Source organism: Morus notabilis, unplaced genomic scaffold (assembly GCF_000414095.1).
Source record: "Morus notabilis unplaced genomic scaffold, ASM41409v2 Scaffold848, whole genome shotgun sequence".
NCBI classification, from domain to species: Eukaryota; Viridiplantae; Streptophyta; class Magnoliopsida; order Rosales; family Moraceae; genus Morus; species Morus notabilis.
Genome location: NW_010367943.1, coordinates 175,894 through 246,424, shown reverse-complemented (window position 1 = coordinate 246,424; position 70,531 = coordinate 175,894). Strand labels below are relative to the sequence as shown.

The following is a 70,531-nucleotide window of genomic DNA, read 5'->3' as shown; positions in this document are numbered from 1 at the left end:
GGTAGCAGGTTCCATTTGACATGCCACTGTGCGGCACCAGATAAAAGTATACAACTTCAAGGAATCTTCGTCAAGTATTCCCCTAAGCATAGCTGCATGCCGTCAAATAACATTTCAAATTAATGTCATGCAAAGAATCTAGCAAAAGATCAGGTGGATATAAATCAAGTTGAATCTTAAACTAAAAACAAAACGGATGATGAGAAAGGTGGAAAAGAAAACAAAGAAGAAACAAAACAACAAATAAAGTGTCATGTACAACAAATAATTGTATCTATACATAATTAGGAAAAAAAAAATGTATATTTACATGGCAGTCTCGAAATATCTGTTGGTCGAATTGCTTCATGGGCCTCTTGAGCATTCTTCACCTTCTTAAAATATTTTTGAGGACTTGCTGATGCAAAATTTTGTCCGTACCTGCAGAAAGGAACTTTATCTCTATACTTAACTATTTAAACAAAAAAAAAAAAAAAGAGTCGCTCCATCCTTCCACAGATGCTTCCTACTTTTTACATACAGAAAAGACTCAATCTATTGCACTAAAAAGCTGAATTAGGTGTAAATTGCAGAAGTCTGTTTTGGAGCGTTTTGTTAAATTATGAATTATACTGTGACTAAAAACAATAAAGGGAAAAAGTGTTGTCACCTTTCTGTTACCAATGAGCGTATGTCCTTAACAGCTTCATCAGAAATCTAAAACAAGGTTAGGAAAGACATTAGAACGATAAGGATCATTCTCACCAACACAAATAAGAAAAGCAACCAAATCTATCATGACTACAAGAAAGTAAATCAAGCCCTCATACAATGCAGGGAATACATTCCTGTAGCCAAAAGGGATACCTACATGACATCCATCTGTCCTCATATACGTTATCAAACCTGCTGCTTTGCCATCGGACAATTGAATTCCTTCGTAAAGTTTTTGGGCAAGCTGCATTCATGTATCGTAATTTCTATCAGCAAAAAGGTGTACACTAAATGTTTTAAAATAGTACCACGACAATCAACTTAAAGCTTCAATTCACAAGCTTAGTGCACCCAAAAGGAAAAAATACAAATAAACAACCCTTCAATGTAAAGCTCAATAAGAAATGCGTAGCAATAGCAGTAAGAAATACAAAGCAGTTGCAGCATAACAATTATAAGTTAATTAATAACATAAAGCACCACAAACCTTCATTGTATATGTCGAGGAGAAATGTAATTTGTTTGAAGCATCTTGCTGTAGTGTCGATGTTATGTATGGTGATGGAGGATTTTTCCGCATTTTATTCATTTTAGATTTGACCACCTTAAAATTTGCTGAAGTAACCTGATTTTCAATTTCTTTTGCATATGCATGAGAACTAATAGCGAGTTGATTCAACCTGTTGAAATCATAATGCGTCAAGTGTGCCTGGAAAGCATAGTTTACTGAACCCAGGTCCTCCTTGTGGAATTCAACATCGATACTCCAATACTCCTGCGGTTCAAATTGATCGGTTTCAATTTCTCTATCACATATGAGAGCCAATGCTGCAGATTGGACTCGCCCAGCAGACTGACAACCAGGTAATTTCCTCCATAGTAATGGCGAAATATTAAAACCAATCAAGTAATCAAGAGCACGCCGTGCAAGGTAGGCATGAACCAAGTTTTCATCAAGTTCTCTTGGAGTCTCTAAAGCTCTTTTTATGGATGACTCTGTTATTTCATGAAAAACAACCCTTGCCACTGTAGTATTTTTCTGTAAGCTATCCTGCTGATGCAACATTTCAATGATATGCCAAGCTATAGCCTCCCCTTCACGGTCAGGATCTGATGCGAGAATAAGATTTTCTGCTCTGATGAGAAAGGTACAAGAAAGAGAAAAATTCAGAAACATTTGAACAAAACTTTTCCAAAATGAAGAGAGAAAAGAAAATAAACAGAACTAACTAAAAGAGTACATAATCATTCTGCTGAATAACAATGAGAATAGCAAAATCAAAGTATCCACAGCTAATGGTTAAACATATTGGTATAACCGTATATCAATGATCTTATTGTGCTGCAAATGATGCATAACAACCATTATCTAGCCTCTCGAGTCTAGATTGCTTGACCATAATTGAAAAAGGGAATCATACCCACTAAGTGCAACCTTTATGCTCTTAAGATGAGACCAGGATGCAGAAGGTACTTCCCACACCATGCTAAAGTCTTCCTCAGGCCGAACGGATCCCGACTTACGAGCCAAGTCCCTTACATGACCATAGCTCGGAAGCACTTCATACATATCACCGAGATATCCCTGAATGACCTTTGCTTTTGTAACAGATTCCACCACTACAACAGATTTTCCAATTGGGGGGTACAATGGCTTTAGGCTCATTTTCCCTGGGCATTTTACTTGTCCCACCTGTTGTGCTTTATGTTTCTGTGACGATTTCTCAGCTGCTTTCCCAGGTTTCTCCTTGCTGCTTGACTTTCCACTTTTCTTACTGGACAGGGGTTTTGTTGAAGAAGAAGAACTATCAGCTATTTCGGCAGATCTACTCCCATTTAAGTTCAACTGAGAAACTGCAGTGTTAGTTGAATTACAAGATTGAGAAAAAAGACCACAATTAATTTTTAGTAATTAGTTGCTTCATACCTTTGGAGCCTGTAACGGTTCCTGCTTACTCTTCCCAATACTTGACTTCTTTGCTCGAGAAGTACCTCTCGCTCCTTTTGCTGCATCATCTTTTAGTAGTGAACTATCAGCAACATCTTGCTTCGTACTTTTCTTGCTTCTCAGCTTCTTCTTTCGACTGGCTTTTGGAACCTCATTATTACCAACGGGTGAAGTTGGAACAGATGATTCTAGGATTTTGCTGTCCTTCCCACCACCAACTAATGGTTCACTTAAAGCATCCAAACTTATCTCTTTAGAGCTGCTAGAACCGGTCGCTCCGGTTTTACCATTAGCAGCCAATGCCTTCGCTTGCTTCCGGCGCTTACTAATCATCCGTAATGCAGAGGCACTTCCACCACTTTCGCCATCTTGTGCACCTCTATTCTCAAGTTTCTTTTGGGAGAAAAACCTCTTGGTAAAAGCTCCATAAGAAGGTAAACTTGAACTCACACCCTCATTAAAGGATACATAACTAAAATTATTCACAGGTCCAAAAGTATTCCCGAACCCAGGTCTTAAATTTGACTGAGGTCCATCACTAAAACTCCTAAGAGGATAAAATTCTTTACCGACCTTTGTGTGTTCGGTCCTCAATGTGCAAGGAAAGCTTTTGTTTTTAAACCTAATTAGAGCAGATTTTCTACATTTGTTACTAGCCCCAAAAGATGAACATGGCAGGCAAGTTCCTGTATAGTTATGAAGTGCCCTTAACTGCAGCTGAAACACCAAATTATCCAACGTCGTTAAAAATTTTGCTTCAGAACAACATAGCTAGCGTTGAACATTAAACCATGAAAAACAATTACAATTAAAGGCACAAACAGCACCGGAAAATTTCACTCTGAAACATAAAACAACAGGTTTTAAGAGCACATTGTCATTGTTTTTTGTTTGGTTTGTTTCTGAAGAAACAAAGGTCAACGTAACTAAACCAATGTTTGGTAGGGTTCCACTGCATGGAACTTTTGAGATTATCTAAACTATTCCTATATTCTACAATTGAAAAAAAACAAAAAACAAAAAACAAAAAACAAAAAACAAAAAAAAATAAAAATAAAATAAAAATGAGACTCAGCTTGAATTTCTCACTCTTCATTAACAGTGACCTAAAGACATGGATTTTTAGATAAAATACTAATTAGAGGAAGAATAATGCAGCTAACAATAAACATATTAAGATAAAAGTAGCAAATTTTCAACAATAAATTGAAAATCAAAATACTTCAAATTTCACAAATTGAAACTCCAATTTCATTCAACATCTAAAAAAAAGTACTTTATAACAATTAACCTAGCCGAGATGAACATTACAACAAGGAAACCATTACAAATAAATTAAGAACCCATTTTTCGGCCAAAAGAAAAACGAAACTTTTTTCTCTGGTTTTCTTACCAATCCCCGCCATTAATAGGACAAATACGAAATAAACAAAGGCACGAAATTGAAAAAAGAAACTTCTGAAACGAAACGAGAAAACAGAGGAAGGAAAGAATGGAAATGAGAGGAAGATTAGGAACCTTAGCCGTGAAGGAGCGGACTTGCAGAGCCGAAGAAGAAGAGGAAGAAACAGTGGTGGTATTCGTGGCCGAAAAGAAGCCTCTCTGGAGTTTAATCATGGCGGATTTACAGTTTCATTGGCTTCGGCTTCTTCAGATATATATGTGTAATATGTATGTGTTTTTTATATGTATGGTTACTGGTTAAGGGTTTTTGCTCTGAGAGGAGGGTTTTGGCTAAACAGATGGAACATGAGGTAAGAGATTTTTTTTTTTTTCCTTATAAAAAAAATATAACTTTTTATTTATTTACTCTGTTCAAAAAAAGGGAGGCTATTGACTAAATTTTTTTAATAGTTAGATACGTGTATTTTTTAATTTTTACATAATTTTATACATATTTAATAGACATAAAACTTAATATATTAATATATTAATATACTGATAAATAGAAAACCTAATCTATTGATACGTTGACATTCAACTGAGAAAGTCTAAAAAAATAGTATATATTTTTATTTTAAAAATTGTTATTTATCAATTATTACTTATTTATTGGGGGAGGGTTTTTTTTTTTAAAAAAATTCGGAAAAATCAGACCGAATGGGAGGATTTGAAATTGACAACTTGTAAGAAAATCACATATGATATTATCATTAGGTTATGCCTACAAGTTATAAATTATAATAACTTAAAGCCCCGTTTGAGTTTTAAAAATTACAATTTCATCTCAAATTTTAAAAACTTTTACAAAAACTCCATTATTTACATTATGACCTCCTTTAATTAAGTTTAGTACTGTTAGCGATAATTTTATATTTAACTCTAGCTTAAGATTACGAGTTTAATTCGCCCATTCAAATTTAAAAGAGAATATATGTTTGTTACTTTTTAGAAATTAAGTGATGGAAACGTCCAAATTATTTTAGCCATTAGATGCTAATAAACATTTATCTACACTTCTAATTCTATGGAATGTTATAGACATAAGGTTAGATGTTAACAAACTCTACATAATTAATTCAGATAATTATGAAGAATCATATCAGTAGATTATATCATACAAACAAAAACAAAAATTATTAGGTAAGACCATGTGGACTATTAAAACCCTAATTCTCAAAGCAAAGAGGCTCTAATGTCAATCTCAATTACTTAAAAATCCCAAAAAAAAAAAAAACAATAAAAAATAGTTAATTCTCAAAGCAAAAAATATTTGGTTAATTTATAGTACTATAAAAATATTTTGCAAAAATATTTATTTTGATTACCTTTTTCTATCGCTTACATGTAATAACTAATGTAATTACCTAAACTTGGCATGACAGTCACACAAAAAGAAGATAATGAAAATAGTGTTCATAAATTACTTTTCTAAGTTTGTAAAAAGATAAAATATCTTAAATTATGGGTAGTTTCATTAAAAATTGCGATGATACCAAAACACACCATATGTTCTACTTAAATATTAGTTTTAGAGAGAAATACATAGCTAGTAATGATTTTGTGCAGAGCTATTCATGATTCGCACGTGTGTATTTAGTTTGTTCACTTTTAAAAGTATTCGATTTTACAAACATAAATGCATCAAAACGTGCGCTTTGAAACTCATTTCAAATTAATTTTATTTTTTATATGAAAATGAAAACGTTTTTAATCTCAGACTTAAATTATTTTTAAAAATGCGCTTGGTAATTTTATTAAGAGATTATTTTTAATATAAAAAAACCCATTAATGTATTTATCTCTCTACTCGAAAAATGAGAAAATGAAAAATGACTAAAAGTCATTTTTAATTTCTCTCTTATTTTCACTAAACTAAAAAATCGATTTCATTTTTATTTTTTGTCTTTATTGCGCCAAACGTCGTTTTAAAAATATTTTTATTTTTTTCTCAAAAAACGTGAAAAATAAAGACGGGATCAATTCCAAACACAGCTCTATGTTTCTCTTGAATACCATATAAGCATAAAATTAAATAAACATACCATATTTAAGCACACATAGATTTTGATGAAGACAAGTCAAATAAAAAACTAATCAAGTATTCCATAAGATAAAACAATATTTGAGAGGGCAACAATAAAAACACATTTAAGTAAAATAAGTATTTTACAACGGCTAATTTTGAAAAAAATAGAAAATTGTAAGAAAAAAACGTAAACATGACCAAAATTCAAAAAAGTTGTTTCAATATTTGATGTGATTTTTACCTGATTAAACAGTCAAAAATTGACAATACAAATAAAACTGTTTTACTAAAGAAATTTCATAAAACAAAAGGGCAAAAAAAAAAAAAAAAGGGGATAACTTTAACCATGACCTTGAGCAATTCATTGTGAGAGAAGCTACATAAAATCATTGTTATTTCTATATATGGTATGGATTATAGATTAAGTAACAATTGTCTATTTTTAGTGGGAGTAACATAAATAATTTTTCTTTTACTATCTTGAGTGTTATTTCTGGGTTTCCCCTTATTTTTGCTCCTTTTGCTATAGAAATGCCTAAAAAAAACACAACATGTGTTTATAAAAAGGGAGATTTTCTGGTATGATTAACCTACTGATAGGTCAGGTTTTTCTAACTATAAAATATGCATATTTTTTTACTTTTATGTGATTGTACATTTTATTGGCGTACGAGAGAAGCTCCCTAATAAAAAAAATCAACATACCCCCTAAAACATTTAATTTTTTTCAAAATACTAATATTACCCTTCATAACCATTAGAAATACAATTTAAAACACCATTAAAAATCAATCTTAAAAATGAAAAACTCTCAAAATAATTAAAGTATTTGTTTAATTGAAATATTGAAATATTTTTATCTTTTTATTTAAATTTTTAATTAAATCATCTATAAACAACATTTAATATAGATTAAGAATAGTAATCTTCGTATTTTTTAAAATTTAATTGTATATTTTGAGCTTAATTTTTAAAAACAGTGGGTGTTTTAGACATTTGAATAATAAAAAAGGTAAAAAATGATATTTAGGCACAATATAATGATTATTTTTTATATTTCTTTAAAAAAAATTTAAGCCTCGTTCATTTCATTAATCTGAGTTTAGAATTCAAGTTTTGTTACAATAAAAAGCTATCAGAAACAGTCACATCTAATTTTTATGCTACAGTAAAAATTCTCACATAAAATCACATTTAAACTCAAATTAAAAACTCAAATCAGTGAATTAAACAGACCCTTAATTTGTACACTTTTCATGTTTGCTAAAAAAAGTTTAAAAAAACCCCCCGCAGCTCAAATTTTTATAAATGATATCATGATTATTCTTACTAATTTGTATTAAAAAATTTTAAGTATCTATTAGCTTTAAAAATAAATTCGAACCTTTTTTCTAGGAGGGGAAAAAAACCATCAAGAAAACAAAAACCTTGTCAAAGGAAAAAAAAAAAAAAAAAAAAAAAAAAAAAAAAAACGAACAAAAACAAAATTCCCAAAATCCATTCTCGCCATTTCTCCCCATTTCCTTCTCTTCGAAAGAACCTCGCTTTTCTAGTTTTCTGTGTAATTTTCAGTGTTAGTAAGCTCCAGGCCCCGAGAATATGGACACGGAGCTCCGTTGAAAGAGAGAGAAAGAAAGAAACACAGACCCAGAGAGTACTTCTACTAGTAATTTCATCCACAAGAGCACCAAAGGTATTTTTTTTTTCCGCATTAACGTCACACACTTCTTCAATACAAATTACATCGCTTTAATGTCCGAAAACCCTATTATATGTGTGTGTGTGTGTGTGTGTGTATATATATTTATGCAGATAAAATCGTCAAAGTAGACGCCGGCGATGGATCGGCAACCACACGATTACGCGGCGGCGTCCGCCATGGCTTACGCCCAACAACAGCAGCAACAGCAATCGTTCGGATACCCTCCGCCGCCGCAGCAACCGTTCCATGGCCCGTCCGCCGCCGCAGCCGCCGCTCCTCCTTTCCTTCCGCCGCCGCACCCTTCTATGCCTCCGCCTCCGCAATTCCCCTACCATCACCACCACCTACAGCAGCAAGTTAACCCCCACGCGCCGCCGCCTCCTCACCCTCACCTCCTCCATCACCACCAGCAGCCGCCGCCGAATTACCCTCCCCACATGCCGCCCCCGCTCGTCCCTTCGCCTTTCCATAACTCTTTCGACCCCGCCGCCGCTGGGGCCCCGCCCCCGGTGGCCCCTCCCGCTGACCCCGAGCTCCACAAGCGCATTGATAAATTGGTCGAGTACGCCGCCAAGAACGGGCCCGAATTCGAGGCCATGATCCGAGAAAAGCAGCAGGATAATCCCGAGTACAGCTTTCTCTTCGGCGGGGAAGGCCATGGATATTACAGATACAAGCTCTGGCTATCCACCAGACCGCCAGGAGGCTCGTTCAATTCGCCGTTTCCTCCGCCTCCGTCGTCTTCGATGCACCTGATGCGTTCCCCGTTGAATCCGATGATCAACGGACCGCCTATGATGACCAGCGGACCGCAGATGCATCAGCCGCCGTATTTCTACGAGCAGCAGCATCCTCAGTTCTACAGTCGACCGGATTTCGATCAGGCTTCGAAGCCCTTCAAGGGGCTTTCGGGGCCGCTTCCTTCCGATGTTGCAATGGAGCTAAACAATGTGCTGATCAGTCTCAATGGCACCAAGGAGTCCATCAAAGGGGCGAAGTTTTGGTTCATGCAGAGGTCGGTTTTCGCTCCGGCTTTGGCCGAGGCGCTCAGAGACCGGGTGTTTGCGGTCGACGATTCAGAGAGGCAATTGCACATTATATACCTCGCCAATGACATTCTTTTCGAGAGGTAATCCTCGAAACTTTCTAGTTTCTAGTACTGTATAAACACTTAATTCTTTTTGCCAGTTCTGTTGGTTCTTTGGATTCATATTGTGGAATTGTTAGTGTGATGCAATGTATTAATTCTTATTCTTGAATCATGGTGATCAGAATTCTTGAAAATGTTGTGCTTTTTACGAAGATATTAATACTCTTGTTAGTTGATTTAAGAAGAGATAGTTTGAACTTTAACAATGTAGATACCTACTCCAACAAAAATAAAGCTGGCCTTAGTTTCTACATTCTAGAAGACTAGAACAAGAATGGTTTGCGTCTTTTTGGTTATTCATTCCGAAGCCCAATTATTTCATCCTCCATTCCATCTCTATCCCTTATCTTCTAGTCTTCAAGAGAAATTGGCAGGATCATTATTAGAAGTCTCTTTTTTGAGTTGCATAGGAAAGTACTTTTCTGGTTAGTTGCAATGACTCTCACCGGACTGTTGTAATTAGAATTAAACGAATGAAAAAAGACCGCAGCAGCATTCTTATAAGTAAATGGAATGTTTTGAAATTTTTTAGCGTTACAGTTTTGGGCTTGGAATGTGCAATCACTCTAGGGCATAAGCGTCTGTTATCTTGTTTTATCTTTTTAATCCTCTATTCTCTTGTATGCATGTTACATACTTACAGAACGCCATTCCTTGTATGTTCCAACCTAACGGCACTGGAATACCGAAATGTGCCTTATTGAAAAATGTAGCTGTCTATCTGTAGCTTTCTGCGAGACATGTTTGCTCTTGTACTGAGAAATTTGAATGATAATGGAAGACAGGGCTTGAGATGCTCCAATGCTTTTTAAGTGAGCATGTTAGGTTGTTTGTATGCCTGTTGGTTGGAAGAAACAGAAGTAATTAATATGTTGTCTGAAAAATCTGCAGTATGGATATGACAAGAGTTTAGAAGCTATGACAGATATATAGACACAACGTAAATATGTCAAAAGCAACCTTTATCTATAACTGATAATATGTAGGTTATTTGATGATCTTCACCTAAGAAATAGACAAAAACCTTTTGTGTGTGTTTGTGTGTGTGTGTCTAATCTCTCTCTCTCTTCCATACTTTTGCTTCTATATCTTATGTGTTATCATGGAAGATCATTTGTTTTCCTAATCTCGTCGCTTGTGTGATTTGGTTTTCCTAAAATTTCTTATCTTATTCACTTCTAAATTTACAGTGTGCACCGAAGAACTGGCGATGATCTTGATAATGAGGCCCTTGCATTCAAACCCGTCTTAGGTTCTATGCTTGCTAGGATTTTCCATAACCCTCAAATTAAGGAAGAAAATCAGTCAAAGTTACAACAACTTTTACAGTTATGGGCATCCAATAACATTTATGATCAGGATACTATCAATGCGCTTAGAAATGAAATGATTGGTGGACAGTCAGCTAATTCTTTTGCAGGGCCGCCAAAGGAATTGACCGGTTTATCAGCAGATTCAGCTGCAGGTAGGCTACTAAATTATTAATTTTCTTTTGCAAGTGTTTGTGTGGAATTAGGCATTGTGCTTACCATGTCATGGGTATTTTGTGTACAAGACCTATAATTGCCTCTCTGTTCTGCATTTTGTATTGGTTTTCTTCTATGACATTATGTGTTGGTCATGCCTTTGGTCAAATTTTTGGAGATCTTATCTACCAGACATCACAATGCTAAATTGTTTTGTGCTTCTTAAACAGGATTAACACAGCAGACGAACCATAACTTGGCGCAATGGCAGCCTGACAGGCTAAGTTCTGTTCCCAGTTTCGGAGATCAAGAGCATCTTGATAAACATGCGGTGCCTGGTCAAAATATGCAGCCTCCGGTTTTTGCCGGCTCCATGCCCATACCAGCTTCTGTTCAACCAGTGGGTCCACCGTCTGCACCCCATTTATTGCCAGGCCAAACTGCTAATAACAGTGAAAAAGTGCCACCGTATCCATTGTTCCCTCCTGGTCTCATTCCTGGAATGGTCAGAAAGATGCAGATTGGCAGTGGCGTACCTTACTCTCCCATGAGCCCGTTGGACATCCCAACTGTCATACCTCCATCCACTGTATCTCAATCCGAAATTCTTGAAAGAGTGTCCAAGTTCTTTAAAGAGATTGGAGAGGTGAACCCTTCTGAAGGGCCCTTTAAATCTGATGGCGGAGACAATGATGAGTACGATAGAGAGTATGAAAGAGAACCTCCTGTGCGGAAGGGAGGGGCTTGTATTCCACCGCCTCCAAACCTGCAGGCAGACCCCGATACTGGGACTTATGCTGATGGAAGTGTAGAGCGTAAACCCGGATTTAATAGCACCGGAAGGTTGGGACTTGGTGCCACAGCTAATCCTAACGAGATAAGTCAATACGACGATGTGTATACTTCTTACAGGAAACAGAGAAGCACCACTTACCATTCCTCCATGAGTGCAAAAGCTTCGACGAGATGAAAACCGGCTCTGATGAGAGGTGATGCCAAGTCAAGTTCTTCTCTTTTCTTTGGAACTTTCTTTTGTTATTTTATGGACAACTTTAACGTCTTTTTCTGGACTAATAAATGATAATTATAAAACTCAATCTCTTATCTCACATTATGGTATTGTTTTTAGTTTTATTCTAAATGTCGAATTTGTAAATTCCTGGTTAAAGAGTAAAAGGGATGAAACCTCAAATTCATATTCCAATTCTTTATGGGTTCTGAGGCTATCCTCAAGACGTAAAGTGCCAATACCAATGCCAAATTTAGCACAATAAATTAACAGAAGGCTTAATTTGGCTCAATTATTCATTTTGTTCTCTAATACGCTAATGTCTTTTTTTTTTTTTTTTTTTTTTTTTTTTGCTCTTCTTTTTTTTTTTTTTTTATACTCTATTTTTTTTTTTTTTTTTTTTTTTTTTTTTTTTTGTGCTGATCGCGCTAATGTCACTTTAAATGATAAGTTGAAGCTACTATTTTACCTACCTACTTATTTACAATATTTATTTGAAAATGAGATTAAAAAAGTATTTATATCTAAGTTATAATTTTTCAGAGGAAAGTGTGATAATTTCTCCCCTAAAATCTCTCATTCGAGGAGAGATTATGTTGAGTTCCACTAGTATTAGTTTCCTTTTTCTTCTTCTTTGCTTTCTTACCAAACAACTTTTCTTTTCGTCTTTTTCTAGGTTCTCCTTCAAAATCTTTCCCCCTTCTTCCTTTCCTTCACTTTCTATCCCTATCAAACATGGAGTTTGTCACATTCACTTTCAAGTCTAAGAGTTCAAATCCTTCTCTCTTTATTAAAAAAGAAGAAGAAGAAGAGGATATTTTAAAACTAATAGCTAAAGTCAACAATTTATTCTTATATGCCATTTTAGGAACTTAAATATAAATTTAGCCTAAAAAAATCATTATATCAAAAAAGAGTTTTTGTGTCTAAAATATTATATTATAGTCTGTAATTTAGCACTACATGGAACATGCTCTAAGTTCTAACTCGTATTAAAGATTAATTTGTTTTGCCCGGCCCGTTCAAAAGTTTCTTTCTAGTGTTGATATTCTCTCTAGGGTTTTATTCTCAACGCCTCTTTTCTCTTTTAGGGCCGGAGTCTCGCACGACCCCTTTATTGGTCGTCGGACTACAAGACCTAGAGACGAAGCTCTAAGTCCCATAGTAATGATCATGGTGGTGGTAGCGATTTTGTGGGCTGAGGGGACGAATGAAAATTGTGTGTGGATGGGTGCTCACTAGTGCCATGTTGGTGTCTTCCGATGGTGTCGTGTTGATCTTCATTGATTTGTCCTTTATAGTCTTGGTTGTCAGTTTATCGACAATGATCTTGTTCGTTCGTGTGACTAGAGACTTTTGACTTGTTTTTATTTTTATTTTAATGTGGATGTTGATTCTGTCATTTCAGTTGTTATGTTTTTATTGTCTAATAATGAAAGTTGTCGCCTCACCCTTTTATGGTGATGGTAGGTCTAGTCTGCTAGGTTTGATCATATGCAGTGTTGTGAGTGACCTTGTACTCGGGGTCTTTTAGTCTCAGACGACTGGTTTATTCATAGACTATAGATAGTGATTTTGTCAAACGAGTTTTTGTCACACTCAATGTGTCAAGTGGGTCTTTTCCGTTTGGGTTTCAGTACTTGTGTTCACCTATGCGTCTTAGTCGTTTTTACTGGTGGATCTAGTTTGTGTCCGTGATTAAATACTCTTGTATTTAGTGATTATTTGTGACTATATTAAAATTTGTATTGACTTAATTATTAAATGAAAATTTTCCATTTTATAAAAAAAAAAGTTCCTTTCTCAATTTGCTTGTTACATCGCTAACTGGTTAGGGCATGGTTACATCAAGCGAGCAAATTCGGTAGGTAAATACATTCATGTACTCGTATGCAATCGCTCATCTAATGGAGAGAAAATAGTGAAACATGTACTAAAATTCAATAAATGTTACACCTACACATGTAACTATCCAACTTACCATTTTCTTTTTATTGTTTGTACGTAGGAATGAAATATGAATAGCCTCCTAAAGTCTACTTTCCCTTTGTATCAAGGAATTGATTCCTCGTTTTAAAACCAAAATTTTACAAACTCAACTAATTTCTAACCCAATTTATGGTTTTGAATCATAACGTCATAACTCTATTTTTTTAATGAAATTAAAACTTGATATTTTAATGTTACAACATGCAGATGTAAATGTTAATATTATAATGTTAGATCATTTCTAATGTGTTAACATTAATGATATATGAGGCGCCAAAAAAATATAAAAATAACATATTTGATATTTTATTATATTTTATACTTTAATATATAATGTTATTTCAAATATTACATTGATATAAATTTTAAAACCTTAATATTTATAAAAGCAAACTTTTAGTTTTCAAATAATTTAAAAATAACAATACGATTATTAAATGAGAAGGTCAAAATATCAAACCGATAGTAATAAAAAAAAAAAAAGCTAAACCATAGTTTTTGGACCACTTTTTTTTTTTTTTTTAATAAATGGATGAATTTTTTGTTTTTAGACAAATGGCTGATTTTTTATTTTATTTTAGGAAAATAGTTGTTTTTTATAATAATCAATCAATTATTAACCCACAGCTAATTAGTGATTGAGCCACAATCAATCATTGACCGATACATTATTACTTTTTATTAATAATTTATCATTAATAAACATGTATTTTATTAATTAAAATTGATCAATTACAATTGATTTTGGTTAGTTAATAACCAATATTGATTAATGATTAAGAATCATTGAGTTAAATGTTAATCAGTGATAAATTAAAGTCACTCAGTGAAGTGATTGATTACTAAGTTAATTAGTGATATTTTAAGTCAATTAATAATTGACCGTTAATTAAAAAAATAAAAGACAATTTTCTTAATTTTACAAAACTTTAGTCATTTATTTAAAAAACCCCCCTCAAAAACGACCATTGGCCTCTATATTTATAGTAATCAAGTGCAGGAATTCAACACGCAGTATATGTCAAATTAAAAACTTGAGTAGCTCAGTCTAGATGTAGCTATTTCTATCGCGCAACAGGCAATGAGAGTTGGATCGCAGGCAATGACAGTTAGATCACTGTTACAAGAGATTTTATTGGATTTGTTATAGCAGCTTTGACTAAAAAATTAGACGGTGCTTTTACCGCCTTGTGAGGTTGAAATTAAAATCATTATTTTAAAGTTGTTTAGTTGAGAAATTCGTACTCCGATTCGAATCATGATTTATAGTTCGTTACAGTGTTTTCTCTCATAAAAAATACACGTAAATTAAAAATAATTCTAATATTATGATTCTAGTCTATGAACCAAACGTCTCCTTAGTTTAAATTAAGAATCTGATTCATCGACATTGATTCAAACTCTGAAGACTAATCATTTTTATTGTAACTATCAGATGCATTTGACTTATTATCTTTTTTTCTTGGAATAAAGATTAACTATTTTTTTTTGGGAGGCAAATAATTTAGCCCATCTCCTGACTTATTTTGATCTTAATATGGATTATGAGCTCATTTGATTAATAGAATATCCTCTACCTATAGAAACTATTAAATTAATAAGAATAGTAGTTTTTGATTTAAAAAAATAAAATAAACACTTGAGCCTACCATTTTAATATTAAAAAACACAAAAAAAAATACTAACCTAATTTTTTCAAGAAAAAATTCAAGTGCCAAATTTATTTTTATATTTTCTAAAAAAAAGTAAGATTTTACCAAATATGTAAATCATATATTAATACAAATATACATATATTTATATTTTAAAAAATAAAACGACCACGAACCCTAAAAAGGAGGATTGGGGGAAGAAAACCAATCCTAATTCCCATTCCACATCTGATGGCGATGGCTTTCGCAATGCAAGCGCCGATTAGCCGGAGAGAGAGAGAGAGAGAGAGAGAGAGAGAGACTTTTCGCCAGCTGTTTTCATTTTGGCCTTTTTTCTCAAAATTGTCAAATGTTTTGTGGGAATGTGGATTATTTCGGATTCGTTCTTTCTTTACATTTCAATTTCATCAGTATCACCTTCTCCTTCTCTTAATTTCCCTTTTCATCAACCATCTTTCTCTCTCTCTCTCATCAATTTTCTTTTACTATTACCATATTCTATTCATCAAAAGATTCTGTATTACTATGCATATTGACCATTACCTATATAACACTCCACTCTCTCTCTCTCTCTCTCCTCACGCGCCTTACTCCTCTCTCTCTCTCTCCACCTCGTAGTTGAGGCTTCATTTCTTCCATTTCTCAGAAGCCCACTTTGCTTTTCAATTCCAAGAACGATCTTTCACGCTTACCATGTAACTGAAAATAGAAAGAAACAAAGCAGGTAATTTTTTCTGCTTCTTATTCATTTATCGTTCCTGATTGATCCAATATCTTTTTCTTTCTTTTTCCGATCTGGATTTTCCTTGTTTCGCCGCGTTCTCATGTTTTAGTAAATTGGGTCATCTTGGAAAATTACAAAGTTTTAATCTTTCTTTCATTGGGTTGCAGCTGGTTTTTTCAGTTCCCACAGTTACAGAGAGATTGATAAAGAATTGGGTGTCTGAATCTTGGATCATTTTTAATCTTGGGTGGCCATGGAGAATCGTAATGATGCAGAAGCTAGTTCATTTGTGAGGTTAAAATTTGTTATGCAATCTAGTTTATCACAATTTAGAATATATTTTGTGTTTTGATCTGAATGAACACACACACACTCGTATTAGTCCATGATCAGACTGGTTGTAACTTGGTGCTACAATGTCAATGTAGTTTGTTTGCGGCATTGTCATATGGGATTGCTTCCATGGCTATGGTTTTCATCAACAAAGCAATCCTCATGCAATATTCACATTCAATGACACTTCTCACTCTGCAGGTAATACCCTTTTTTCATCAGAAAACTTCCCTTTGTTATGACTATAATATAAAGAACATGAAAAATCCTAAAAACAAAAAGAAAGCTAAAACGATAACAAAACAAGTGTAGCTATTCTATCATGCTAATGTGGCGTTTGCCTTGTACGCTTCTCAAAAATATTTATAAGCCCACAAGGATGCTGAAAATTTTGTCTGTCCATCACCTCCATTTCCTTCTCTTCAAAAGTTCTGGAGTTCCTGCGTTCCTTTCCGTCCAATTCGTAGAATTGAGATCACCATACAATTCCACAACATCCAGCCATTTTATTCTATCCAAAGCCCATTGTTTCCTCAAGCATCACCGATTTAAATGAGCAGGAAAGACCCTAAGAAAACTTGTTTCATTCAAGAATGCGAGTCATGAGTTTCTTGCTACAGACAAAGAAGTAGATGATCCATTGTTTCCCTTTCACCTTTACACATAACACACTTGGAAGGGAAGATAGTCAGGGTTCAGGGTTTTTGATTTGTACCCTTTCACAAATATTTATTTTTCCATGAAAGAACTTTTTTTTTCCCCTTTTTGTAACTTTTCTTCAGTATTGAAAATGGAGTTGGAAGTTGAAGATTTTTTTTTTTCCTTTTTTTTGTTTAATTTTTTCTCAGCAATTGGCAACTGCTGCTCTTATACACTTCTGTCGAAGATCGGGGTACACAAAAGCTAGAGGATTAGATATGACAACGGCTAAGAAACTTCTTCCAGTGTCACTATTCTATAATGCTAATGTGGCGTTTGCCTTGGCAAGTTTGAAGGGAGTTAAGATTCCAATGTACATTGCAATTAAGAGACTGACACCACTTGCTGTACTGATTGCCGGGTGCTTCTCAGGAAAAGGAAGGCCTACAGCACAGGTATACTTTGGCCCTTTCAAAGCGGTAATACGTTGTACATTTGATAACCTCTTGGCTGTTTATCCAAGTGTATCTTCCCTAGGAAACATTCTAGAGAAGTTTTGTTGTTGTTGTTGCTGTTGTTGGTTGTGTGTGTGTGTGTGTGTGTGTTTTTTTTTTCCCCGTAAATATTCTTTTTGGGATCACTACTTGCAAAGAAAAAAATTGGTATCAAGACTTTGGATGAACTTAGGGACTCTTAAAAATTGTTTCTTTATGTATATATTTTCGGTTATGATGCACAGGAAGAATGAGTAAAACATTTAAGATATGATGTGCAATTGGATTGCAGTTGCTTCGGGATTGTAGGACAAACTGAAAACCTTAAAAAGGAAGAAGACAAATGATCAAAGCTGTTTAGTTGATTTTAAAAGAGAAATGACTTCCCCAGTAAATGCAATAATAAATCTCAAAACTCCTTTATGTGTGTTTTTTTCTCTTAAAAGATGGATATTGATGTAGGAAAAGATTGGCATGAGACTTGTTTTCAGAATAGAACTTGATTCCCACCTCGCTGAAATTCGTTAGGACATCGCTAATAAAACTTGGTTGGATGGCTCTTTTATGAGTTGTGCTTAGACAAGCATAGCTAGACTATGTGAGCAAAGATAATAAGCATAGACATTGCCATCATATCATATCCTTGCTCCGTCAACTTTTTTATTGCCAGTTTTTACTTCTGATGGTTCAGTACATATTTGCTAGAATATAATATTTAGGAGGACAAAGCATGTGAAGTTGAACCACACGATGTCAATGAGAAACATACTTGCCCCATTAGCGTGCATATAATGGAGCTACGGCCCCCTTCAGTATCTTTCACAACGTGTTCTATATTGTTGAAAGCTAGATCCATGTGAGGTGTGTGAATTTCCTGGCAAGTTAATATTTCATTAATGCTTCAATCTTGTGTTTCTACTTTCAGGTTACTCTTTCTGTGATATTGACTGCAGCTGGCGTCATCATAGCTGCACTGGGAGACTTTTCCTTTGACCTTTTTGGATACAGCATGGCCCTTACTTCTGTGTTTTTCCAGGTTCAGTCTCGTGCGTTTTCCTGCCTATGAATGCATATGATATGTTCTTATTTCTTCCTTAAAAATTATATGCTGAGGTATTTTGTCTTAAGCTTTCATCTTTTACCAACCGAAGTGTTTAATATCAATTGCAGACCATGTACCTTGTCTTGGTAGAGAAGTCTGGTGCAGAGGATGGACTGTCATCAATTGAGATCATGTTCTATAACAGCTTTTTGTCTCTTCCATTCTTGTTATTTCTCATCATCGCCACGGGAGAGTTTCCGAATTCTTTTTCAATATTATTTGCAAAGGTTAGAATCTTAACTATTTTCATGTTCATTGCATTGGAAGTCATTACTGCTTGAGAAAAGGATGCGTAACTGCTTGAAGACTTCATTTTGGACTCTTTTTTCTAGATATTAAACTATAATGGCTAAGCATCTTAATTTTGTTGAAATATTTTCCTTTTATAGCAGAAAGTTTACACGAGATCTGTACTGTGAATACCGAATAGTGAAACAGTAGTTCCATCTTCATAAATTATGTAATTGGTTTTTCTTTTCTTTTTTGATGTTTTCCATCTGCATCTGCTTATTTAATGCCATTGTCGAGATTTTCTTGAGACTTCATGCCTTGATTCTCTGTGGATATTATGACAAGATTTACCAATGTGGCAGTTTTAAGAAGATACAGGGCATAGCTGGCAACTATATTGCAAAACTCTATTATTTTCTTATCAAGCGATAATAATAAACAATTCATTTATTTTCTTCGTGATTTTGGATTTTCCTAATATAGCAAAACTTTTAATGTATTGGTAGTATATCTCAGGGATAGTTAAATCAGTAGTAAAACATACCAAGATCCTACAAAACCTAGATTTCTACTAACGGTGAACTGTCTTTGTTTTCTTTGCAGAGCAATTCATTATATTTTTTGGTTATACTCATTCTTTCATTGGTGATGGGCATTGTTCTCAACTTCACCATGTTCTTATGTACCATAGTCAACTCAGCTTTAACAACAACCATTGTTGGCGTCCTCAAAGGGGTCGGGTCCACGGTATGTGCTGCTAACCACATCTTGTTGTTGTAGAGTAGTTGGTGAAATGGAACTTGAAAACAACTCCTGAAAACACCAAATCCTGGTGACCACTAAACTTCTCGCTTGATTTTTTTTTTCTGTGTTTCTTGGAATAGATCATGTGCCTTTGTTTATCCGATATAAAACATTTACAAGCACGATCCATTTATCTCACGTTTTCTTGTTTTCCAGACTCTCGGTTTTGTCGTACTGGGAGGCGTGCAAGTGCATGCTTTGAATGTGACAGGATTGGCCATCAACACAGCTGGCGGAGTATGGTATTCATATGCCAAATATCAGCAAAAGAAGAACAAGCCCCCAGGGCTTGAGTTTGATGTTGAGGCTCATCGTAAATAATAATAATAAAAAATAGCTAGTGATACTGAAAGATTGCAGGTGGCCCCTATTGTCTGCTTTCGGTTTGAATTAGTTGTCAAATTGTTCTTTTGTTGTATCCCTGAGTTTATGCCGATGCAAGTTCGGTTTTCGGTTAGTCCAATTTGCAAGTTCTTGAACAGTTTTTAGCAGCAAATGCTTCATATGTTGTACTCACGCGAATATAAACTCTTGAGAATCAAAAAGGAATTATAGTTATTGTTGTTCTTGCTTGGAAAAGAAATGTCCAGAGATTGTCATCCAAAAGGAATTATAGTTATTGTTGTTCTTGCTTGGAAAAGAAATGCTTCATATGGTGTCAAAAATTACTTTTGAAAATTTTGTCAAAATTACGACGACACCCCTTGCTGAGAGGCATTTGGTTAAACACCTCTGAAAGCGGAAAAAATGAATACAACACTTCCACTAGTTAAAGATGTAGGAAATGTTTTTGTTGACTGTTAAATTTTCTCTACGACTAAAACCTCTAGAATTGGTTTGGAACAACTAATCTCACAAAATTAAATTAGTAGGACAATTTTCTCTTGGAAATTGGAACCATTTTACCTAAAAGAAAACTTAACAAATCATGAATTAGATTTGATCGATACTCAAAAGTGACGACTAAATACTAACTCATATAGGGTTGAGATTACATAACAACACTTCTAGTCTTTTCATGCCTATAATTAATGATGCTACAGTCAAAGATGGTATCTATCACTATAATTATCTGAAAATAACAACACAAAAATGTTTTTAGCTACACAAGATTGACATAATTCATTAAATGTATAGGGCAATCAAGAGAGGTGGACAAGGCATAGTTAGTTCCAAGATAAGACCAATATTGGTTGGACATTGAAATCTCTTTTCAAGTTTAAACTGTGTTTAGAGATTATGGTTGGCATTGGACTCAAAAGTTGTTACATCATCATGATAGGAGCAACTGAGTTCTTCTATTTATGTATGTGGAGGCATTCCATGTGATCTTGAAAGCTACAGATGGGCTAGGTTGTATTTGGTATGAGGGAAAGAAAACTCATAAAAAAAATATTATTTATGTTATTTCACTAAAAAATAAATAATTCTCATTCAATTAATCAGAAGAAAATAAAAGGTTACAATGTTACTCAATTATTTAAAATGGTATAAATAATGTCTCTACAAAATTATATTAAATCATATACTTTTTTCGAGAAAAAATATGAAGGAAAGAAAAGTATATAAATTAGGTGAGGAAAATCTATACATATTATTATATATACTAAAAGAGAGGAACACTCACAATTTACTATTCATTGTATAGTAATATTTTTAAAATTTCGTTTATGTCCTTTGTCTTTTGAGTGTGCATTGTCAATTTTACTCATTTTTTTCTTCTCTTTTCCCTTTCTTGCGCATGGATTTTTGCGTCTTTCACTCTAAGATTGCCACTTGTCAACGTCCGGTTGGCCGAAGGAAAAAGTGCCAGAGGTCACTACTGCAAAGCTGCCATCTTCCCCCTCTTCAACGTAATAATGCGCGAATTTTTAGCTAGTAAATAAGAAAGATTCGGTTTCCCATGTTACCCCCGTTTCAGCAAAACTTGTTTTTATTTTTCCCCTTTCCAGTGACTTTTTTTTTTAATTTTTCCTTTTTTTTGTCTTTGTTGGTTTTTTTTTTTTTACTTTTTTAAATAATTTTTTACCTTTATTTTCGTTTTTTAATTTTTTTAAAATTTATTTCTTTTCTTTTTACTTTTTTTTACCTTTTTTACTTTTTTTTTCCTTTTTTTGGTTTTTTTAGTTACTTTTTTGTCATTGTTTCTTTTTTTCTTTTTTTTCTTCTCTCGTTTTTCCCAATAACTAGTATAATCATTATTTCAAAAGGTGTCACGCGCACTGATTAGTGGATAAATATGTACTCTAAACACTGCTATTAATTTGATAAATGTTAAATTATTTAAAATTTTATTAAATATTTTCATGATTTTTATTTTAATATTTTATTTGGAAATGTTTATTAAACACATGCGTGCCTCCACGCGCAAAAGACAACCCAAGAAACCCATGGGTCTCACCGTGCACAACCTTCCAACTTCCTTTTTCAGTGAAGAACTCTGTTGTCTTCTCTCATTTAATGAGCTTTTATCATCTAAATAAATTCTTTGTAGATTCCAATTAATTGGAAACGTTTTCTTCTTTTCTTTTATTTTTGCTGCTGAGTATTATGTGTAAACAAGCCCTAAAAATTCTATAAATTGAGGCTTTGTAAAGATTATTGGTTGTTGAATTTTAGTCTAAGTAGACACTTTTACTCTCAAATTTTGTCTTGCTTTACTTCTCATATTTTCTCTTTAGAATTTTTTTGTGAGAATTATGTGCAAGTTAAGCTAAAATTCTTTAATGAGGATAGAGAGAAACCTATATATGAAGTAATCTTGAGTGAATTTTGATTCTCTATTTATTCTCTAAAATTTATATATTTGAGTGATTCATTTTTTTTTATCTTTTTCTAATTTCTCATATTGATATATTTCGTTGTCAACTTTTATATAAATTTAGTCATGCTCTTTTTATATAATTGTTGCTCAATATAATTATATAGATAATATTATTTTATGGGTAGTTTTTTACTGCAATATTGCCAACGGTATATTGTCGATTTAGATTTTCTTGTAAGAATAATTTTTATTAAGTTTCAACATAAGAATTTTACTCACTCGAATACATTTTAATTTACATGTTCTTCAAATCTTTATTTTCCGATTGTTAGTTTGAGATGTGAAACTTTCAATTGAATAATCTTAAAAATCAAAATCCAATCGGGTGAAAGAAGCATATAGGGAATTCTTGTAGCCTTACAGGTTTTAATTATATATAGTTTTCTCATATATTGTTCGTATACTTTAATTTCTCAACAAAAATTCCATTTTTTTAGTTTTATTTTATTATTTATCTCATAACGGTTTGCACCCGGGGTCCAGGGTTCGAATCCCGGAAACGGCCTCTCCTTCAGGGGGTAAGACCGCGTACACATGGGATTGAGCTTTCCTCCGAGCCTGTCATAGTACGGGAGCCTCTTTGGCACTGGGGTCCGCCTTTTTATTTATCTCATAACGCTTTTTATTTGCTAATGATTTATTGTTTAATTTGTCTTCTCTGTATGGATACGACCGTCTTAACTGTGTTATCGCGATCGCTTTTTTTTTCGACACGTTTAGGCATAATCATGCACGGAGCTCGCGGTCTAACTAGTGTAACAAAAGAGAAGAACTTTCTATAATTGATTTTTTTTCCATGAATTCTCTTTTCCAATCTTTTTAGTTTAAATTGCAGTTTTTTAGAGAATCACTCAATCCATTCTTTCTGTTCTCTCATAGCAAAGTCAAATAATCATAGGTCTTAAATTTTGACCTATGATTGGCACGAATGGTCCATAACCTCTTTAGTAAGTGACATTTTAATCCCTGTTCTTTTAATTCTGATAAAATAGTCCTCACCGTTATTAAATAGGTGCAATTAAGTCTTTTTGGTCTAGTTCTGTCAAATTATCCACATTAAAACCCAGGTGACCCTCACGTGACCCGATTACAAAGGGTTATTTTCGTAAAATCGCGTGTTTATTCAATTTGGGGCTAAAAATAGCCAAAGCATCCATGTTCTGATATCCTCGAGGTTCCTCACAAGTCACACCACATAAACCAAGGATATGTTTACTTATTCGTAATCGGAGTGGACATGATTCGAAGTGGGCAGGAATCGGAGTCAGAAATCAGAGTCAAAATAAGCTGTTTACTTAGGTTTCAGGAATTGGAATCGGAATCAATCCCAATCCTATTCATGCGTTTGCTTACACTCAGAATCGGAATAAACTGTTATAAATTTACTTACCTACCCTTTTAGTAGATTTTTGTGTGTTGAACTTTAAAAAGAAATTGTATATTATGCTAACTATCTTAATATTAGAATAACTAACTAGTAATTAGATTTTTTTAATCACACAAAATTATTCATCTAAGTTATTTTTCTTAATAAATTTTAACTCAATTTCAAGAAAAGAATGTGATGATGAAATAAAATAAGAACAAAATAACTAAGTTTTAAGTCATAAACTTTCAAAAAGAAGTTCCAAGACATAAATCAAAAAATATATCCGGAATAATCTAAGTAAACTAATAATTGGCTAATCTAACACTTAAACCCCATGACTAAGAATTTTGAGGATGTATCCTTTCTTGAGTTGATCCGGAATATTGTAGAATACACGTAGTAAATCATGCTTTGTTGCTAAAATATTGGTGGCATCATATACTTGATCATCATCTAAGCCATCAATTTTCAGCATTTCTCGATACAAGTGGGCTTGTAATCCAGCTAAATCCTTGTCAGCAGTGGAAAGCACATCAATGAGACCATCTAATTTGGGTACCATTGCTGCCACAGATTTAGCCATCGACCCAATGTTGGAGCACATATTCTCAAATATCTTGTCTTTGTTTTTACCTTTGGTCTTTGTCTCGTGAGTGGAAACGCTTGGAGAGCTCTCAGATGGTTGGCCCTATTGAACACTTGGTTGCTGATTGTAGTACATATCATTTTCCATGAAATTCTCTTTAAAGGCATTCATATTTGAGTCAACACCTAAATTTACATGCATGGTATCTTGTTGGCGAACCTCTTCCTCATCATCATCTGCATTTCCAGCACCAATGCCTGTAGCTCAATCACGTCCATAAATTTCACCCAAAGTGTAATAATGAGGAAAAGGTTTTTCATATAAACCAGCAGCATCTTTTCGCTTATGTTAAACAAGTTAAATAGCATTTGTTAATTCACTAAATAATAACCAAGTAACAACCATTGTGAAAAAAGTTTATTACATGTACCTCAACATACTCATCATACACATTTTTTTCACATTGTAATACCATCTTATCATTGTCCAATCCAAACCCACTAAGAGACAACATATCTGTCATTGCACAATATTTTTGCTTAAGCCATTTCACACGAGATTCAATATGAGGAGATGCTTTGATGGCACAACCTGATAATTTTGCCTCCATCATTGTCTCCAATTAAAGCAAATACCCATTTTTAAAACCACAATCAGCCCGCCACATCGCGTTTTGACTCAATTCAAACAATGCCTCTATCAGTGCGTCATCCTGTTGTGTTGTCCAAAAATGCTTGTTTTGACCTCGTCCTCTTTGAGTTGAAGAAGCTGGAATGGAACTCATTCTAAACAAGAAATGAACAAGTCATGTATTAAATATAACTAAACCATATAACAAAGTTGCATAAATCTTGAAAGTGAAGAATTTCATAACAATAGTATGTAACATTAATAACATGCCAATATAACGTGCTTAATGCATAAAAATGATAAAAAAATATTCTCAAACAAGTCAATCGTTAATCCTATTCTCTACTTGCTCGCCATTCAGTCCACATCTCTTGTGCCAAATTTTGTCTCCAAGTAGTCCACTCGGTAGATGTTTCAATAGAATCGATAAACTATGTCTCATTGTTCAATTGTTGTGCTGGATCATTATCGTACACAATGTCCATAGGGTCATAAGCCATTTCTCTTCGAATAAAGTTATGTAGCATACAACATACAGAAATTATTTGTCGTTGTATTTTTATGTCATAAAAGCAATGACTTCTTAGTATAGCCCATCGCATTTTCAATAATCCAAAGCACCGCTTAATAATATTCCTAGCACTCGAGTGCTTCATGTTGAAAAACTCTTCCGCCGAAGTTAGTTGGTTTCTATTGTTAAACTCACTTAAATGGTAACGTTGTCCTATAAATGGTGCAAGAAAACCGGTCCCATTACTATAGCTACCATCTACCAAGTAGTAATAACCTATCAACGAATATAAAAAGTAACAATATTAAACAACGAGCAAATAGATAATATACAAACAATATAATGTCATTAAAAAAATTTAGTGTTGTTGTATAAAATTACCGCGAGGAACCTTTAAACCATTTCTTCTAGTCACTGTGTCCCTTAACACACGCATATCGTGCGTTGAACCTTCCCATCCCAGTAGGACATATATAAATTGCATGTCTTGTGAACAAACTTCTAAGACATTAGTAGCAATCTCATTTTTCCTTGTTCTATATCTTGATTTGTCTACCTCTGGCACACGAACTCTTACATACGTTCCATCCAATGTTCCTAAACAATTCTACATTATTATGAAAAAGAAGCATAAAATTTTAAGAACACAAATATAATTTAAAACAAATTTTTTCAAAATAATAATAAAAAAAACACATACCTTAAACCACTTCCATTTAGGGTTAGTTGAGTCCTCCAAAACTGGTTCTGGGTTTTTTCAAAATTCTTTTTGGCACCGAATAATTGCTTTTAAACACTCATGGAAACATTTACTAATCGTTCTTCCGGATCTCTTAAAATTGAAACTAATCACCCTGTTCTTAACATGATGTGCTAGGGTGTGCAAAAACATTGCAAGCATCTCCTCAACAGATACATTTCTTGTGCTTGTCAAACCTCATTTCTCACATAGAAGCTTGCATAAAATTCTAAACGTTTCTCTATCCATTCTTAATTGTGCCACACACTTGATATCACTCTCGTAAACCAAATCATACAAGTGACCTAATTGTTGATAAACCCTTATAACCATCTTTGGACTTCATATCCTTCGTTCATAACAAATAGAAATATAGGTACACATAGCAGCACACACAACCATAATCATTTGTAACATCATAACTCTCTCTTTTATCACTACAACCACTATCTTCTTCCGTACTAAAAGTCTAGACATGATTACTCTACATTATCAACATATAAAATTAGATTTAGTATTACATTGTATATTATAAAAATGAACAACAATAGACATAACACAATAATCAAATTATAAGAAAAAAAGAAAAAAAAAACTAGAGTACATTGGTATTGTTCTCTTTACATTTTTTTTCTTATGCATATGCTTATCTGATTTAGAAGGCCTCGTTCCAATTAAAATTATTTTTTCAACTATCCCTGACCATTGTTATTTTAGTTAAGTGTAGGAGATGGTATTTGACATTGCTAACAAACTCCTATTACTGTTCATTTGGGTCAAATTTAAGATAATGTTATGTGTCAGTATTATCGTTTATTTGGGCGTCATGTCTGTTCCTTACCCACTAACTAAAGCAAAACGAAAACAAAAATAAAGGATGAATTAATGTCCTACCTTATCAACGTGTTCAACCCAAAAAAAAAAAAAGCAAAACGAAAACAAAAATAAAGGATGAATTAATGTCCTACCTATAAATTGAAGAACTGGCCGGCAGAAAAGAAGAAGAGGAGATGGTAAATGGCTGATAGAGAAAGAGGGAAATAACCCCTAGAGAGTTAAGTAAAGGAGAAAAATTAAGGGTAAATTCGTAACTTTGCATTTAATATTAGGAATGGGAGTGGCAATCCGGTGGGGGGTGGGGGAGTGCCAATCCCATTCCTTAACCCTAAATTGGTGTGAGACTCACATATTTTCACTCCCATTCCAGGATATAAATAGATAAGTAAACATATAGTTGATTCTGAATCCCAATTCCCATTCCCTACTCCTAATTAGTAAACATGCCACAAATGTCTTCCATGGCCTTGTTTTCTCCACCTACCCATCTCCCAACTCTCTCTCCTTCTTCTTCCCTTTCCGAAACCCATTTCTCTCACAAGCCCCATATGCTTCTTCGACCTAAGAATCCTCTTCTTTTTCGCCCTAAGGCCTCGGCCGACAATGGAGCCGGAGCCTTCGGCTCGGCCACCACCACCATTGTGGAGGAGCCCAAGGCACCTCCGAAGGTTCCGGAACCTTCCGAGAGCTCCGATGGGGCAATGTGGTTGGTGCCTAAAGGTTTGCCTATTTGTTTGTTTGTTTGTCCGATTTCCACAGAGAGGGAGAAAGAGAAAGTTGAATTTTGATTATTTAGGTTTCTTATCCGAATTAGAGAAAATTGATATAGTTTTGCTCATTTGAATTATCCGTGAGAGTGAGAATTTGGGTTTGAGTTTCATAATATGAAGAAATAGCAGGAAATTTTGTGGATAGAGTATTAGGAATCCTTGATTGGAGATTTGATATAATTTGATTGTGGCTCATTTTCCTCCACATATACAACTTTTGCTCATTACAAATCCAAAAGTTTCATAGAGATAGAGAATTTTTCTTAATAGTGAGAAGTTTGGTCTTTGAAAAAAAAAAGCAAGAGACAGACCAGAAGCCAGATCAAATGTGGTGGAAATGGGGCCACGGCCGTCGGCGGAGAAAGCCCTAAAGGAGGCGGAGGGCGAGAGCTCGGTGGCTTTTGGGTTGAAGATGACGACGGAAGAGTCGTTGGGCTGATTCTCGTGCTTGTGTTGTTGATTGTGGTGTTGGTGTCGGTGTTGTTGTTGGCCACCGCCACTGTTGGGCATGCTTCGTTGAAAACCCTGACTTTTGATTATCATATTAGAACGATACGAATTTGTGAGACGGGTTTAGGGCAATTTCGTCTTTTTCGGGGTCACTTGGGTTTTAACGTGGGTAATTTGACAGATCTGGATAGAAAGGATTTAATTGTACCTATTTAATGACGTTACAGAGCATTTTACTAAAATTAAAAAAATTAGAATTAAATTATCATCTATTAAAGAGGTTAGGATCTATTCGTGTTAATTACCCTTTAAAAAAAATACTTTTTTTTATTATTTTCTTCACTGTGTTATTTTGCTTCTCCTTTATATTTCATTTTTCATCAATTCTTTTAAACATAGTATTGGAGTTGATTGGTCGCTCCTTTGTAGTGATTAACTAATTAAGGGAATGAAGAATAGGTGTTTACGCAAAGATCGGTCCAAAATGCACCCATACACACACACATAGATATATATATATATATATAAATATTTATTTATTTATTTATTTATACACACTATGTTAGCAGTAAAGACGAGCTAAGCTTGAAACTCCACACACACTAGTATATATTTGTATATTTATTTATTTATTTATCTTCTCAAACAAGTGCTTTATTAATTTTTGGCCGACAAACAAATTCGGCGGTTGGGTGGAAATCGGATGCGCTTTTATGAATGGGGGATGTAACTTTGCTTTGCGTGCCTCGTTGTCTTCTTTGATTCCAATCAGGCAATACTCTTGAGAACTCAAGACTTCCTCTTTTCGTTTTACCTTTTTTCCTTTCGATCAGTAACGTGGAAACAATGATTTAAAGATAGCAAGAATATAATTTTTTTAATAATTCGAAATATTTACTACTAACAACTTTTATTTATTGTACAATTCCTCCCATGAAACGAATCCAAAATAGTCCAACTGCTTTTCTTTCTTTCTTTCTTTCTTTCTATCTCGCTCTTTTTTTTAGAGACTGAAATTTGTTGTAATAAAACGCTAAGTGATTTTAATTCTAAATTTAAATTTTAAGATAACTATTGATGGGAACTTTTTTAATTTAATTTTTTTTTGTGAGAAAAGGTATTGTAATATAATCAGAATCATGATTTTAAACACGTGAAACAAATTATTTATTGTATATGTGGCTGGTGTTGATCTCTAAGCTGACTCAACACCCACGTGTTGGGAAGTACGGTGCTCGGACTCCTTTCTCTGTCTTAGTCTGATCGGTGCTCCTCCACGTGCTCGGGTTCAAGGACTAGTGTCCTGCACTGAAGTAAGAGACGAAGCTCCGAAGTGAGGGGGCACGGGTGCGGTGCCTGTCAAACACACTCTGATGCTCAAGTCAGCCGAGCTAATTGGGAGCAATAAATGTTGTGACAGGAGTTAAGTGAGATAATTGTCCTTACCTCAATAAATGATCATAGGGTATTTATAGTTCTCTTGGTGGACCCGTGTTTTTTTCATGATCCACCGGGGCCCACAAGTACACGTGTATAGCTCCGTTTGACGTCTTGACAAATGTCGCACATCAATGGGAGCGTATAGTATTCATTTAACGGTTAGGATCAATTGTTGTACAGTTTGTTTATTGTGATGCGGAGTCACCGAGCAATCATGTTCAACGACAAGCTTGTAGGAATTGTGCTCGGTCCACCGTCAGGGTAATAAATACATCCGAACATCAAATCCGGTATCGGAGAGAAGCTCAGCTATATCACAATGTCTAGAAACTCATTGGAAAATTATTCGGCCGTACCACTTGAACAGTGCTCGGCATGTGTTGCTGAGCTACCTCCCAACAGCTGGGATTGCTTTGACCATGACTTAATGCAACCCCAACGAGTCTCTCTATCTCTCCAAGTCCAACTTTCATATAAACTCTTAACGTTGACAATAAGATTCTAAATTAAAAATTCATTAGAATTGTAGTCTAATAGCTTATGAACCTCAATTAATGGATGGCATTAACTGTAAAGGGAATAAATCCGGTTTACACATGACAATAGACACCAACTCATACCTTTCTCTTGCTTCACCCAAGAAAAAACTCTCTTTTTTTTTTTCCCCGCGAAGTCAAACGAGTAGGGATTTTTTTTTTTTCATGGGCAAAACGAGTAGTGCTTAGTAATATAAAGTTATAAACTATGATTTTTCATATCAAGTGATTTTTTTTTTCTAAATTTCCAATTGATCCTAGTTCAATTAGTGTTGAGTTACTTTCAATGTATCGAGTATTAAGTTAAATTTTTCAGGACGGTAATTAAAAAACATTATTCTAAGTTAATGTAGTTAGGTTTCAAGACGTTATTTTGCTTTAATAAGAAGCTTAAATAGTATAATCTGTTTGCGTATGCTACTTCATATATATACACTCCATTTATATGTATGAATATGTATATATTGAGAATTGTATACTAGAGTATAAGAAAAAATCTCAGTGATAGAATATGGTTTTTAGTAATAATATAGTTCTTACTATATGATTATATGATTAAGCAATGCATATTAGAATCTCTCTATATATCAAATTAGAGAAAGTATGATAATTTGACCGGATTTGATAAATCAACGGATAAAAATATATCCCACAAGCAAAATATGTTTATTATTATTATTATTATTATTTTAAAGACCATTTGTTTTGCTGATCTTTAAAGACCATTTGTTTATTATTTTATTTTATTTTATTTTATGTTTTTTTTTTCTAGTGCCATCTGTTCATTACCTGAAGTAAGATATTTTGATATATTTGACATCCACAATCTATATCAATCGTTACTAATGAAGCCAAAAATTTTTATTCTTAAAAACCCTATATAAATAATGTGTTATGATATTATACATATAGCTCCACTAAAACTTCAAACTAATGTTGTAGCTTAATTATTTTTGCTTATGTTATTAGCTCTCACTAATAATAAATTTCTAGATTCATCGTCTGAATTCATGTTATAATTTATATCGTTATGATATCTTTACTCTTCCTATATATTGTCCAAGTATTATGCATCACTTAGAGAATGTTTGGTATCTAGATTCGTTCCCTGATTCGAATCATGATTCGTGGTTTGCTACAGTATTTTCTCACAAAAAATACACGTAAATCGAAAATCATTCTAATCACATAGTTTTAATCAATGAACCAAACGTCTCCTTAATGTCCCATGGTAGGCCCCGTGAGTTCTCCAATTTTATTTTGTTTTGGCTTAGTGAATTCAAGACAAGAGAGTATCAACTTTGCGCAAACTGTATTACTACAAACAATTCACAAAGAAGAAGATGTTTCACATGTAAAAGCAAAAAAAAAAAAAAAATTAATAATAATAATGAAAAAAAAAAATCAACAAAAGGAAATGAAAATAGTCACGGTACAAGAGACATTGACAGCATAACAACCTTACTTCTCCAACTCAGCATATCTTCTCTTGATGGCTGAGATGGTTGGTGTCACATGCACCGAATTTAGATCTAAAAATAATTGAGAACATTCTTATTTACATATTATTATTATTAAATAAAATATTTCCCTATTTATTTAGGACCAAACCATTCCGAAATTAAACCTAATAGTCAGATTTTTTTTGCCCAAATTAATGTGTTCGATGACATGAGTATGTTACGAGTGACCGATGCTTTGTTAATAAATAAATAAAGATATGTGAACAGGTTTATACTACTATTTTTTTTTTCTTTTCATTTTCATCCCAAACCCCGTAATTTCTTCCCATGAAAAAATTTTTTTTTTTTTTTTTTTTTTTTTTTTTTTTTTATGTTTTTGTAGTTTCACTATCTTCACTATAAACAAAGATATAAAAATCCACCTAAATTTAAAATTTAAACCTATATACTATTGCACTGAGTTTGGTCCACCTAAATCTCGATTTGATCGTGGTTTTCTCGATCTTTAGGTTAGTCACTTTTGTGTGGTTTATTGTTGTATCTTTAACTTGTGTTTTTTAAGGCTAGATCTAGTCTAGATTTTACGGGGATGAAGATCCACATCGTCAATGTATCAGTTATTTATCAATCATATGTACTTATACGGGTGGTGGTGGTGGAGGTCATTTCGAAAGAGTCATTTTTTAAAAGGAAAATTTCATTCAACAAATTAATAGATGTAGACTTTAATACAATCACAAATATTCAACCACGGTCAAAAACCAGATTCACTAGTGAAGACAAATAAGATGTAAAGATGAATACAAGTGTGAGACCTAATAAAAAAACCCATTTAATACATTAATAACGGAGAACGATAAAAGCTCGTTTGACAAAGCCATTATAGTCGATGAATAAGCCTAATCGATCGAGAGTAAAAGACTCAGAGCACTAGGATCACTCACAACACCACATAAGATTAAACTTATCAAACTAGAGCAGTCACCACTATAAAAAGGTGAAGTGTCTTCTTTTGTTATTACACAATAAAACCATAAACATCACAAAAACACAAAAAGACACATAATAAGCACAATGGACATCGCCTTTATTACATTAAAATAAAAACTAAAAACAAGATAAATGTCGAGAGCCACACTAACAAAATCATCAGTGATAAGTTGGCCAACATAAGCATAAAGAACATATTGGGGAGGACACATACGGGTCCGTTTAGTTCGCTAATTCGAGTTTTTAATTTGAGTTGAGATGCGATTTTATTTGATAGCTTTTATTGTAATAAAAAAGTTAGATGTGACTGTTTTTTAGAGTTTTTTACTGTAGCAAACTTGAATTGTAAACTCGAATCGATTAAATAAACGGGTCTGTACTGACTCCACCACCAACCCTCAACGTCCGTCCATGCATAACCACCCCATACCCCTTCCCAATTGTAGAAACTAGAAAGATATATTTTGAATTTTAAAAATATGTGTCAATTTTATCCATTCCGCATTTTTTTGTCAAATAAACAAAGTGAAAAAGACAAAAATACCCTTAAATAGTTTATCAAAAATATTTTACAAAATCTTTCATGTTTTTGTTTAAAATAATATGGGTGGTGAATCTACTTTTCTTGTTCCATGGTTTTGCTCTTTTCGAAGTTATAAAATATATTTTTCTCAAAACTATTTAAGGGTTTTTATGTCATTTTATTTCTTGAAAAAAAAGTGTGAGGGATAAATTTCAAACATATTTCTTAAATTAAAGAATATTTTCTAGATTCAAAAAATAAGGGAATAAATTAAGAAAAATTGAAATTAAAAGCTACATCTATATAGTTATCCTTATATATATATATATACACACACACACACACTTAAATCTTAAACTATAAATAATAGAGTAGTTCTATTTACACGTTCCTTTTTTCTCTCCACACTCCCATTTAAATTAACATTTTTTATTACAAAAAAAAATCCTTACATAAAATGACAAAAAGAGACAATTATAAGAAACTTAATACATAATTACATTTTATTATAAAAAAGAAACTAATGATAAGTTTTTTTTCTCTTCACTCACCTCACATGTAAAATCCCTAAATTATAAACCATTGTTATTTTGCAATCTCCCCAAATTTTCCTTTCATTTTTATTTTCATTTTTTTAAGATAGGTTGGTTGTGTTTCTTCTGTTTCATTCTCTCTCTCTCTCTTTTTCTCCTTATGCTCATATGTCTTTTAAAAGGCTTTCGCATTTTTATTTTTTTACCATTTGTATTTTTTATCATACATATAGACGTAATGTTATTATGTTTTAGCAAATAATGTAATTATGTTGCCGTGTTTAACTTTTCATTTTTCTTATTTTTTTAGATGTCTAGCTTTCGTTTTTTTTTCTTTTTGAATTATTTATATTTTTTTGATTAATTATTTATTTATTTTGTCTTTTACTTATTAGCTTATGCCGTTTTGCTTTTATTTTTTAAATAATAGAATTAAAATAAATGGTAGATGTGAAGAGAAAAATAAAATTGTTAAAAATTAATAATTCTATTGAAATAGGTAAGGTTAATTTTAAAATAACACAGGTGTATAAAAAAATACATTTATTCACTTAAAAATAATATGAAGTGTGTAGTTAAAAAAGGTGTGGAAACTGGCGAGTAAAAGATTAAATTAATATTCCTTCAAGAAAATCTCAAACTATTAAAACATTTTCCTCAGTTTTATAGGTGATGTTTGGTAGATGGATTCATTCCCTGATTCGAATCATGATTCGTGGTTCGCTACAGTACTTTCTCTCACAAAAAATACACGTAAATCAAAAATGGTTCTAATCACATGGTTCTAATCCATGAACCAAACGGACTCTTACTAAATTTCTTGACAAATAAAAAAGAGACCTTCTATGGTACTATGGTATGCTGAGTTTTTTGATAGATATGCATAAAATCACGTAAAAGTCAAAGTACGTAGATCTAACGGTTAAAAAAACTTGACATGTCGGTACGCTAGGCGTACTAAAGAATCTACCAGAGAATCTCCCAATAAAAAGACATTAATGGTAATAATCTGACTTGAGAGTCCAAACATATAAAAGTCAAAGTACGTAGATCTAACGGTTAAAAAACTTGATATGTCAGTACACCAGGCGTACTAAAGAATCTACCAGAGAATCTCCCAATAAAAAGACATTAATGGTAATAATCTGACTTGAGAGTCCAAATATATCAGTTAAGCAATAGATGAATATTCTTATACATAAGCTAGTTTTCTGTAAAGATTATGTTTCGTTCGTTTTAATAATTATGTTATCAAATGAGATTGAGCGCCCTTATTAAAAAGGCCCTTATTTTATTTAACCTTGAAGAGATATTTACATTTCTATATCCTGGATTTTAGATTTATTTCAAAAACTATACTTTTATTTTTTTACCACATTAAATGTTTATTTTTAAATTAAATTTAATATACAAATTCATACTTTATCTCGGTCAACAATTGATTTTAACCTTTAAAATGACCAAACTATCCTTAAGAAAAAGAGAAAAAAGAAAACTAAAACTTTTAAATATTGCAAAAAAGAGAAATAAAAAACACACAAATTTTGCATATTTTTAAGGTGAAAATAGTAAGTTTATAATTTTTTTTATTTCTTTCATTTACCCTTTTTATTTAAGAGTATTTTATTTTTAAGGTTAAAATTACAAATTAATCGTGGAAAGGTATAGATTTATATATTAAATCTAATTTAAAGATATATATTTGCTGAGATCAAAAAGTAAAGATATAACTTTTCAATAAACTCAAAACACAAAGTATAAAACGGTGAATATTCCTGTAATTTATTCTATTCTTGATTTATTACCAAAATTCCCCTGAACACTCACTTATTTAACATTTTTGTCCCTAAATGTAAATTATGACGGTTTCATCGCCAAATTTTAATGAAATATATATTATCAGTAAAGACAAAAGGAGTGAGTCATACATAGGACGAACACCTTATTCGTTGCGGTCCATTGTTAACAAATATTATTTCCTTTTTTCTTTTTATAAATATTATAAATGTCAAGTCTCCTAATATAACTCTGCCACTAAACTTTTACTCGATTGAAAGCAATTAGCTCTAAAAGTCAGGATATATTGATTTGAAAAGAGGTGAAAGTTATACGGTATTTAAAAATAAAAATAAAAAGGATGCTTGGGCTGGTCTTAATAAGTTTTCAGGCTTGAAAGCTTGGTCTGATCAGGTTCGAAGGTTAGGGTCTGATCGGGCTAGACCCAAGCTAATATTGGCTGGTCTCGAATCGGTCAGTTTAGTCCGATTGAAACTTGCAACTCTAAATTTGAATGATCTTTGAAGTTTTAGTTGTGACAGTTTATAGGCAGTTGAGGAAGCTCAAGTCAAATTATAATTGATTTTAAAGACTGCTTTTTATTTTTTTAAGAAACTATAATAGGTTAGGGTCTTTAGTAAATTTTGTTTTTATCAATATGCTTGTAAAAATTATTGTCAAACAGTAGAATTTAAGAAGTAGGTCAAGGTTTACTTTTGCATGACTACTTCTGCTGTCAAGGTATAATTTACAGAAATAACCTTAATAATAAAACTCGGTTTTCTATCTATCCATTTATATTTTATACTAAATTTTAAAAAAATACAATTTTTTAAATATTTATTTAAAATTGGAAATTTAAATAAGTATAGTATGCTAAACTACACTCAAATGTTTTTGATAATTATCAAAATGTTTAAAAATAACAACAATAAATAAAGTAATTTTATCTTTTAGAAATATTTTAAATAATAAATCAAAATTATATATATATATATATATTTAGTGTTTTTGTGTAAGAATATTGACCTAAAAAATATAAAGAAAACTAACTAAAAGTAAGTCTGCTAAAGTATGTTTGCGTTAGTCATTATATATTTTTATAGTAACTTTACATATAGTTTACCAACTACTTAATTTTCTATGGTATGTGCAACAATTTTGAGAAAAAAATTTATCAAATACTTATATGCTTCTAGTCACAATAACTTTTTAACTAATAGTAGGGTTGAATTCATTGTAAATTGTAATGCTCCAGCAAAGCTGCTCAACTCTACGATTTAATCCAAAAGCTGTTTTGATTATGTGTTTTTATTGAGGAAATTAGGCATATTGTCACTCTTTGCCCGTTGTTAGATTCTACTCATAGAATCAGTCGGGTAGGGTTGTTAGGGTCAAGTGTCTTTATATATAGAGATCAATATTGACGTGTGTATTTTTTTTAATTTGGAATGTAACTTATATATTTTAAAAAAAGAAAATAAATTATTTTAAAAAAAATATATTAAAAACTTAAGGTCTCGTTCGTTTCGCGAATTCGAGTTGAGATATTCGTTCGCTTCGCAGATTCGAGTTGAAATGTAACATATTTTAAAAAATTTTAACTATAATAAAAAAAAATTAAATGTAATATTTTCTAAAAAAATTTAATTATAAAAATTAAAAATTTAAATGAGCAAATTATTTTTTTTCCCTTTTTTTATTTTTTATTTTTTCCCACTCCCGGACAGATTCTGTGTTATTACAGCGCAAAGAGAGTGGAAATGGATATGGGTTACGGGATTAGATTGCTTTCTGACAGTTTGATTGTCTGCATTTTCTGTAACAGATACGTACTTTAACTTATCTGTGTTTTTTTTTTTTACATTTAGAATTGACGGCGTATGCCTTCCTGTTTACTCTTCAACGGCTCAATTCTGTCTCTCTCTCTCTCTAATCCACACTCCTCCTTTTTGACTTTATTTTTTCACAGTTTGGTCTCTCAACCCAAAACTCACTCAAGAGAAGTTTACTTCTAGTCAACTGATCCTCCCTGGTCTCGTACTATTTTTTTCTCTCAGGTGATATCTCTGCTTGTGGAACTTTTTTTACTTGAGACGTAGCATTTTTGTTATCATTATTTTAATCTTTTGTTATTTAAGGCAGATTCTATGTGCTGAGTCAAGTTATATATTCACTTGGTTGTGTGAGCTTCTTTGGGAACACTTGAAGAATAATAATACCCCACACGCAACAAGTAAGGGTCTTGCAGCTTGAGATACCTTTCCCCATAATGTGGCTTTTCCTTTGCTGTTCTGGCTCTTTTTGAGAGTTTCTTAGAGCCTACATTTTAATACACTCTTTGTTGCTTCTTTTCACGCCTGCATTTTGTTGTTGTGTAGAGTCAGAGAGAGAGAGAGAGAGCCTTGAAATGGGTTCTGGATTCTCTTAGTTTTGATTGAGAAATAGGGGAATTCAGTTCTTTTTGGGTGTTTTCTGAATTGGGTTTTGCTCAGTTTTCCATTTTCAGATCTGGGTTCTTGAAGAAAAAGAAAAAGGAAAAGAAAAAATTGGGGATTTTGGGTTTGTGTTTGCTGCTAGGTTTGTGTTTGAGAAAATGGCTCCGAGACTGGATTTTTCCAATCTGTGGGCAAAGGATAGTATCCGGAAGGGGACACCTGTGGTGGTGACAATGGAGAATCCAAACATTTCCGTTGTGGAGATTGATGGTCCAGATGCTGCATTTAGGCCTGTGGAGAAGAGCAGAGGAAAGAATGCAAAGCAAGTGACTTGGGTCTTGCTTCTCAAGGCTCACCGAGCTGTCGGTGGCCTCGCTTGGCTGGCTACAGTTATCTGGGCGTTGCTTGGTGCCATTAAGAAGAGATTAGTTCATAGGCAAGGAGTGGATGTGGATACTGAGAAGTTGGGAAAGGGAAAGCTGCTATTTAGAGTCATTAAAGTGTTCTTGGCGACTTCCTTGGCAATTCTGGCCTTTGAGGTGGTTGCATACTTCAAAGGTTGGCATTATTTTCGGAATCCAAATTTGCATATTCCACGAACTTCTGAATTGCAAGGGTGGCTCCACATGGTCTATGTTGCCTGGTTAACGTTCCGGGCTGAGTACATTGCACCCACTATTCAAGCTCTCTCGACTTTTTGCGTCGTCCTGTTCCTAATCCAATCGGCTGATCGTATGATACTTTGCTTAGGTTGCTTGTGGATAAAGTACAAGAAAATTAAGCCAAGAGTTAAGGGGGATCCTTTCGAAATGAGTGATGTTGAGAAATCTGCAGGCTATGAGTATCCAATGGTTCTTGTTCAAATCCCAATGTGCAATGAGAGAGAGGTAACTTATGTTGAGCTTTATTTTCCCATTTTATGCTCTAATTTCTTTGGTCCATTAAATGAATTTGGTTTTATATTGGTCTATTTGTTTCTAGCTAGAGGCAAACTCGTGAAGAGGGACTTTTCGCAATGAAAGATTAATTAACTATCTAAGTCATTATTGAGACCTTTTTATCGTATTTTAGATCTGTTATTTAGCCATAATAGTGGAATATTATAACGAATATTATGTCATTAGTGATGGAGACATCCAAAGGAAGTATTATTAGTCAATGGAAATTAGCAACAGCATTTGCTTTTGTAGACTTTCATGAAATTCACTACTTTTTCTTGCACTGGCCTGATGTAGGTGTATGAACAGTCAATGTCTGCTGTCTGCCAAATCGATTGGCCGAAGAACCGTTTACTGATTCAAGTTCTTGATGATTCCAGTGATGAGAGCATCCAATGCTTAATTCAGGCCGAGGTTGCCAAGTGGAGCCAAAAGGGTATCAACATAAGATATCGGCATCGAGAAGTTAGAACCGGTTACAAAGCTGGGAACCTTAAGTCGGCAATGAACTGTGATTATATTAAGGACTGCGAATTTGTAGCAATTTTCGATGCAGATTTCCAGCCAAATCCAGATTTTCTTAAGCAAACCGTGCCACACTTCAAGGTGGACGATTGTAATTTTTAGTTTGATATTCAAGAATTTTTTCGTTTATTGTTACTATTTTTAAAATTCTTACCTTGTGTTACAGGACAAACCCGAACTAGGTCTTGTTCAGGCTAGATGGGCCTTTGTGAACAAGGATGAGAACTTGCTAACGCGTCTCCAAAACATTAATTTATGCTTCCACTTTGAGGTGGAACAGCAGGTTAATGGGGTGTTCCTTAACTTCTTTGGTTTCAATGGAACTGCTGGTGTTTGGAGAATTAAAGCGCTCGAAGAGTCTGGAGGGTGGCTTGAAAGGACTACTGTGGAAGATATGGACATTGCAGTCAGGGCCCATCTCAATGGTTGGAAATTCATCTTCCTCAATGATGTCAAGGTAATATTAAATGATTCTTGTTCCTCCCATTTAATCTTTATCCTATATTTCAAGTGCCATTTACCGAATATAACATCATATTCAGAAATCAAGTAGTTTTAAACCTATTAACAGTTTATGGAAAACTGGTGGCTGCGTGCTCTTGATGCCGAGTAAAGAGACGCTGATTTAGTAGTTTTTTCCCCTTTTCGTATTTTTGTGACAGTATTTATTTGAGATTGATTTTTCAGGTACTTTGCGAAGTTCCCGAGTCATACGAAGCTTACAGGAAACAGCAACACCGCTGGCATTCTGGTCCTATGCAACTCTTTAGATTATGTCTTCCTGCAATTTTAACTTCAAAGGTACTGCCAGCACTTAATTAGTTAATTTCCTTGGTTCTCAGCTGTTGTATACAACATGGACTTGAAATACTTGAATTCCTCTTAATTATGCAGATATCAGCATTGAAGAAGGCAAACATGATTTTACTATTCTTTTTATTAAGGAAACTCATCCTTCCTTTCTATTCTTTCACATTGTTCTGCATAATTCTTCCGCTAACCATGTTTGTCCCGGAAGCCGAGCTTCCTGTGTGGGTCATATGTTATGTGCCTGTTTTCATGTCATTCCTCAACATTCTTCCGGCTCCTAAATCCTTCCCTTTCATCGTTCCTTACCTCCTGTTCGAAAATACCATGTCTGTCACCAAATTCAATGCAATGATCTCTGGATTGTTCCAGTTGGGTAGCTCTTACGAGTGGACGGTTACAAAGAAGACCGGTAGGTCATCAGAATCCGACTTACTGGCTGCTGCTGAGCGAGAATCAAAGACAATGAATCAGTTGCAGATCCACAGAGGAGCTTCTGAGAGCGAGCTTTTGGAGTTGAACCGACTTATGGAACAGAAAGAAGTGGCTTCAGTGCCTGTTAAGAAAGTTAACAAGATATACAAGAAAGAACTTGCTTTGGCATTCCTTTTGCTCACAGCTTCTGTTAGGAGCCTCCTATCTGCACAAGGTGTCCATTTCTACTTCCTTCTTTTCCAAGGAATCACCTTTCTCCTTGTGGGTCTTGATCTAATTGGTGAACAAATGAGCTAAGAATGCATGGGAAGCCAAAGAGAGCTAAGAATGCATGGGAAGCCAAAGAAAAGGAAATCCCCATTATTTGTGGGAAATCACAGTGAAGGAATAACCTGTGATTCAGTTACCCAACAAACTAGTTTGTTATCCATATTTTATTTGATGGAAACTTGCTCATTTTGACAAGCCATAGGTATTAAATTTCTTCCTTTTGCTAGGTTGAGACAGAATTTCTTGTTCTCGTTTTTCCACTTCATATTCATTGTAGCTATATATTGATTCTTCCTTGGGTGTGATTTGGTGTCTCAGATCCAAGCCATATTTGTATTGTAGCATTGAAGCAGCCTGAGTGAAGTCTAAGAAGGTTGATATTTCCCGCTGCTTTTTTTGGTTCATAGGTTCCATTTGTCTCTACTTGTCTTGTGTTACCTTCCATATACAACAAATAAGCTCTCTCAAATGCCTTGTTTCTCTTTCTTTTCTTTCATTTGGCACCTTGTAAAATAATTGTACCAGTGCACTGCATAATATTAACTGTCTCAGTTGTTTTTCTTTTACATTTTTGCCAAAAAAGTCAAATAAAATGGTACCTCAAGCTTTGCTTCTTTGGATAAATATCAAAGTGTCGGCAGGCAAAAATAGAGAAACAAAACTCATGTTTCATGGCATTTTGCGATGACTGAGGTTTGTTTGGTTTCATTTGACTTTTCTCTCTTTAGTGAGGGCCTCTAGATTGCAGGGCAAGAGATCTTTGTGGGCATATGCCGATTCTCTACTCTAACTTTGCATTATTTTTGTTGTATTTTGTTTGTTTTTCTGTTTTCTTTTTTTCCTTTTTATATTGGCACACGTATTTTTTCCCCTTATGACAATTCTTACTCATTTGGTATTGCAAACTAAAGGGGCCAGAGATCTTTTGTGGGCATATTCTGATTCTGGCTTTCTGAGATCGTACCAATTGTTTTGGAAGTATAATTAAGGACAAACACCAATTTTTAACTTGAGTACCCAAATATGGTCCACTACATTTAAGTTTTTGGATTGGACTGGTTTCTTGTTGGTTTGAGGGGCCAACTGTTTTGGTACGTTTGGTTTTGGGTCCTCATTTATTTGAACCAGCAAAAGTTGGATACTATCCAAGTGGGAGTTAAGGGTAGGGTAGGATAGTACTCAAATTGGTGGTAACGCTCAATTATAAGTCCCAATTAATTAATGTTGGTGCTAGATTGTTGTACGGTTGGGACATCACCATTCACATTTGAGTAAATTGCACTGTTGCAATCCAAACTGTTTGGTTTTTTTTTTTTTTTTTTTTTTTTTTTTTTTTTTGTGTGTAACGGTTCTAAAATTTTTAATTATGTTTACTCAAATTGGTGGTAACGCTCAATTATAAGTCCCAATTAATTAATGTTGGTGCTAGATTGTTGTACGGTTGGGACATCACCATTCACATTTGAGTAAATTGCACTGTTGCAATCCAAACTGTTTGGTTTTTTTTTTTTTTTTTTCTTTTCTTTCTTTTTGTGTGTAACGGATCTAAAATTTTTAATTATGTTAAAATGCACTAAAAAGTGTAAAATCATATGCAATTGACATTTAATAGTTGATGATGTGAGCAAATTGACAGTTTGATACATGAGATTTGCACTTTGAAAAATAACAATCTTTATCTTTTATACGTCTTAAACTATCAATTTAACAAGGATCGTTAACAATTGGACTTCAGTGACTATTAATTTTAAAGTTTAGGTACAATTTATTAAATTAAAAGTTCGAGATCTATTATCTAAAAGATATATAGTTTTTGGTGGAGTATTGCACTTTAGGCTTTACGTGCACATGGAACTTTTTTTTTATGAGAGCTTGTATTGATTAACAACTTAAATGTGCTACCGCATAATGTTCAACACAATTGTCAAATGTCAATCCTTATGGGGTTTTTTTTTTTTTTTTTTTTTTTTTTTCTAGAGTGGGTAATATGTTCAATTAATCATCTTTAACTGAATTGGACCTTAAGGAGGCTCAAAGAGAAAAGAGATAACCATACAAAAGACTGCGCAATAACGGATTATGATCGCTATGCTGGATAAAGGATGTGAAAAAGGCTAGGATAGTTGAATAGTTCGCTCCATTATTTAGGAATTTAATCAAGAGTTGGAGCGATAAGTGCTTTAGTTATGAGCCCAAGAAGACTTAGATCCCCCTTCCAACTAGGAAATATTGTATACCACCGGACGACTGCTTTCCAAGTTTTTCACATCTTGACGAAAGGAGTTTCCGTCTTAAAAGTGGCAATATTCACTTATAGTGTGTACAAGGGACTAATGGTGGATAGGTGAAAACTGTGTTTGTGAATAAGTAAAAAATAGGTTTAACCCTTCACCATTATACAAGGTAGAACTAGTTTATTCTTTTTATAGACGCTAAGTAGGTGCGTAGAACTAGTTAATTCTTTTTATAGACGCTAAGTAGGTGCGTGAGGACACCAATAATTTACTTTTTTTTAACTAGAAAAAAAAAAGAAAATATTGTATTTTTCTTTTTTCTTTTGGGAATTCTATTGTGGAGATCCCAAAAATTTCCCATATTTGCGCTTAATTAAAAATAGAGCTAGTCGGATACATCTCGTATGCGCAACCTTGGATGCAAAAAACAATAATGGTTCAGCGGGAGTCGAAATTAATCGAGGATCATCTCAATGGATTGGGTCTTGAAACCAATTGTATACAAAATATAGTAGTTGCAGATACAATCTAACTGTAATTTCATCTCCGGCTCCACCACAAACTATAGAATTTGAATCTCCAATTTTTTTTTTTTTAAATGCCAACCTTATAAATCATTATCATAGAAAAAATTTTGGAGCCCCAAAGAAGTTTTAGGAAGGGAGATATCCATTTTAGAAATTTTGAAAATCTTCCCCTCATTCATAATGTGCAAGCAGATGCTAATTTTGGTCAAATAAATTAACCGAGTTATCAATTATGGTGTCATTGTCAGACCTTTTTAATTCAAGGCCTAATGTCCAATTGTCTACTTAGATAAATTTTCAATAATATCATAAAACAGATAATACTATATTTATTTCTACTATCAATTTTAACATTTATCATTTATGCTTTTAGTATTTCTATGAAAATAATTTTTTTCTCGCACAAGATGTTTCTCGTATTCTATCAAAATACGAAATACGTTTTATATTCTACCAAAATATTTTTAATAGTATAAATTTTTAATAGTATAAATAATAAGATGATAAAAAAATGGTTGTTCTTATAATTTTCTGAACGTCATAGTGAAAAAAAATTACATTTTATTAGTTTATTAGAGGTAATGGAACAAAAGGCGATTATAGTTATATTAGAATTGGAAAGGAATGCGTCCAAAATCTGACATGGTAAGGAGAGCTCAAGTTCCACGTTTTATATGCTTATAAAAGAAACTATACCTTTTAATTGGTTTCCAATTCCGATATTGGGTGTGTAATGTAAATTTTAGATCTATAATATCTAAATATTTTAGAACATCATCATTCTCACATAATTATAATTATAAGCGTACATTGACTTATTATTTTGATTTGAAAAGATCACTTGTACAGTTAATTTGAAGGAAAAGTAAAATTTAAGTTTCTCTCTAGACCCTCTGTAATCTTTAACGTATTTTTCTGATGAAGAGATGATATACACATTATTAAGTAGAGAGAGGACTAGACTCTTATTTTATAGATCATGAATTAGTGTCTTTCATCAAAGCACACATCCCTTCATGAGATGCAGACACATCCTTCAATAAGAGGTAGCCAATAAAATTTTAGTATTAAGATAATTATTAAACTATTAAATAAATAATATTAATGAGCTTTTATTTTATTACGTGAGCTATATAATTCTTACATGTAATTGTGTTTGCCAATTATAAGTGAACACACTCTAATTCACAATGAGAGCTTGAACTCTAATTCGTAATAAACAATGTCCACGTGACTCATGATAATTATGACTCGTGATAATTATCAATTGTGGTTTATGGTAACAAATTTTTGTATGTTTTCGTTCATAACCAGAACTTTTTAATTTTCAGTTCTTTTATTAATTTGTGATAAATATCTAACAAAATTATATTAACTTTGGGTTTCCAACAATAAAAAAAATAAAAAAAAATTGACAACATTTCTTTTGGCGCTTGCGTAATACAAAGATTAGAAGATATCACAAAATTGCATTGGCAACCATATAAAACTCAAATGTTATGTTATGATAGAGTGCGAAGATCAGGACTTGGGCGTGATTCATAGTTGCCAAATAATATAATAGTCCTTTAGGCTACAACAAACCACTAACCCCATTTTCCTTTGCCAAATGCGGGCGTAATTCAAGCCGTTTTCATATGCGCTTCAAGCTCACATAAATATAGTTTCAGGTTCACTCATTTCCTAGATTTATCATATTTAGTTGAGTTCAACTCTGTAACTACCCCCCCATGTTCTGTTAAGTTTCGTTAAACTGTTATGTTTTATTTAGTCTAATTTGATTTTAATTTGACTTAACAATGGAAAATAGTACATGAATTTAATATTATGGTTAAAATTTATCCTATCAATATGTATTTTTCATACCCTATTAAAGAACTCCCCCCACTTTTACAAACACAATCTAAGACCGTAACCATGGTGGAATTTGAGATGAAATAGGGGAGGAGTGTTGGTTGTTCTTAGCATGTCAGGCATGTCGTTTCTCCGACATCGTTGCTCTCATGATGTGTCGAAAATGTTATGTTGGGCAGCTACGTTGGGCTATGCATGTGGTGTATGTGCCTTGGTTTGACGGCTTATCGATGATACTTCACCCTTTATTCAGTGCATGACCTTTTCCTATCTTTTTCGAGGGTTAGTAGTGTTCTCTCCGCTGAAAGCTTTATTGTTGTTATTTGTGGTTGTTTTCTTCCTCTTTGTATTTAGTTTTAGTTTGGGTTTGTAATAACAATGGTTTTTACTTCCTTGTTTGCGCGTTTGTTTCATTTGTTTAATATTTAGTTATGTTTTCTATCCGATGAATTTGTTTCTTTAACGGCTTTTTGTGTGGCATTAGTGGGATTTTCAACATCGATTGAATATATACTCCATTGATCGTAAGGAAACTGTTAAAGAGCTATGTGTGTGTGTATGCACAATTTTTAGAGCATATTTTTCGTTGTCTATTTGTGAAGTTCAATACACATTATTTTTCTTTTTAACAGTTTCCTTTCCTTCGAGTTTACAAGTGGAACCGATTACTTATCTGTGCCATATTTCCTGCGGTAGAATACTTCACGTGTGAGATTGGTGTTTGGACCGAGTAAATTGTATGAGAAATTGTGTTATGTTCTCTACCCTTTCAAATGTGCTTCCAATTTCTACACCAGCTTTAGCACTTGACATCTACAAAATATGTGGTATTAAGTATTAATTAATTCATATCAAACTTAATTCATCATCTGCCTCCGCTAAAAAGTCCGGCTCTTCAGGCTTCTGAAACTTGGGCATCTCAACATGATCAACCTTCACTTTCTGAGCTCCTCTCCTTGTATTCGCCGCAAATCTCGAAGCCAGAATCGTCACACCCAAATGGGGTTTCCCCTGCGAGCTGTTTGAACCATTTCCACCATTGTTCTGTTCATCACCTTCATATTCCTCTCCCCCCTCAGCTTCGTCCACCATCTGTTCGCTTAAATGACTGACAGAAAACGACTCCGCCATACTAAGGCTCTTGGCGAGCTTCCTCTTCTTGTATCGCTGCCACGCAGCCTGGATGAAGCAGGCTGCCCATGTCCTCCAATGGTAGGAGTAGAACCGGAATGTGTGTTGGAGCTTCTTGCTGTGAAGCCTTCTGAACTGGTTGGCGACGAATTTGAGGTCTTCGGCTCTCAGTGCAAATGCTTCCACTTCATCGAGAGCTTTAACGGTTCTTGTTGAAGATGGCATGTTGAGAGTGGACTTTGGAAGCAATGCCCACGAGAGCAGCTCCTCGCCGCAAAAATCACCGGGCCTTAGAGTGATGGAGTTGAAGAAACCAGTTCTGCCTCCGTTCGTGGTTGAGCTTTCTAGCTTCCCTCGGATGATGAAGAGCATTTCTGTAACGGGGTCGCCTTCGCGCACTATGTAGGTGCCTTCCGTGCTTAAGGAGGACACCAAGCGCTCGCATATGGCGTCGAGGAGCTGATCGTCCATTTGTGCGAAAAAGGGTACCTGCATTTTGCTTTTGTTTGAGTGAGATTACTGTTAAACAATTAGAGGTCCAAGTCTTTACTGTCGAGAGCAATAAAATCATGAGGAAAAAAAAACAACATTTATAATGGGTCATCCTTAATGTGAGCAACAACTAGTTTTAGCCGCTATAATAATTCAATATTGTGAACAAAAACAATACAAGAGAATCGCACACATTCTCTTAACCCTAAATATGGCACCTCCTTTCGATATGTGAAGGAACTAGGGCAATCAAATTTACAAGGTTGATGTGCGTGTTGTCTCTATGTAGGTCAATATTTAGGCTCCGCACATTGAACTGAAACTTCAATGATAACCATTGGTCCTTTCTTTTTGAGGGATATTAATATAGACTGCCAAAACTTACACGTCGAACAAGGTCCAAGCAGAGATGGCGTTGGATGTCTCGACGGAGATCTGTTGGTAAGGCGTGCAAGATTGATTCTTCATCAACTCCCCTAGTTGCCAGCCACTTATACTGAACAAATCGCCTAACTCGCTCTCGAAGACTTTGAGGGAGTTGACGGTGGCTCATCCACTCCTCGGTGTCTCTTCGCTTTAGCCTCCATTCTTCAAGCCTCACCGTGATTGATTGCAAATAGGTCTGCACCAAACACATCTCCTATGAATTATGGCTATATATAGCATAGTAATTTTAAGAATAAGAACAAACAGCTAGTTTCAAATGTGAGATATGTTACAATAAGAAACTTTTATGAATAATTCAATGGAAAAGAGAAGAAACAAGAAGGAAGGCTTTGATGTTTGAGGTGAATGTCTTGGTTTGTACCTGCATGTTTCCGATTAGGTGGGCAAACAAAACCAGACCCAAGATGGCAATGAGAATGGCAAAACAAGTCTCCCCTACAAATGTGCTTGTGCTCAGACTCTGGCCATAGGAACTGAGAAGTTTTAAAAGGAAACACATATATTAAATTTCAAAGTAAACAAGCATTTTAGCCTGTTTCTCGCACTAACCATTTGCAAGTAATGTAGGAGTTAATCTAATTCAGAAAAATATACATAGCACTTTTTAAGGTTATTGAAAGAGTAAATTGAAGCACAGCTCAATCCCAATTCTTTATACCTCAAGTTCTGTAAGCCCCACCAAAGACAATAGAAATACTTCTCAAGAAAGTGCGTGGATAGTACATTATTGGTCACTGCATTTCCAAATATTCCATAGTTGAAAATATCTCGTTCCGGTTGACAGCTGCTGAATACAGTGGTACTATTCATCCATCTATGGCGATTATCGTCGTCTAAAGCATCGCAATCCATGTACTTAAGAAGGCATTTTTCGGGGAGGACTTCCTTTTTGCATATCAATTTCCAGCATGTTGCATACCGTTCGATTGACAACAAATACCATGATGCCCCTAGGATCTAGATTAGATTAAGTAGAATCAATCAAAAACCATTCCTTTTGCTCAGTAAAAAAATAAAAAAAAGGAACAAGAAGATGAAGAAGTTACATGACTAGCGAGCATATAGAGTAGGAGATTATACGCAGCCCCAGCCCAAGCAGTCTTTGTGACGACGCCAGTGGCTTTGATGATCTGAGAACTCAATGGAAAAATCAGATATAACCTTGGAACATATTGGAGCAGAACAATCAGCACAAGGGCATTGTTGGTATGATCAGAGTGTTGGCTTCTGCTTGCTGGTAAAATAAACCATATCACAATCTGCAACAACAAGACAAAGATCCTGTTACTCTTGACCTTCATAAAATTCATGTAGTAAAAGAAATTCAAGCATTTACAAGATTCAAGGACCCTTTTTCCTTATTATAAATTTCCTTTCTTTGCTATTACAATTTAGACCCAAAATGAACCAGAAAAATAGAAGCTTAGAGCCTCACCTACGCAGCATCAAGTTAATCTGTCAATGCCAAACTTTAGCATTCGAATAGTAAAGTTACTCCCTAATACAATGCTATTTTTAGTACCAAATTTGGCATATGCTATACATGGTGCCAAATTTAGCACCAAATATAGCATATGTCAAATTTTATATCGAGTTGCTAGTGATTGATGCATTCAAAATTTTCATTTCATCATTATCATTTTCAAATGATGCATTCAAAATTTTCATTTAATCATTATCATTTTCAAATTATTTTAAAATTAAAAGTACAATTTCTAAAGCTTAATAGTTACGATAAAAAGTAGATATAGTATTTAAAATATCATTAAAATTGAATAACACAGAACATGCTATTTTCACTTTTTAATGCCAGATATAGCACTGCCATTTGACATTTGCATCAGAAATGTCTCGCATTGAAATTCTTACAAAAGCCACTAAAATTCAAGATACACTATGACAAGGTTCAAATATTCCTAGAGATGCATCGTAAATGAACACACAATTCAGTGGCAAATGAAATGTGTGGAAATAATTATGATGACAAAAAGTACCTGAGGAAGAGGCAGTGCAGCTATGAGATCTATGAAGAAATCAGATTTCAAATACCTTCTTGCAATCATCTTTGGATCCATAACGAGTTCACCCTTCCCAAATACTCTTGAACTCGGAGAGACATAGGCTGTCCTGAACTTTATGACTATATGCAACAAGTAGAACACATCGGCAAGCGTCCGGAAACACGTCGCGACGATTCCCAAGTTCAAATCGGTCCCCATACACGACGAGGTACCGTGAGTGGAAACCGCCGGAAGGTAGAAGAAGAAGGGATCGACGAAAAGCGCGAGTAAGCAGAAGACGAGGAAGACCCGGTTCCATTGCAGGAAAATTTCACTTCCGGGGTCTAGAATCCTCTTTCTCCATGGCTTTTGGTTCTCTGGGAAAACCTTAAACCTCCCGAATTTCGGAATACTAATTCTGTTTCTGGAACCAACACTTACTCCTCCCGAATCCAACAGAGGTTCCGCGGATACTTTGCTCATTGGCAATGGCTTTTCTTGGTGGCGGTTGGTGTCATTTGCTTCCCATGAAAAAAGACCGTCTTTGTTTCCGTCATGGTAAAACCTATGAATGAAAAAACAAGAAAAAAACCTTCTAAAGCAAATTGTAAAAGAATTGAAAATGGGAAAAATGAAACAGAATATAAAGTTAATAATCATATTACCTCACTAGCTTCTCTTTCTTCAACTCCATATTTGCAGTTTGTGTTTACATAAATAAATGTACTAAAACCATATATGAATACACACAAAATATAGAATATGTAAGTTGTGCTTGAACATAGATTTTTCCAAGTTTCCCATTTTTTACATGATTTTTAGAGTTCTTCTGCTCCTTAATATGAATCAGCTGTTCATTTGTTGGATCTAAATGAAAGTTGAAAATAGAACCTGTTAAAAAAAGTGTACGTGTGTTGTCCCACATGAAAAAATAGATAAAAATGTGCAGTAATTTATATACATGAAATGATTTAAGATTTAATAAGTTAATTTTTTAGGTTAAATTGAATTCTTAAAGTGTGGTGGATAAGTTTCTCGTATGATGTCTTCCTAACAAACCAAGGAAATGAAATTGGTGGTTTCCGAGAGAAAGGAAAATTTTTGTGGGAAATTTTTGGAAAAAAGGAAGGAAAAACTTTAGAAGATTGAAACTTGGGGTTGAAACAATGTGACTTGTCTTTATGTGCTTTGACTTTCTTTAAAAGCTCACACCGAAAAACCAACAGCTAAAGCAATGAAACACAGCTAAGATGGTCAGTTATTTGTGTGTTGAATTTAAGAAAGCTATGAAAGTAGAGAGAGATAGAGAGAGAGAGAGAGAGAGAGAGAAGGGACGTGGAGACCATGTAGGAAGATAATGATTGTAATGTTCCGAGTAAGGAGGAAAAAACGAAAAGAAAATGAAAAAAAAAAAGAAAAGAAAATGAAAAGAAAGAAGCAGAAATCAAGAAAGATTATAGTTTTTAGTTTTTTATTTTTGCGTGGAATGGACCAAACTTTATTTATTTATCTTTTTTTGTTCTTCTCCTTGAGATTTTGTTATTCTATTTCTTTCATTTTTGGAAGATTTTCTTTGGGATATTGGTTAAAGAAGGGAGGCACGATCGGTTATTATAACAGATTCGGATCCCATAAAGTGGGGCCGTTGTCATTTGAAATATGTTGCCAAACCATAATCTGCCATGTCAGCAACGCCATAGTAGGAGCTCAAAGAAGAAAACTTGCATGGCTTAAAAGAATTTATAATTCTATTATTGCGTTAAATTTAAAAAAAAAAAAAACGGTCACCTTTTTTTCTTTTTTCAAATCTAGGGAGAAATATACTTTATACTTTAGTTTTATAAAAGAAGTTTGTTGAAAAAGGCACGGATTATTATGACCGAAAAATATAAATAATACGGGAAATAAAAAGAGTAATAATATAATAATGTCAAGACACTTTATCACTTTAACCTTCTCTCTCATATTTGCACTGGATTGTATGCAAACTAGTCTCAAGAAATGTATTCTCATTTATTTATGATTCCGGTTAAAATTTGAGTTTAGAATTTGAGTTTTATTACAATAAAAAATTCTCACAAATAATCACATTTAATTTTTTTGTTACAGTAAAAAATTCTCACATAAAATCACATCTCAACTTAAATTAAAAATTCGAATCATCGAACTAAACGGGCTCTAGATATACTAGATTAACCATTCATAGTTACAAGAGAAATACCATGCATAAATTTAATTTTATGAAAGTGTTTTATTTTTATTGTTTCACCATTAGTTCGAACTCTGACAATCAGTTTAGTAGTAGCCACCTACATTGGAAGCTTTTAACCGTGATATTGCAACCATTTGCTTTTTGTCCTCTCTTCCATTGAAGTTTGTATTTATGGTTCATAAAATTAAATTAATTGATCGTAAAAGGTCTATCAACATATGAAAACCAAACTAATCGGGCCCGTTTAGTTAACTGATTTAAATTTTAATTCGAGTTAATATATAATTTTGTATGAGAGTTTTTTACTAAAGTAAAAATGTTAGATGTGACTGTTTTTTAGAATTTTTTACTATAACAAAACTCCAATTTTAAACTTAAATCGGTGAAATGAACGAGGTTCTTTCCAAAACAAATACTATAAGAGGCCAGAGAGAGAGAGAGGGAGAGAGAGAGAGTTGACTCGGGGGTTCATAGGCTTGAATTCATGGAATGAAAAGCGTGAAAAGAAAAAAGAGAAATGTTATTGGGTACCGGACACTTCTCATAAAACGTGAATCTTGCGGTGTGAGATTTATAAGTAGGGTCCACCTTATATAAATAATGGTATTTAATACCGGTGGGTTTTGAGTATTTTTCAATAAAAAATCATGAGATATTTACTTTTTTATACTGTGTGTTTTAGATTTATACAAAAATTATACTTTTAACTTTTAATCTCATTAAATTTATATCTTTAAATTAATTTTATTATCTAAATTTATACATTTCCATAGTCAACTATTGATTTTAACCTTAAAAATACTTAAAATACTATTGAATTAAAAAAAGAAAAAGAAAAAGAAAAAAATTAAAAAAACCTTAAACTTACAGCTTTGACCTCAAAATATATAAAATACCATTGAAATAGATTTTTTTTTTGTGTGTTTTAAATTTTTATTGTTTGTAATGTTGGAAAGTTTTGGTTTATTTTCTATCTTTTTTGGGATAATTTTGTCATTTTAAAGATTGAAATCAATTACTATTGAAATAAGGCATAAATTCATATATTAAATTTAATTTAAAGATGTACATTTAATGAAATTAAACACTTAATTTTGAATCAACTTAAAACACATGGTATAAAAATATAAATATCTCACAAATCATTGGTGGCGAAAATTGTTGGTTTGAAGTTGACATTTGACATGTTACCACTAGCGAACCGCACCAACTTTGTACAGATTTGGAAGGGCACAACTGTAGCCACTCCTCTATTTCTACTTTTATGAGACACGTGATTTGTTCAGGAGCGTAGAGGTGCGCACCGGACATAATACACAATAACATAATCAAATACTCCTTTGATTTGTTCAGCTAAAGCAATACAAGGAAAAAGGAAAAGTGAAAAACCTTTCAAGAAGAACAAAAATACAAGGAAAATAAAAAGAACTACTTCTTTCGAAAATCCCAAACAATTGCAATTTAGTACAGAACTCTTTACGGAAGAAAATATATTGGCATTCATTTTCTAACATGACATTACCTTAGGGTTAAAAAATAAAAATAAAAATAAAAACTGAGCAGTCATGTCTTTATTTATATATTAGTTTTGCATACTTTCTCTTTTTTATGTGATTGTCTCAAACAGGACGATTAGTTCACATATTTAAAATTATTTTTGTTTAAGTGTATTTTTATAAGAGAAATTACTGTAGCGAGTTACGAATCATGACACGAATTTTCATACTAAACACCTAATGTTTAAATATATATATATATATGTGGATTTAACTTTAATAGTTACTTTAATATTTATCTATTAATGAACATCGTTATTTTAACTATAAAATATTAATTCGATAGGTGTAATAAATTAGATGGTTGATAAAATAATTTTATGACAATTAATGCAGTTGAATTCTTATATAGAAATTTAATTATACAATTAAAATAATAATATCTACTAAAAAATAAATATTAGAATAACTATTAGTTTCTAGTAATTCTTACTGTGAAAAAGTCCAAATGTGGATGATATTTAACAAAATATTAAAGATTAAAAGACGTATTATTTTTTTTTTTCTTTGGGTGCCCCAGTGCTAGATTTTCCCAAAGCTCCTTATTAAAAGGAGATTTTAAAAAATATATATTTTTCTTATGACAGCCTCTTTTCATTTTATGGAAAAGAAGGGAGAATGTTGGATATAGCAGATTTGAAGTGATAATAAATATTTATAGCATATTTTTAGGTATCGAAGATAATAGCATAGTTAAGCATCATAATTTCTTAACATCCGAAAATACCCCTCCTCATGTTGTTGGACATTGTCTCGCGTCCTCAGATCCAGCCTTCTCCGTCGTCGATTCTCGCCTGCTTTGGCTGGCCATCTCCGACGAGAAAGAGTTGCAGACCGTCAGCACAGAGAGAGAGAGAGAGAGAGGAGGGCGAAAGAGAACGTATTGAGAGAGAATTCTTTGAAAGAGCTGGGCTGGAGAGAGAGAAAAAGTGTTGATTGTTGAGGCAGAGAGGAGAGAGAAATTTTAGAAAATTTCAATTTTAGGGGTATTACAATTGAAAATAAAGGTCAAAAAAGAAAAAATAGGATTTAATCTTTAAAAATATGTTATTTACTAAGTAAGGGGACGTTTGTTTCTTGTATTCATTTTTGAATTTGAATCATGATTCTTTATAGTATTTTTTTTTCACAAAAAATACACGTAAAATGATAATAATTCTAAATACATGAACCAAACGTCATCTAACTAAAATAATTATGTGATTTATTACTTCAAGTTTAAAACATCTGCAATATGTTTCAATTTCCCTCCTGGAAAAGTGGAATGGTAGGTCCAGCTTCATTTCATCACGTAAAAGTAGTTTCTTGATCATTTCCCAATTGAAAATAAAGCACTCAAACTCGTCAACCATGATTCAAAAAGAGTTCTTCCGACTTCCCATGGCGTTAAAGAGGCCCGTTTACTTGCCAATCACAACACTAACAAATGAATGGTATCCAATTTTAATAAACTTTACAAACCAAGAAGAACAGAGAAATCCTGATTACGAGAATATGGCATAGTTCACAGAGACACAGTGCGCACTCTCTTCTGCTTGCCAATGCTATTTATATATCTGATCGGATATATATAAAACTTATCTAGTAGGACTAAAAAAAATGAACAAATATCCCATAGTTTTTTATTTCAATTCTTTTTTTTTTTGAAAAAAATAACAACCTAATCTTCCTTTACATCATTCTTTATCCACTATTTCATTAAAAAAATGAACAAATATCCCATAGTTTTTTATTTCAATTCTTTTTTTTTTGAAAAAAATAACAACCTAATCTTCCTTTACATCATTCTTTATCCACTATTTCATTAAAAAAAAATTGTATTTTTTATTTATCTATGTTTTTAATCATTGATGGTTTAATACAAATTTGGATTTATCCCTCTCGTATGATAATAAAATGAAATGGATGATGATAAAATACAATGTAGTCTTCCTATAAAATTTTATTCAAATAATAATAAAAATTTAAATCAATTAAATTGATATCGATAATTCACTACATTCAATTATCAAATATGTAATAAAAATTATATATTTTATATAATATTTTAATTTATTACGATTTTAACAAAATCGTAAACTAACACTACTAATAAGATTGTTGGTAAACTTCAAAAAAAAAAAAAAAAAAAAAAACTTGATTAGTCACATCAAAGTCAACTACATGGAACGATAGCTAAAGTCGGCTTTCTTGGCATTGCCATCTCTCAAATAATTAAACTTGGTTAAATTTATGTTGGTATCTGATGCAAGAACCCATGACAAAACATCACCTTACAGTTTCAATTAGACCCACTATGTTTAGCCTAATGATTAATACGATGGTCCACTTGACTATAAGCACCTTATCTTGCTCTCTTACATCTAAAGCCAGACGCATAAGCACAGTTGATGCAAGTTTCAAAATTGTACGACCAAAATAGACTTGATTATTGTCCACTTTTTAATCATTGGTGAAAAATCAAATTCTAATTAAAAAAAAGTTAATTTGCATTGTCAAAAGGTCTCAATCCGTGATTTTCGCCAGAGATGCCTCCATAAAGAAGTATGATTAGTCAAAAGTGAAAAAATAACCAACCCCATCCACAGAGAAAACGCAATTGAAAAGAAGCAAACATTAGAACTGCAATTTGAAGAATTCAAAGTACTGCAAATCTTACAAAAGTAGCAGTTGTCATAACAAAACTAGCACAAGAAAGCTAAACACCCTCGACTTAAAATCATTTCCCCATAGATAACACGCACCACCTCACCCATTAACAAAAGTTAAAACTCGTTACCATTTTCACAATAGCGAGGCCGAGAAAACTAAAAACAGAGTAAGCGATAACTGCCAGTCACTTTTTGCTAGAATTTAATCTCTACCAGTCACTTGGATGCCAGATACCAGTTTCAGCCCTTCAGGTAGGCCAATCCGCAAGCGAAAACCAAACCAAATTCGGGACTACTTAAACCACACTAAATGGTAATCTATGAGAGCTTCCTTAAAAAACAAACCAAATCTTACTTTTTCAAGCACCACCAAGTAGTCAATCAGTCACTAATGGCCCGTTTTATTCACGCATTTAAGTCAGTGATTTTGATTCTAAAATTCAAATTTTGTTTGAGAACCATTGGCTGTTATTTTTCTGATCCAAATTTTTTTGAGAGAAATACTATAGCAGAATCAGAATCATGAGTTCAAAACGCGTGAAATAAAAGAGCCCTTAAGCATGTTAAACTGACAACTAACGGTATGGTGATTATATAAAATGGGGCATAGAAAACTGATCCATAAAGGAATGAAAATAAACTTTGTTTAACAACTCACCATTCCAACCAATAAAGGTATATATTGTCATATGTAAAAGGTTTAAACTTTAAAAGGTTAGGGCGTACGACAGGATGATGATATGCAGCCACCCAAAAACCATTAAGCCTTCTATTGGTAACATTGTATTAGATTGTATTGTATTATAGATTATAGATTATCACATGCTGCAATAATCTATACTCTATAATATAACACAATTTAAGACGATATACCAAACGATGGACAAATTTGCAAAATTCATGTTTCTCCGTCACCCCAACAAAAAATTACTGAGCACCCAGAAACTAATGTGTTGATGAAAGGCCCCCAAAACCCCAACTTCTGTGGGACAGATATGAGTACCTGTCAGAAGTGTTTGACGCAGCTCCTCAATCCTTTTAAGTTTAAATTAACAAATGCCACTATAGTTTGAGGGAGGCGCATCACAACCGGAGAGATTCAATCAAAACAGAAGCATCAACAGATGTAGCCGGCTGGGACCCCCAACCATTCAGAATTGAAGATCCCAGAGCTGGGGAGTGAAGAATCCCAGGGGAGTGCAGAAGCACAAAAGCTCATAATGAAGCAGAACCAGACGACACCTCAACACAGAAAAAGAAAAAGCATAGACTTTTAGCGGAGTTCTCCAAAACAATCTCTCAAACAAAGTTATGATAATTACCTCCAGATCCTTGTACCTAAACTACTTGGAATATATAAAAATAAACCAGCTCAAATTAAGAAAGGAAGGAACTTAACCAAATCAGAAGTAGAGGCTGAGGGCGTTCCCCAATTTAAACAGAGTTGTGCGAAGCCAAAAGCACACTAAATACACTCAACCCAAGTATCCACTTAAAAAGCCAAGCTATTATGTTTGCAATCCTCAACTCCTGCTGCGTCTTCGCTCCCTCAGACCATTACTGCACGGAGATGCATAAGTAAATCAGCAGGGTCAACAACTTACTAGAAAAATTTACAAATAAACTAGCATGTTCTGCATTTATATATATCCTTCTAAAAGAGTTCCAGTTTTGCATCTAACGTACATAAAAAATCATGAGACACTGTTTTCGTTCAAATTTCACACAGGAAAACATGATTATCATTAAATGGGAAAGCCCATGCATAACATAAAGTTGAAGAAAGTTTTTCATAATTATTTTCTTCTAATGGCAGGATACAAAAATTAATAATTTGTAAATCCCAAATTTGAGGAATAAATTAAAGTGAAAAAAAAGGTCCTAGAAACCCCACCCGTTGGCATATGGCACCTCCTCACGTCCACGATAGGGTGGTGACCTGCTATAGCTGCGCCCACGAGGTGACAAACTGCGACGTCGCGGCGACCGCCCACGGGGACTGTAGCTCCTGTTGCAAAGAAATATATAATTTCACAATTCATCTTTGCCCATCCATGAAATAATATTGACTATATAAAGAGAAATGTATAAACAAAAAAAATATATATATATATATTCAAGAATATGACATCACCTTCGACCATAACTAGGACTTCTACGATATCTAGGGGGGCTGCGACTACGACGCCTTCCTGAACCACCACGCAAACGACATTCACGAGCAAAATGACCAGGCTCCCCACACTCATAGCACTTCAAATCTGAACCCCCAGAACGGCCACGACCCCCTCCGCGTCCACCACCACCACCACCACCACCACCACCTCCTCTTGAGTTGTGTGAAAGCTCCACTCTCCAGCCATTCTTACCTGTTTAACATCTTAAAAGAGCTTAAGACAAGAGGAAAAAACGACTTATGGGTTTAAAGAAAATGAACTAAATAATGGAGGTAAAAAAAAAAGTGGTTAGTAGAAGATTATAGCACAGATGATTTAGAAGCAAACCCCGCTACATGAGTTGAAACAAAAATTTCAAGAATGCATAGGCTGCTACCATGACGGGTATTAAAAAGATTTTTAAAAGAAGAAATTAAGAAATAAAAACTTGACTGGCATGCCCAGAATAAGTTTCATGGTAAAAGGATCAAGCATCTCAACCACAGGAAAAGGGACTTGGCTTTAAAAATAAAATTAAAAAAAAAAAAACCTTTTGATATCATTATTATAAAGAATATCTCCAACAAAATTGAGTTCCAAAGTAGAAGTAGAAAATGAAGTTGGTTGCCTATCATAGTAAAATTTTCAATCTTTTGGTAATGAGATTCCTTCAAAATACTTGATTGAACCATTTAAATCTACGTAAATCATGGTTGTCCAGTGCCTAAGGTACATGTTATTAACAGCTAACATTTAAAAGAGAATGCATCACGAACAAATATCCAACTCATGCCTTAAAGTTCCATATTATGTTAATCAAAGTGAAGCTCCTGTATTTCACATACTGGAGACTATACTCATTTGAGTGCGCCCACTAAAACACAAAAAAATGACTCCGGTGCTAGTACAAAAAAGTAGTCCAAGTATGTTGCTTTATTAACAAATATACGCTGCAGATGAACATTAACATTTAACTTTCAAACGGATTTTAAAGACAAAAGAAAAACTTGCAGAAAGAAACACCATAAAGAACAACAAATAGCATAGTCAACATCTAAATCATCCTACTCGTACCATCCAATTCACGGATTGCATCTTCTGCATCCCTAGCGTCATCAAAGTCAATGAAAGCATAACCAGGTGGCCTCCGTGCAACCCATACACTAAACATGTAACAGCATCAAAACCCATCATCACAATGAGCATCTCAATAGTTTCATAAACAGCAACATGTATCTATACATATCAAATGCCTATGATCATCAAATCATAATAACATGTCGAAAATTGTTTCACCAATGTCAAGCTGTCCAGCAAGAGATGTACAATTTTAAGGTTTTCAATAGCAAACAATGTCTAAAAATGACAAATTAACAAGTAACTAGGAATTTCATCATTTTGATGAGTAAGAGATAAAGCTAATTCGAACTAGTTGTCCTAGCATTACCTTCTAATCACTCCAAAAGTACGAAACTCATCTTCAAGATCACGTTCAGTTACCCGTGGACTAAGGTTTCCCACGTACACACGAGACATCTTTCAAATAAGTCTGTCATTGTAAGTTTAAGAAAAGAGTTAATAAAGAAAAAAAAAAATACAAACCCAGCTACCAAACACTTGCAATGAAGACCGATAAGAATTGGGGAAAAGGAATTTTTTAGGGAAAAAAATGCAAATAGCAGCTAATAAACTTGCCACAGCAGAAAAATAAACAAAAAATAAACAATTTCTTTGCCACCATTCCTGAAGCTGAGCATAAGAAGTATAATCGACATAAAATGCAAAAATGTATACGGCGAATTGAAAAGAACATACTTTTCACCGATAAATTGTTTTTTACAGAGGCAAAACATGGAATTTAACGACGAAAAGCAATATGAAAACTTAAAAAACCCCAAAAACTTTCTCGGGAAAATCTCGATGGAAAGCCATTTAGGGAACCAAGCATGATACACAAGAAAACGCCTGCGACAAACGGATTAAGTGAGGACGATATATCAATTGAAGAAAGAGAGAAGATCTGAAGCTTACTGACACGCAGAGGCAGAGGATTGGAAAAAACCCTAGCAGCTTTCCGCCAAGGCAAATTTTCCTGAACTTTACTCGACCGCGTTTGGTAACTAGGATTTTTGCCTTTTATAGAGATGGTATATTACACGCCGAGCCCGTCCAAAGTTCTAATATTTGGATTTCACCACGTTTAGACCATTTCTGTTTTCATTTAGATCCACTATAAAAGAGGTTTAATCCTAATTCAAACCTTTCTTGGGTTAGTTTAATGTTTTTTTTTTAAATAGTGGGTAAATTTTGTTTTAATTCTTGAGTTTAAGGCCCGTTCACTTCACCGATTTGAGTTTAGAATTTTAGTTTTGCTATAGTAAAAAGTTCTCATAAACAGTCACATCTAAATTTTTTATTACAGTAAAAAAGCTCTCACATAAAATCACATCTCAACTCAAATCAGCAAAGTGAACGGGCCCAAAACATCTTGAAATGGGTACCATACTACAAAATTGTCTCAAATCAGTCCTCATATCCATCTTACTACTAAAACTATAAAATTGGACCCGTTCAGTTCGCTAATTCGAGTTTTTAATTCGAATTGAGATGTGATGTTATGTGAGAGTTTTTTACTATAGTAAAAAAGTTAGATGTGACTGTTTATGAGAGCTTTTTACTGTAGCAAAATTCAAATTCTAAACTCAAATCAGCGAAATGAACGGGGATCTTTTATTTAATTTTTAGTTAAATAATATTAATTATGGTATGAAAAAGAAATAGATGTTTAATATTAATTGGGTACAACTTTTTATTTTCTCTTTATTAATTAAATAATTTATTTATTTTTAAATAAAATGATATAAATAATATTTTTTATTATTATTTTAAGTGGTATTTTTATTTTTTACGTTAAACAATAAGCCTACATAAAATCACGAGAAACCATCTCTTTTCTTTTTCAAACTTTGTTGTTCAAAAGTTTGTATTTTTTGGGCTTGGGCCTCGTTTTTACTTACTAGTGTTTTGACAAATAAAAGAAAGAAGAGAGAAAAACGAAGACTGAGGTAGCACTGCAGTGAAACATAGATGAGAGGGAGTCGCCGGAGCTGGGGAAGAAAGGAGGAAAAAAAAAGAAGAAGAAAAGAACAAGAAAAAGAGAAAGCAATAAAAGGTCGATGTGTGATTTCTATAACTTCTCAAAGAACCACAACATCGAGCGGTTCAATTTTACTAATTGAAGTCATCAGTCACCATATTATGGTGATTTTTTTCAATAGTTTTAGTCTGCACCATTAGTCTTGTTTCGTTCTCGATTGATTTGTACAACCCTAATCACAACTAATGGAAAGTAAACTCATGTTACGTGATCTACCTTCTATTCAGAGGATGGTGCATTATTAGTATCCTATAGCATTGTTCAGAAGAAAAAAATGAAATCTTGGGAAGACATTTTGGACGAAGACTTAATAGAATTAATTATAAAAATTCTCCTAAACTATGACTTATGTACATTTTGTCATTCGATCTTGAAAAGTAACATATGTTCCCTTCGAATTATGAATCATTAACAAAAATACTCTTTCCATTGGTATTTGTAACAGAAAATCGACTAATGTAATATACTTGGGAATATTTTGGCAATCCTGCATGTCTTTTAAAAAATAAAAAATAAAATTTTTTTATTAATTAATTAATCAGAAGAGTAAAATTAAAACTTTTGTTTTAATATTGAGTAGTTGGTATGTTTGGTCCATGAATTTTTTAAATAGTATCATTTTGGTCACTCAACTTTCAATTCGACAATTAACACCTCCAACTATTGATTTTGTTACAATTTTGGTCCAATTGCACACGGCCGTTTATTTTCTCATATACTTCACCACATGATGCTCACGTGTGTTATTTTTTAGATGCAATGATGAATTTAACCCTCACTTTAAATGTGATAGAAAGCACTTGTTTGTTCAATTTTTAGGATTACCTAATTCAGAGCAAGGATTTTATTTTTAATTTAAATAGAGAAAGAATTAACTACTACTTCACAACCTACTCATAATACCAAACATTATAAAATAATCTAAAGGAGAGTTGCGGTTTACTGTTCACGCAGATTCAAATCACTCTCTTTTTACGTAAATGACGATTTTACCCTCGATTTACTGTTCCTCCTTTGTCTGTGTAGGGGCATTTTGGTCTTTTGAGTGTCAGTTTTTGTCCTTTTCCGTTTGCTTCTTTGTAGAAGCTTCTTGGTTTTTTTCTCAGATAAGGACGACCTCGCTCCTCTTCTCCTCTTCTTCTTCTAGGTTTTTCTCGCTTCTCTTCGCAGAAGCTTAAAGAAATGGAAGCTTCATCGTAGAAGCTTCTAGCTTTTTCTCTCTTCTCTTTTTTTTCTTCTCTTTCTTTCTCTCGAGCGATTTTTTCTACTCCGTCGTCCCCGATCCTTACCTCTGCACCACCACCACTGTCGCCGTCAGCCCTCCTTTGATCATGAGGCCTGGGATTTTTGGTCATTCCACGGGCTTATGCCTTTTTCTTTCTCGATCTCTCTCGATTTCTTTCTTCTTGGCTTCTTTGGTCCTTTTTTTTCCCCTCCCGGTATGATCCTTGTCTCTCGGTTGGATTTGGTCGTAATGATGCTTTTCTTCCTTTGTGGTTTAAGTGTTTTTGTTCGTTTTGTGTCATTTGGGCGCAAAGATTTGGGAGTTTCATTGCTTTTTTCTTAATTTGCCCCTTTTGTCTGATTTGGCTGGAAATTTGGGGTTTTTATCGGCTTCTTCTGGGCTTTTCCACTGCTTTCATTTGTGATTTATGTTGATTTTTTTTTTGTGCTCTTAGTGGGGAGCTCTCTGATTTTGTTTTTTGTTGCTTCTCCGTCGGTTTGATTAACGGTTTTGGTTAGGGTTTTTATGTCCTTTTGTTGGAATGCATGTTTTTCTTTCAATTTTTTTTAATGGCTGCTTTGTATAAATTTTTTCATTTTCTCCTTAATCGGCCTTTAAGGTTTTCTTCCCGTGAATGTTCTACGCTTCATTTGTTATGCTTATGCTTTTTCCCCTTTTCTTCTCTATGTCTGCAACCTCTTTGATTTCCCCCTTTTTCCTTTTGTTTATGGGTTAATCGGCTTTACACCTTCTTCTTCTTTGCCTTTTTTGTTTCTCTTTTCGTTTGGGTTTCTTACCCTTTGCTCGGTGAAATTTCTGGGCTTCATTTCCTGTTTCGATTTCCTTTTGTTTATGGGTTATTCTGCTTTATTAGCTTTTCTTCTTCTAGAATTTGTTTCGGTGAAGCTTCAATGGTTTATTTTATTTCAAATTTTTTTTCTTCCCTTTTTTTTCTCCCTGTTTGCATGTTTTCTGATTTTCACTCCCCCCCTTCTTTACGGTTTCATTGTCTTTTTCGTTTTCACTAAAATTTTTTCCTTCCCTTTCCTTTTCTGTCTCCATTTTTTCTTATTCCTTTTTCCATTTTTCGTTCTTCCTGCTGCATTGTTATATCGTCGTGTTCTTTTCTTCTATTGCCATGTGTTGTCTCTATTCTGTAATTTTCAATAATGGATATGTATTTTTTTGCTGTCTGCTGATTATTGGTTTATGTAGTCAGTGGTTTTCATGTTGGGTAACACCTGTTTTTAACTACTGATTACATCGCTTCATCTTTGATTGTAAGAATTGTTATCGGTCAATTAGTGGATATTTGTTTTTTGACGGCAGAATTTTTGTGTAACGAACTGATGTTTTACTGTCCGTTGGTTATTGGCTCTGTTTTACGATGGGTTTCATGCCGCGTAATACCTGTTGTTACTTATTATGACCTTCATTTATCTGTGTTTGCAGGATTGTTATCGGGGAATGAGAAGTACATTGCCTTCTTTCTATATATATTTTTTGTAGTTTATTTTATGATTATTGTTTATCATTTTATCTCTGTTTTCGTTTTCAGATTATTACAATCCATCTTCTCTAGCTTTTTTTTTTCGTTCTCTCAGTTTTGAATAATGCGTTCTTCTCTTTCATTGTCTCTGTTTTGACTTTTTTGCCGCTGTCCTGCATCTACTCTGTTTACTTCTCTTCTTCGGCTGAGGTACTTATTTCTTTGTTTTTACATTCTTTTTTAAACTGTTTTATATATGTTAATTATTATATTAGTAAACTTTGTTATGTTAATATGTTAAACGGCTTTTATGTTTCCTTGCTGTATTACGTTCCTATGTTCGTGTTCTTCTTTAATTTGTTATTTTCTTTTTTGTTTTCTTCTTCTGTTAAGAGTGTTTTTTCTCAATGATTGCCGTGTATTAAGTAATTGGTAATAGTCATTTTGCAGGTTTTGATGTTGTCCGAATTATTTAGGATTTATGCTTTTATACTTCTTCATCTGCTTTATGAACAGTTCATTTTTTCTTAAAGAATCTGTTTGTTTTTGGTGATGATGATTTTTTATCCTTTTATTGTTGCCAGCTATCAAGTAATTGTTACTAATGATTTAGTTGTTTTGATGTTGTCCAAATTATTGGAGATTTATATTTTTCTATTTTTCTTTACAAAGTGGTTGTTCTTTTAACAGTAATCGTTTTTTTTTTCCTTTCTGTTATTTAGTTTCAGAGATTTGCTTCGTGTCCTTCCACATTTAACTATTTTACCCTGTATAGATCTCACTGTAAAGTTTTTGTTTTATCTTTTTATTCCTGTGTTCTTCGTTTGGCATTCTTTTATATTTTAGCGCACTTGCCGCTTATAATCTTTTTTTCCTTTATTGTTGGTTTTGCTTCTTTGCATTCAACTTTCAATGATGATGAGCCTCTATTATATATATACCTCCAACAACATCTTCTTCAATAGCTACACCATCAAATGCGAAACCTCTTACGATCAGGAGCGCCGAACCAAGATAATATATTATTTAGAATTTACTTCCTTTTTTTTTTCTTAAATCTTAATGCAATACCAAACCACACATTATTCAATGAAGTAATCCAGTACCTAACATAGGGGGCGTTTGGTATGCAGAAATTAGTAGGAATCATATTCTCAGAAAAGTAATGAAAGGTAATATAATTTTTAAGAATAATACATTATTGTATTTAAATCCATATAAGAATCTTTTTTAAATTCTCAAGAATATTATATTATTGTATTTGGTTTTTCTCATAGAAGAAGATTCATAATAATAATAATATTAATAAAAAAATATTATTATTATTAAAAATAATAAATATAAAAATATTAATATTAATATAAAAATATTAATATTAATATAATAATAATAATATTATTATTATTATAATAAGATTTTTATGATTTTGAGATTCTTGAGAATTTGAATAACACGAATTTGAATAATACTGTTTGGGTGGTATTCATATTACCTTAAAATGAAAAAAAGTGAATTCCATGGTAATCACTTTTCTGAGAATCTAAATATTACAATTCTTGTATCAAATATGGTAATATTGTAGATTTTCATTTTCATTCTTAAGATTACTGCGTATTAAACGTCCCTTAGTATATAGAATTCTATAATATTTACTCTTATTGCAGTCATCACCATCCAACTATTTTACTAGAACATGATTCAAAGGAAAATTAACCAGGCACTACTATTATCAATTACAATGCGTTACTAACTCATATTCACTTGCTATTCTTTCTTATTACAACGCAGAGCAAAAATATAGAGAAAAATAATACAAATCCCACGCAGGATGTGTACATTGGAAATAAATGTGTATTATAATAACGACAATGCGCTAGTCTTTTTTTCCAATTTTTTAATACACAAATCCTATGCAGGATATATGTACGTATATGCATTTATTCTTTCATCGTCTTTTGTTCTAACATTTTAATATCATTTTCGTACTCCTTTTTTTTTAAAAAAAATTTACAATGTAATCACCTTTTTTAACTAATTATTATATTATTCTATCTAATCTTATCATAAAATGAATAAATTAACATCCGTGCAAGTACATATTTTAAAAGAGAGCGTGAGGAGTTACTGTTCACTATACAGTGTTATGAACAATGAAGTTTCGTTTTAAACCTCTTAAATGTATATTTACAATTTTGCCCTTTTCCTTTCTCCATTTTGCCGCTTGCTAGGGGGCTTTTTCGCCATTTGCTTGGTATTGGAGTCCTAATTTCGATTCTCCTTCGATGGTATCCATTGTGTCTGCCGCTTAGTTCACTTTGTGTTGGCTATGGCTTTTATTGTTTTGGCGCTTTTTCTTGCCATTACAGCGTTGATCTTTATTTATCTTTAGTGGTTCTTATTTTGGTTGCTGCTGTCATCATTTTGTTGGCCATTACAGCCCTAATTTTTATTTCTTCTCTATGGGTTTCATTAAAAATTGTTGATCTTTCGGTTGGTATTAGAATTTTTTTTGGCTTTCATGTTTGATTCCGATATGCTGAACTTGTATCTTTTTTTTTCTGGATTCTTTGGTTATCTTGATTTCTTTCTTTGTTTTGGTTTTCCCTTTAGTTTTCGGTTTTTTTTTCTTCTTCTTTTAGTCTCTGTTGAATCTTTTCCCTTAAAAAAAAGGAAAAAACAATGCTTTTATTTGATTTTGTTTCCGTTTTTGGTATATTGTGTGTGTTTTTTTTTTCCTTTTCTATAGTCAATGGTTGTCTTTTTATGTGAGTTGAAGTCATAGATTTTTATTTTGGAAAACATTTCTCCCTTTCTTTATTTGTTATTTTAGTTGGGGTTTTTTTTTTCTTCTTTTGCTAAAAAGAGAGTCGCTTTCTCAATTGTTCTTTTCATGCTGAGGTTGATTTCAAATGTTCCGTAATTGAATCTTGATCTTTGTTTTCTCTTCACATTTATTATACTGATGATCTGTATTGTCTATATTGGTTGTTTGCCTTCGTAAGATGATGATCTATATTGTCTATATTGGTTGTTTGCCTTCGTAGGATGATGATCTGTCTTTATTTTTTTGCTTTTCTCCGGATCGACCTACCTCTACTCATGCTAATTCATATGCTCTATAAGTGATTCTTCACTTTTTTCCCTATGTATTTATTATGGTGATGATCTGTAGAATGCTTGTTGGTTATTTAGTTTCGTATGTTGATAGTTTGTACTAAATCTTCTCCAGATGTATTAAATGATTTTTTTTGCCCTTTTTAACTTCATTATTTTAGGTGTGAAAAAAAAAAATTAGTGGAAAAAATTTTTAGAGCTTTTTTAATTTTGTCTGTTATTTTTTCCTTTGCTGTTTCTGTAAGATGGCTATTATCTTACCTAATTTTTTCTTTTTCTTCCCCTTTACTGTAACAATATACCATATTTATTATTTGATTAAAGAATTTGAGTAATATAATTCCTGTAAATTACTATTGGCATGCTGTATGTGTAACATTGTAATAGGTTGTGTATTATTCATTTGTTTCCTTTTGTTTTTTATCTACAAATATTGTTGTAACTTGTCTAATTTTTTTACGTAATTCCGTCCTTTTTTTCTTGCCCTGGCCTCTCTTTTTTACGTTCTATCTTTAACCATTCACTACTCTATTACATTCTCCATCATTTACTGCTCCCCACATTTGATCATTTACTGTTTTGTTTAGTTATGCATCAATTAAACAAATATATGTATACATATCTGTATGTACATGTATAAATCTTTTTAATAGATCTTTAAACAAATATATATGTGTATATATATATAAATTAATACTGTAATGTAAAAATTTTTAACTTATTCTATAATATAACAATGAAAGGCCAGTCACTGAACATCAACCCAATCTTAATGAATAAGGGGGGATAAACAACGACACCTGTGAACTCGGATAGCCTTGTGGCATACCTTTCATCTGCCCTAGGCAACTTTCTTTCTTATCTTAAGATATTCTATATCGAGTTACCGTCGCATCAATAGGAAGCACCGGTTACGAGTTTAAGCAAGAGCGTCTGATTGAACAAAAGCCATTCTTGAACAACGGCTATAGCACCAGCTTCCGGCTCAGTAATTGGTAGCCCTTCCCTACCCCTGTTCTGCCCGGTTTTTAAGGGAAAGGCTTGGCCTGTGGCTTTTCCGGAGGTCATTTATTCTGGTGATTCCAAGCCAAAGAATCGAATCTCGGTGCCTTTCTCTTGAAGTGGAGTTCGAGTTGTTATCATGCCGGATCATAAAAGTCAAAAGCCGTACTAAAAGCCAGCGGACCCGCTCACGGGAGTCAGGCCTGCTCTGTAGTGGGCAGACGTTCCCAATTTTCATTTTTTCACCGGGCTTGGACCATGTCTCCCGAACAATCTCAGTACATATGGCGCAAGACGATTCCACGTATCGAGGTCGGAATGGGATCGGGTGTTTTCACGTCTCACCGTAGTGCCCGGTTTGTCTTGATTTCCGATTGATGAACAAGAAGGAAAATGGAACTATTGGATTTTTTTACTCGCCCCCGAGCCTCCCGACGAAGCCAACATAAATCCTATCCGAATAAAAAAAAGAAAAGGCAGTTTCATTATGGTGGTATACCAGCCGCCTGTTCTGGAACTTCCAGTTCCAATCGAAGCATATAGATCCGTAAATAGATTTGTATGTATAGCCACTTCAGTATTTTTTCCGCCGCAACGCGCGGTAAAAAAAACTAATAAGATCTAAATGTCATAATCCTCATATCTAGATTTGTTCATCCCCTCAAATACAATAAACACCAAGAGGGCTAAATATGACAAAGCAAAAAACTTTCCATTGGAGCCTCCTCTACAATTGACTAGCTCTTGAAGCTTCATCATTTGATTTAGCAACAACGTCTCTCTCTCTCTCTCTCCACCTTCTCCGTCAATTGAACCTTCAAGTCTCGTGTTCTTCTTAGGCTTAAAAAGCTCTTAGAAACATTCATATTTAATTATTTTTTACTACAATAAAAAACTCTCATATAAAGTCACATTTCAACTCGAATCAATGAACTAAACGGACCCTAGAAGCCCCGGAAAAATGATTGTTGATCTTGCCCACAGACTTTTCAATGAAAGAAAGTGCAGACGTGACCATCCCTTTTACGTTGTAAAACACCAATAAACCAATCAAAAACATTGAAGAAACGTCAGATAATGAAATAAAATTTCAACTTTACCTCATATTTATCGCATCTATTGAACCTATGATCCCGATTATCGTTCGTCGACGATGTGAAAATCTTTCTTGGCCTCAGCCTCTTACACTTACACATGTGATTTTCGTCCAGTGATATTGCAATTCAACTCTAATAATTTCTTCCACAATCTTTTCTCCCCAATTTCTGCCCACAAACCCTAACTCCACAACCCCCTGTGCTCTTATTTATCAACATCTCTACAAACCCCATATTATTTTGCTCATTTTCCCCCAAAAACGTAGCACACATGCCACTCACATGGAAAAATATGTGACAAAATAAACGTCCAGCTGCTATTGGACCAAAATTGTAATAAAATCAAAAGTTGAAGGAGTTAACTGTCAAAATTAAAAGTTAAGAGACTGAAGTAATAGTCTTTAAATAATTCAGGACCAAACGTGTCAATTACCCTTTATTGTTCTATTTATTATCATATTAAATGAAAATTAAATTGTAGATTTAAAAAAATATAAATTTAAGAATCATGGGTAGAACAGTAATTTTTTTCCAAACTGGTTAGCAACAATCAATATTTGTGTGATAAATGATGATTTCGTTATAAATATTAATGGAATGAGTATTTTTGTTAACGATTCATAGCTCGGGGGAAATAAATGTTACGTTTTAAAGATTAAAGAGCAAAGTGTTACACGGATCATATTTCAGGATTTTTGTAATTAATCCAAACTTATATTGAGGCATGCATATTTGTGCATGGAATATTGTTAATTATCTAAAATTAAAATAGCAGTAAAGAAAACTTCTATCAAAACTATTAAAAGAGCCTTTTGATCAATTACAATATCAACCATTTCCAAAAAAAAAGACATCAACGCCATCTTTTTTTTTTTCTTTCCTCCTGTTTTGACCTATATAACAAGAATTCATCAATCAAATCCGTGACAAGCAATAAAAAATCATTAAGACACAACCACGATTTAATTTTTAATCACGAATAAAAAAGAATAATGTTATCACATATAACATAAGATGGTATTCCTTTATTTGGTTCAATTAAAGAAGCTAATTAAAAGGGTAACTCGGTGGACGGAGATTTTACACTAAAAAAATAAGTAAAAGAAAAGAAAATAAGCATATCAAAAATCACGAAATTAAAGTTAAATCCTTCTTCAAATAGAAAAAAAAGGCAGTACTTCTTAAAGGTCTGTTTAGTTTGATGATTCAAGTTTTTAATTTGAGTTAAGATGTGATTTTATGTGAAAACTTTATATTATAACAAAAAATTTAAATTTAACTATTTTTTAGAACTTTTTATTGTATCAAAACTCGATGCGCGCTAAGAATTTAAGAAACTTTGACTAAAATAGTTAGATTAATTAGTTCTTTTATAAAATTTGAATTTAAAAT

The 70,531-nt window shown here is 33.3% G+C and overlaps 6 protein-coding genes across 11 annotated transcripts in view; 3 read left to right on the top strand and 3 right to left on the bottom strand.

The window, feature by feature from the left end:
- Nucleotides 1-4,362, bottom strand: part of LOC21402780 (DNA topoisomerase 1) — a 13,190-nt gene extending 8,828 nt beyond the window's left edge. The window contains exons 1-8 of the mRNA XM_024175890.1: nucleotides 4,160-4,362; nucleotides 2,621-3,358; nucleotides 2,115-2,539; nucleotides 1,181-1,829; nucleotides 851-937; nucleotides 650-696; nucleotides 311-420; nucleotides 1-92 (exon numbers count right to left, since the gene is read on the bottom strand). The exon at nucleotides 1-92 is cut by the window's left edge and continues 9 nt beyond it. Coding sequence (XP_024031658.1) covers nucleotides 1-92; nucleotides 311-420; nucleotides 650-696; nucleotides 851-937; nucleotides 1,181-1,829; nucleotides 2,115-2,539; nucleotides 2,621-3,358; nucleotides 4,160-4,258 — 2,247 coding nt within the window. The 5' untranslated portion in view covers nucleotides 4,259-4,362. The remainder of the gene's footprint in view (nucleotides 93-310; nucleotides 421-649; nucleotides 697-850; nucleotides 938-1,180; nucleotides 1,830-2,114; nucleotides 2,540-2,620; nucleotides 3,359-4,159) is intronic.
- Nucleotides 4,363-7,573: 3,211 nt separating this feature from the next.
- LOC21402779 (calcium homeostasis endoplasmic reticulum protein) lies at nucleotides 7,574-12,577 on the top strand. 2 transcript variants are annotated; one of them, XM_024175875.1, is made up of 5 exons: nucleotides 7,574-7,803; nucleotides 7,923-8,941; nucleotides 10,153-10,427; nucleotides 10,659-11,417; nucleotides 12,529-12,577. In XM_024175875.1, the coding sequence occupies exons 2-4, from the start codon at nucleotides 7,950-7,952 to the stop codon at nucleotides 11,396-11,398; spliced, it is 2,007 nt and encodes a 668-aa protein (XP_024031643.1). In that variant the 5' UTR covers nucleotides 7,574-7,803; nucleotides 7,923-7,949; the 3' UTR covers nucleotides 11,399-11,417; nucleotides 12,529-12,577. The 2 variants fall into 2 exon arrangements, with proteins under 2 accessions (XP_024031643.1, XP_010112123.1); XM_010113821.2 differs by lacking the exon at nucleotides 12,529-12,577 and having other exon boundaries at nucleotides 10,659-11,525.
- Nucleotides 12,578-15,312: 2,735 nt separating this feature from the next.
- Nucleotides 15,313-19,964, top strand: LOC21402778 (UDP-galactose/UDP-glucose transporter 7). Of its 3 annotated transcripts, none has more exons than XR_002903614.1 (8): nucleotides 15,313-15,802; nucleotides 15,970-16,096; nucleotides 16,231-16,336; nucleotides 16,984-17,229; nucleotides 18,194-18,304; nucleotides 18,439-18,597; nucleotides 19,205-19,433; nucleotides 19,562-19,629. XR_002903614.1 is itself a non-coding variant. In XM_024175908.1 (8 exons), exons 2-8 carry the CDS (start codon nucleotides 16,069-16,071, stop codon nucleotides 19,724-19,726), a joined length of 954 nt encoding a protein of 317 aa, XP_024031676.1. In that variant the 5' UTR covers nucleotides 15,313-15,802; nucleotides 15,970-16,068; the 3' UTR covers nucleotides 19,727-19,964. The 3 variants fall into 3 exon arrangements, 2 of the variants coding, with proteins under 2 accessions (XP_024031676.1, XP_010112122.1); XM_024175908.1 differs by having other exon boundaries at nucleotides 15,970-16,091; nucleotides 19,205-19,348; nucleotides 19,562-19,964; XM_010113820.2 differs by having other exon boundaries at nucleotides 19,205-19,348; nucleotides 19,562-19,964.
- A 17,552-nt stretch (nucleotides 19,965-37,516) lies between these two features.
- Nucleotides 37,517-41,286, top strand: LOC21402776 (probable xyloglucan glycosyltransferase 5). 2 transcript variants are annotated; one of them, XR_002903608.1, is made up of 6 exons: nucleotides 37,517-38,707; nucleotides 39,056-39,364; nucleotides 39,450-39,740; nucleotides 39,971-40,084; nucleotides 40,178-40,997; nucleotides 41,114-41,286. XR_002903608.1 is itself a non-coding variant. In XM_010113818.2 (5 exons), the coding sequence occupies exons 1-5, from the start codon at nucleotides 37,979-37,981 to the stop codon at nucleotides 40,820-40,822; spliced, it is 2,088 nt and encodes a 695-aa protein (XP_010112120.1). In that variant the 5' UTR covers nucleotides 37,517-37,978; the 3' UTR covers nucleotides 40,823-41,286. The 2 variants fall into 2 exon arrangements, 1 of the variants encoding a protein (XP_010112120.1); XM_010113818.2 differs by having other exon boundaries at nucleotides 40,178-41,286.
- Nucleotides 41,287-46,142: 4,856 nt separating this feature from the next.
- On the bottom strand, nucleotides 46,143-50,174 carry LOC21402775 (probable cyclic nucleotide-gated ion channel 14). Its single transcript, XM_010113817.2, has 7 exons — nucleotides 50,146-50,174; nucleotides 49,475-50,045; nucleotides 48,527-48,739; nucleotides 48,139-48,437; nucleotides 47,842-47,953; nucleotides 47,419-47,655; nucleotides 46,143-47,030 (listed from the first exon to the last, which is right to left on the bottom strand). Exons 1-7 carry the CDS (start codon nucleotides 50,172-50,174, stop codon nucleotides 46,257-46,259), a joined length of 2,235 nt encoding a protein of 744 aa, XP_010112119.1. The 3' UTR covers nucleotides 46,143-46,256.
- Nucleotides 50,175-57,148: 6,974 nt separating this feature from the next.
- Nucleotides 57,149-60,161, bottom strand: LOC21402774 (serine/arginine-rich splicing factor RSZ22). Of its 2 annotated transcripts, none has more exons than XM_010113816.2 (6): nucleotides 60,087-60,161; nucleotides 59,503-59,604; nucleotides 59,130-59,218; nucleotides 58,034-58,268; nucleotides 57,794-57,907; nucleotides 57,149-57,459 (listed from the first exon to the last, which is right to left on the bottom strand). In XM_010113816.2, the coding sequence occupies exons 2-6, from the start codon at nucleotides 59,589-59,591 to the stop codon at nucleotides 57,423-57,425; spliced, it is 564 nt and encodes a 187-aa protein (XP_010112118.1). In that variant the 5' UTR covers nucleotides 59,592-59,604; nucleotides 60,087-60,161; the 3' UTR covers nucleotides 57,149-57,422. The 2 variants fall into 2 exon arrangements, with proteins under 2 accessions (XP_010112118.1, XP_024031642.1); XM_024175874.1 differs by having other exon boundaries at nucleotides 60,091-60,161.
- Nucleotides 60,162-70,531: the final 10,370 nt, after the last annotated feature.

Coding starts and splice junctions, on each gene's coding strand:
- LOC21402778 (XM_010113820.2), top strand. CDS start 16,056: ATGGAGAATCGTAATGATGCAGAAGCTAGTTCATTTGTGAG. Junction 18,305..18,438: donor TTACTTCTGTGTTTTTCCAG/GTTCAGTCTCGT, acceptor TATCAATTGCAG/ACCATGTACCTTGTCTTGGT. Junction 18,598..19,204: donor TTTCAATATTATTTGCAAAG/GTTAGAATCTTA, acceptor TTTTCTTTGCAG/AGCAATTCATTATATTTTTT.
- LOC21402774 (XM_010113816.2), bottom strand. CDS start 59,591: ATGTCTCGTGTGTACGTGGGAAACCTTAGTCCACGGGTAACTGAACGT. Junction 59,219..59,502: donor ACTTTTGGAGTGATTAGAAG/GTAATGCTAGGA, acceptor TTACATGTTTAG/TGTATGGGTTGCACGGAGGC. Junction 57,460..57,793: donor GAGGTGCCATATGCCAACGG/GTGGGGTTTCTA, acceptor ATCTCCGTGCAG/TAATGGTCTGAGGGAGCGAA.
- LOC21402775 (XM_010113817.2), bottom strand. CDS start 50,174: ATGGAGTTGAAGAAAGAGAAGCTAGTGAG. Junction 48,438..48,526: donor TCTATATGCTCGCTAGTCAT/GTAACTTCTTCA, acceptor AATCTAATCTAG/ATCCTAGGGGCATCATGGTA. Junction 47,031..47,418: donor GCTTGGACCTTGTTCGACGT/GTAAGTTTTGGC, acceptor AGCAAAATGCAG/GTACCCTTTTTCGCACAAAT.
- LOC21402779 (XM_024175875.1), top strand. CDS start 7,950: ATGGATCGGCAACCACACGATTACGCGGCGGCGTCCGCCATGGCTTAC. Junction 8,942..10,152: donor AATGACATTCTTTTCGAGAG/GTAATCCTCGAA, acceptor CTAAATTTACAG/TGTGCACCGAAGAACTGGCG. Junction 10,428..10,658: donor ATCAGCAGATTCAGCTGCAG/GTAGGCTACTAA, acceptor CTTCTTAAACAG/GATTAACACAGCAGACGAAC.
- LOC21402776 (XM_010113818.2), top strand. CDS start 37,979: ATGGCTCCGAGACTGGATTTTTCCAATCTGTGGGCAAAGGATAGTATC. Junction 38,708..39,055: donor CAATGTGCAATGAGAGAGAG/GTAACTTATGTT, acceptor GGCCTGATGTAG/GTGTATGAACAGTCAATGTC. Junction 40,085..40,177: donor CTGCAATTTTAACTTCAAAG/GTACTGCCAGCA, acceptor TTAATTATGCAG/ATATCAGCATTGAAGAAGGC.